The following is a 60948-nucleotide window of genomic DNA, read 5'->3' as shown; positions in this document are numbered from 1 at the left end:
AGCATAAAAATCTATGAGTACCGAAATGGCTTCTCACCTTCTTTCTTTTTCTCACTGCAAGGCACCAGGGAGAAGACACCCTCAAGGCCTTCTCCGCCATCTCCTCCGTGTTGTGGTGGGAAAGGAGCCGCCATGCAGCCAGCTCAGGTAAGGAGGGGGGAGGGGGTCCCAGAGGGGAGCCATTCGGTGGAGAGCAGGAGTGCTTCCTTGGTATATAAGGGCGGTATAGAAATCGAATGTTATTAATGTTATTGTCAGTTGTGAGTCTCTGAGGATTGGGCCCCTTGCCCCTGGTTCTGGCGCTGCTCATGCCAGGGCGGAGGGCAGGAGAAGGGTCACCCCCTGCCTAAGATGACTGGAACAGAGAAGCCCAGGCAGAGACTATTACTGGGCCATGAATGTCCCTCGCAAAACGATCAGCTTTTCTGTGATACCGACATCTCTGGCCTCTTCCCCACAAGGGGTACTACTCACCCTCTGCCGATGAGGACAGACTGTTTGCCCTCAAGATGGCCCTCAAGAGGTCTGGGAGGGGGGAGCCAAATGTCACCCACAGGGCTCTTCCCCCCTCCTCTTTCTGCTAGTCTTCCAGCATTAATCTACTGTCCTTTCCAGTGGTGTAAAGAAATGCTTCCCCCTTCTCCTTCCAGAGTCCAGTGTCCTTTGAAGAGGTGGCTGTGCGTTTCACCCAGGGGGAGTGGAGCCTGCTGCGCCCGGCCCAGAGAGCCCTGTACAAGGAAGTCATGCTGGAGAACTTTGGGATCGTGGCCTCTCTGGGTAAGGGTCCCTTTCTCCTGGGCTGCCTCCTTCTGGTGGGAGGAGTGACTCTGAGGAAGACCTGAATGAAGAAGGCCGTGGCCAGGCTGCCTCCCCTGGGCCCAGTGGCTGATCTCTGCCCCCCTCCGTGCTCCTTCCTCGGATGTGTGAGGGCTTCTGGGTCCTCCCTGCAGAGAGGGAGCCCCTGCCTGGCAGTCCTGTCCCTGGAGTGCCTGAGAAGAGGTGCCAAGGGACGCTTGGCCTGGCGGGTGGGATAGTCCCAGCAGGGGCCTCCCTCCTCTCTGGGCTTTGCTTCCCTGCTCTGTGGAAGGAGCTCTGCGGGGCTCTCTGGCATTTCAGTCTCAGGTGGGCAGGGAGTGGGCACAGAACTGCTGGTGCCGGATGGAGGATTCTTTGCCCCGTGCTGCACTCCGCCCCGCCCCTCTTACTTGCCTCTTGTGTGTTTCCGGAGGAACAGTCAAGCTGGCTTGGAATTGCTGGGTTTATGTGCACACTGAAGAGTCATAATTTTGTGTTTCTTCCGATAAACAGGGCCCCCGATTGCCAAACCTGACCTCATATCCTGGCTGGAGGAAGAGGAAGGGCTGTTTCTCCCATTCTCTGGTGAAGAGGAGGGATTTACAGGTACCTGCTTAGATGTGTCTTTGTGTTCCCTGCGCTTCCTTCCAAGGGAAGGTCAATTTCTGCAGCGTTCTTTATTTGCACAGTTGCTTCTTCGCAAAAGAACATTGATGAGTTATGAAGGCTGTACATCGTGAAGCGCAAGGGTGGCGTATTGCACTTCCCCGCTGTAGGGACTGTGAGCTCAACCGCTGCTTCTCCCTCCCACCACTCTTGGGAAACTGGTCTAAACACTCACGGTGTGCTCGCAGAGATCAGGCTTGGGGGGTTCCAAATGTGAATGAACAAGTGGAGCACTGCAACAATACGTTGCAGAATGTGTTGCTCTTGAACCGCCAGGTGGGGCCCGGAGATCTCCCCGATTTACAAGAGATCTCCAAACTACGGAGATGAATTCCGGAGGGAAAAGTGGCTGCTTTGGGGGGTTTACTCTATGCTAGTAATCCATACTGGAAGTCCTTCCGCTCCCCACTTCTTCTCCACCTCTTTAATCACTTGGAATTTCCAAGCCTGAAGTTTAAAAAAAAATTATGCCATACTTTGCCTTTGTCACTAAAACAAATCTCAATATCAAGTATGGCTGGGACATCCAGTAAACAAGGCCATCGGGTACAGCAACGGTCAGTATTCAGTGGTATAGTCTACAGTTCCTATCCTTTGCCAAATTGTTCCTCTGAGGCATTTTGGTGCAGTCCAGCCCTCCTACCTGCATAAAAAAGCCTTCTGAATAATTCAGAAGGATTTGAGTCCAGTGGCACCTCAGAGACCAACCAGATTTTCAGGATATGGGCATTTAAAAACCAAAACTCCCTTCTCCAGATGCCCGGTCTGTTTTTTACTGCATCTGGTGGGTATTGTAATTCTCAAAATGCCCATTGTTAGGGCTGAGTAAGTCGGTACCATATTCCTGACCTGAAAAATAATGATTATATACGGATATATCAAGCTTATTCTGGAATATTCAAATATACCAGTTTTTACATATCTGAATTATCCACACCTGTTTGGAAATATGTGAAAATCTCATTTGAAAGATTGCAGCAACTTTCTGCCCCCCACCCCCTTGTAGATTTCTCAGGAGACAGCAGGGGGAGGCAGTTTTACAGTGTGTGTGTCTGTTTCAGTGTCGCTTGCCGTTGCCAAGTCTGCATTCTGGGATTCTCTGGCTTCACATTGGCTCTGATGGGTCCGCCTTGGCCCTGGGTCCTGCCTGGCCTCTTTGAGTGACACGGGTTCTGTTCAGCTTCTATCAGTGTCCTTTGCTTCAGGTTTTTTTTCCTGCTGAAATTCTCTGGGTTGATTGTTCTGGTGGGATATTCTCCTGTTTGACATTGGTTCTGTTGGGCATTGTGGGTTCAGCTTGCCTTGGGGGGCTTCGCTGGTTGCTGTTGTGGGTTGGCTACGGCTTCCTGTGTCTTGGAGAAAGCCGTGGATTTGCCCGCTGTGAAACATTGGGGAGTGGCCGGGGGCAGCTTGTTCAGGGGCCGATAGAATTGTGCCCTTGGGTTCAATTCATTTAAAATATGGTGGGTATTCAGTGGACAGGCAGGACTAGGATCCCTGCAATTTTAGTACACTTTGTTTGAAAAATGCCCCCTCCAGCCCCTGAAAAATTTTCCGCAAAGGGAATAATACCGGATATATTCAGAAATCCAAATCCAAACTCTGTTGTAGATCCTGCAGGCGAGAATCTCTGTCAGAGGGATTGGAGCAGAGGGGGCTGTAGCACAGAGCTCGGCTGTAGACGATGGATTCCTTGGAGTGTTTGGGATGGTGACTGGAGGCATGTAGGGATGTTCGCCCATCAGTAAGGTTTGTGTATAAGGGGTTTCTTAAGCTTTGGTTATGTACTGGCACAGCGGTGTCCAGAAAATGTCCCTCCTGTGTGGATTAATTCATGGTCAGGTTGACGGCGGGGTGGAAGTTCCTCCAGGGCTTCATTCCCATCTGTCCGGATGATTAAAATGTCATCAGTGAATCTCAAGTACAGGAGGGGGGTTATCGGGTGGGAGCCGAGGAACGCTTCTCCAAGTCAGCCATGAAAATCTTGGCATTTTGTGGTGCCCTGTGAGTGCCCATGGCTGTGCCGTTGAGCTAGAGATCTGAAGTAGCCGTCACTGAGGACAAACCAGCAAAACTTGGTAGCGAGGTCAGCTGTGGAGTTGTCAGAGATGGGTTCCTTATAGCTTGTAGTCCATCTTTATGCGTGTGTGTGTGTGTGTGTGTGTTATGTGCTGTCAAGTTGCCTCCGGCCTATGGTGATCCTATCAATAAAAGACCTCCACAATGTCCCATCATTAACAGACTTGCTCAGATCCTGCAAACTGGAGGACGGGGCTTCTTTTAGTGGGTCAAGCCACCTCGTTTTTAAGTCTTCCTCTTTTCCTGGCATTACTGACTTTTCCAGAGAATCTTGTCTTCTCATGACGTGACCAAAGTACAATAGCCTCAGTTTTGTCATTTGAGCCTCTATAGGGAGAATTCAGGCTTGATCTGATTTAGTGCCCACTTATTTGTCTTTTGGGGCTGTCCATGGTATCCGCTAAACTCTCCTCCAGCACCACGTTTCAAACGAATCCATTTTCTTCCTGTCAGCTTTCTTCAACTTTCACATCCATGCCTAGTAATAGTAAATACCATTGTTTGTGTCAGGGTGGCCCCTGCCATACTTTGAGGGGTTCACTGGGGGCCGGGGGGGGGGGGTTACTGTTGCAGACCAGACCTGTGCCCTGCTTTAAAAGTGCCAATGCAGCCTTTTGGGTCCAACACTGCCTTGTGTGTGTTAACCTTGCCTGGGAAATGTTATCTGTGGGAGAAGCTCTGAGAATGCAGTTATCTATGTTACCAGGGAGATGAAGAAGATCCGTGGACCTAGTCACAACAGTAAGCTTGCTTACTTTCATTTTACTTTTCACAGCTTATTAGATGTGAACTTAGAGCTTAGTTTCGGGTGGGGGGGGAGTAGAGTGGGTAGTGTCTGAAGAATTTAATGCTTAACAGGGGGAGGGGACAGCCATTCCTACCAAGACGGTTCTCCTGTACTGAACTCTTAGGTTATCAATAAAAGCTTTAACTCATGCATCCTGGGACTCGTGCAGTGAAGTTATTTGAGATCTAAGCTGGCAGTCTCTGACAGTTTGGATTATCTTGATCTTGGTTCCCAGAAAGACATCATTATCTTTAAGGAGCTTTTTGATTTCCCTCACAGCTGCTCTTCCAAGTCTCAATCTTCTTCTGATTTCTTCATTGCAGTCTCCCTTTTGGTTGATGATTGAGCCAAGGAATAGAAAATCTTGAACAATTTTCATTTCCTCATTGTCAACTATAAAATTGTGTAATTCCTCAGTAGTCATTACTTTTGTCTTCTTGATGTTCAGTTGTAATCCTGCTTCGGCACTTTCTCCTTTAACCTTCATTGTAGTCATTTCAAGTCTTCACTATTTTCTGCCAGTAACGTGGTGTCATCTGCACATTTCAAACTGTTAATGTTCCTTCCATCAATTTTCACTCCAGCTTCTTCTAGGTCTAATCCACCTTTCCTTATGATATGCTCTGCATGGAGGTGGAACAGGTAGGGGCATAATGTGTGTCCTTGTCTGACACTTTTGCCAATTGAGGACCCTTCTGTTCCCCCATATTCTGTCCTGACAGTAGCCTCTTGTCCAAAGTACAAGTTGCGCATCAAAACAATCAGATGTTGTGGCACCCCCACTTATTTCAACACAATCTATAGCATTTCACAATCCACACAATCAAAAGCTTTGCTGTAATATATAAAACACAGGCTGATTTTCTTCTAGAGGTTATCTAGCTTCTTTGAAGTTGCTGGTGCAGATGTGGGAGTCGACCAAACTTCTTTGCTTGCATGGGAAATTAAAGCGACAGTCGTATAGTTACTGCACTCTTTTTTTGGAATTAGAATTGGAATTGTGAGTGTGTAGAGAGACAATAGCTGTGGTGACCAAAATAGTGTTACCTGGAAGACTATCGATATATTGTATTTTTCTCAGGCATTCTGGGGTGTCTTGCATGTGATTGGGGGCATTGATGGCATACGGTCCGATAGCTGAGGCTATTCATCCATACCTGCCAACAGTGACGGTCCCTGTGCCCGAGACAGTAGGGCATCCTGGGTTGCCTGCGTTGTGCATTTTGGGTAGAAGATAGACAGTGCCTGGCCGAGGTTCCTGTGGTGCGTCCATATAGATTTGCTCCTTATGGGTGTGGGTAATGCCTTTAAAAACCTGTTTGATTCTCTTTGGTGTCCCTGAGCAGAGTCTGAGGTTAGTTGTTTGTGGAAAGTAGCATTAGAGAGCTTTCTTTCGGTCTCCTGAATTTGTCCACGGTGAGAACTGCTCCTCCTTTGTCCTTCGGTCATGAAGCCGTTTATAGCAATTCTTGCAGGTTGTGTTTCGGGAGATGATCTTTCTTGAGCATGTCAGTTTGGGCCTGGCTGCAAAAGCAATGGGGGAGGGGATCCATGTGGAGTCTCTCTTCCTGTAGCGTTGGGTGGGTGGCAATTGGTGGTCAACGTCTTGCCCATCGGAGGCTTCGAGAGGCATCCCTGGGCACTGAGCAGGAGCTTTGTTTCTATGTACAGCAAGGTGCAGACGCTACCTTTGGTTATTGGGGGGAAAGGCACCTAGAGAGATTTCAGAATTTGACACAATTACCCTCAATGTTATGACATCGCAGTGCAGTCCCAGCTAGCAGAAGAGGAATCTCGTCTCCAGGCTGGGGGGCTTTTCTTCCCAAGTGTTGGCCAATCCGCAGTGGGTCTCTGACAAGATGGTTTCCCATGAGGTCCCTTTCCGTGGAGATGCTGGTCGTTGAACCCGGGACCTTGTGTGTGCAACGTGTGTGCTTTACCACAGAGATGTGGCCCAAAGAAACTCCAGAGAGTGCTCGTGTAAACACATTTTTGTGCAGCTTGTATAGTAGAGGGAGGGGCTATGCAGGGATGGGGGCACCCAGGATAGGAGCACCCTGGCTCGCTCATACTGAGGAGGAAATCGATTTTCTCCCCTCCCCATGGTGGAGGGGGGGTACAGGAGGTGATGGCTAAGATGAACAGGAGCTTACCTAGTCGTTCAGCACAAGTCCTTGTGGAGTGCCTGCTGCACAAAGAACTTTCTAAAAAACTGCATGGTCACGGTGAAGCCCTGCTGTGGAATGGACCCACCCAGTATTGATGAACTCTGCGCAGGTGCCAGGGAAGGAACTGGTGGGCACCTTTGCTCGCTTGGGCACAGTGGTGGGGGATCCCAGTGTAAGTGGTTCTGAACGCTGGCATAAGTGATCCCAGGCACACAAGGATTCCCCCAAAGTAGAACATCCCGCTATAAAATCCTGGCTGTCCCGTTGACTTTTATATAGTAGCCAGGATTCTTCTCTTCCAGTGCTGGTTCAGGATCTAAAACCGTGTGCAGAAGGGGAGGGCTGCAGAACATGGGGGAGAGAGAAATTGTCAGGCCAGTTGGGAGGGTGGCCACGTTGGCCTTGGATGCAGGAAGGGCTCTGGGGGAACAGGGGGCTCTTTGGGGGAGCCAGGAGTGCTTCTCTCTTCTGCTAATGGTTCTACTGCAAGTGGAGCAACTTGAGGTGAATAGAGAGTGAACTTCCTCATCCGAAGTTGGATTCTCTCTTTGAATATAAACCTGACCCTTATTTTTTCCGCCCACTCCTTTCTTCTCATGGGAAGAGGGAGGGGCTTGCTGGAGCTGAAGCCTTGGAGTAGGGAGGGACCAAACTCCCTTTATTGTTCCTGAAGAGGCAGAGTGTAGGTTGTGTTTCCCAGTGGTGGGGTGCCGTTCTGAGAATAGGATAATATGTCTTTCCAGCTCTGGATGGGGGGAAATTTTGTCACAGGTCACCCTTCCTTGGGGCCAGAAGCCAAGCTGCCATTACCTGAAAGCAAATAGACTGGATTGTGGATGCATTTTGGCCAAGCTGCTCTGACCTGGAATTTGGGTCAAAGAGAGACCTGCGTGGCAGTAAAAGTCCCAGAGAAAAGCTGCACTCCCGTTGTTGTTATTATTCGAGTTATCTGAAACACAAGTTTCTGCCAGAGACCTAAGTATCAACGAGATATCGACGTAATATGTACACTGTTCCAAGTAGTGCCGTCTTTAGCAGTTCTGTAGGTGTTATGTCAGAAAGCTGCAGTTTTTCCAAATGAGTTGCAAAGTTTTTCGAGATGGTTCCAAGTGCCCCGATGACAATGGGGACTACCGTTGCATTCTTCTTCCATAGTCGGGTGGTTTCTATTGCCAGATCTCTAATAATTTTTTCTGATTCTCTTTCTTCAGCATCCCCAGGAATTGTGTCGATTATCCAGACTTTTCGATTTTCCACAACTGTTGTGTCTGGTGTATTATGTTCAAGGTGCCAATCAGTTTGAATTCTGAAATCCCACAAGATCTTGACTTGTTCATTTTCTAGCACCTTTTCCACCTGATGTTCCCATGAATTCTTTGATACTGGCAAGTTATACTTTTTACACAATGACCAATGAATCAGCTTTGCGACCCTGTCATGTCTAGCTTTGTAGTCCGTCTGTGCAATTGTGCTGCATTCACAAATAAGGTGGGACACAGTTTCATCTTTTTCCTGGCACAGTCAACATTTTGGATTTTCACTGATTTTCTGAATTTTGGCTTTCATAACAGTCGTTTGCAATGCTTGTTCTTGTGCTGCGAAGATCAGACCTTCAGTTTCTTTCTTAATTGTGCCCATCTTCAACCATGCCCCAGTTAGGCTGTTGTCACTTTTTCCTTCAATATTTTTTAGATGTTGCCCATGTAAGGGTTTTTTCTTCCAGCCATTTAATCTCTTCTCAAACTATTTCTTCTTGTATTCAGCCTTTGTTTCGGTTGTTTTTAATATGTTCTCTGTATTCACAGCCTGAATTAATTTTTTTGTACTTCTACTGATGGAATCATTCAGGCTTCTCTTTTCTTCTTCTGCTACCTGATGTACTTGTAACAGTCCTCTTCCACCAGTTTTTCGTGGTAAATATAACCTGTCAACATCACTTTTTGGGTGTAAAGAGTGATGGATGTTCATTAGTTTTCGCGTTTTTGATCCAATTTTTCTAAATCGCTTTGTGTCCAATCTGTTATTCCAGCTGAATATCTGATCACTGGAACTGCCCATGTATATTTATGGCCTTGATTGTGTTGTTGTTGTTGTTGTTATCCACCCATAAGACATTGGCTAGAATCAGCTTGGATGTCACAGATTCCCAACCAAGAGTTGAATTCTTGCATCCTCCATAACAGTTTATTTAGTGCTTTCCCTAAGGTTTAGGTTGCATTTTTCTATTTTGTGATCATGCCTGGTTTCTCTCTCTCTCTGCAGGAGGTGACTGGGAATCAGCAAAGAAAACAAAAGAACCTGCAGTAACCGAAAAAGAAGATACCAATCTGCCACGGAAAGAGAACACAGAATATCATAATGCACCAAGGAAGAAAGAGGGAAAACACCCACCAAGGAATAGTTCCAGTCCTTTACAAGGTGATACCTCTCACGAAGTTACAGAACTACAAAAAATATTCAAAGGAGGCAAGTGGACTGAGAGTATGGCAAGTGAGGAAAATTTTCCTGAACTATCTGATGTTGATATTCATTGGAATATGGCTGCCAGGACAAAAGCATTTAAAGGGCTGGAGTGTGGAAAAGCCATTGATCAGACAGACAAGCTTAATTCCCATCAAAGAATTCATACAATGGACAAGCGATACAAATGCCTGGAGTGTGGAAAGAGCTTCAGTCACAGTGGAAACCTTAATTCCCATCAAAGAATTCATAAAGGGGAGAAACCATATGACTGCCTGGAGTGTGGGAAAAGTTTCAGTCAGAGGGGAAACCTAACTCGCCATCAAAGAATTCACACAGGTGAGAAACCTTATACATGCCTGGAGTGTGGACAGAGCTTCAGTGAAAGTGGAACCCTTGCTGTTCATGGAAGAATTCACACAGGGGAGAAACCATACAAATGCCTGGAGTGTGGAAAAAGATTCAATCACAGTGGAAAACTCACTATTCATCAAAGAATTCACACAGGGGAGAAGCCATATAAATGCCTGGAGTGTAGAAAGAGCTTCAATTACAGTGGATCCCTTGCCGTCCATCAAAGAATTCACACAGGGGAGAAACCCTACAAATGCTTGGAGTGTGGGAAAAGTTTCATTAACTGTACACAACTTCTTAGTCATCAAAAAACTCACACAGAGGAGAAACCATATAAATGCCTGGAGTGTGGGAAAAGGTTCAATCGGAGTGGTCACCTTACTCGCCATCAAAGAATTCACACCGGGGAGAAACCCTACAAATGCCTTGGGTGTGGGAAAAGCTTCAGTGAGCGTGAACACCTTATTCGCCATCAAAGAATTCACACAGGAGAAGAGCCATATAAATGCCTGGAGTGTGGGAAAACCTTCAGTCAGAGCGGACACCTTCATTCTCATCAAAGAATTCATAAAGGTGAGAAACTATATAAATGCCAGAAATGTGGGAAAAGCTTCATTCAGAGGGGACAACTTAATTCTCATCAAAGAATTCACAGAGGGGAGAAACTATACAAATGCCAGTAGTGTGGAAAAAGGTTCACTGAGAGTAGAAAACTTACTCTTCATCAACAAATCCACACAGGAGAGAAACAGCACTAATTCCTGGAGTGTGGGAAAAGATTCAGTCAGAGCAGAAACCTTACTTCTCATCAAAGCATTCACACGGGATAAACCTTATAAATGCATAGAAAGTTATTATTGTTCAAACCTTACTTTCCGTCAAACATTCACACAAAGGAGAAATTAGATCCATGCTAGGAGTATGGGAAAACCTTCAGTCGGCGTGGAAGCCTTGCTTCTCATCAAAGAATTCACATGGGAGAGAAACCGTAGCAATGCTTGGAATGTGGGAAAATGTTGCAATTAAACCAAACTGACTCTGAAAATTGGGAAGCAATACTATAAAATAGTAAAATACATACAATAAGTAATATCAGAAAACAGTTTAATATTTCCCCTGCAGGGATTGAAACTCCAATGCTAATCCCTGAACAGAAATGCCTTTGTGTGTTTTGGGAATATTTATGTGGTGTTGGCCTATATCCTATCTAGGCTGAGCTGGTACTTAGAAAGGTGTTCTCTTTGCCTTGCTCGAGAAAGCAGCTGTCCGGAAAAAGTTAGTGAACACCACAACCACAAGACATATATTTCATATAGATTTATCTATTAAGATGCATCCATGTTCCCCTTACCCTTTGCATTCACATGAGAAAATTTTCCTCGAGCTCGTTCATTACAAAGTATTTTCCTTTGTACAGACAGTCTTGGTTTCAGTTACTGTGTCAGACTGTGGAATCCCAGTTATCTAGAGTTCGTCTCCCCCCTTCTGCAAGAAGCACAAGGTCTCTTGGTTTCAAAAGGTTTATTGGAAGATTATGCTCAGGATACAGGGGTCCATGATCCAAGGACTTGAGGCCCTTGGCTGAACCAAAGCTTTGATGAGAATGACACAGAAAATGAAAGTAACAACACTTCAAACACCCCTTCCCAGCCTCCCCCCTTAGTCCTGTCTAGAAGGCCTGGGAAGGCGAGGACATCAAGGTCGGCCGGGCTGATAAGAATTCTTCATTCCCATGGATATAGGTGGCCTGGGCAGCACCTGGGCCTAGAGGGAGAGAACTAAATAACTACAGATTATACCAGGAGAACATGGCGTAGCTGTGGCTTGAGAACTGACATTCTGACATACTAGTTCTATGCGAAAGACAACACCAGAGGAAATAGTTCTTACTGACTGTAATAGGTGATGGAATTCAAAGCCTTCCTTTTTGCATTCACATGTGAAATTCTTCCCTGAGCTTGTTCAGTACAAAGCATTTTCCTTAGTGCAGACAGTCCTGGTTTCACTTACTAGTTCTATGCATAACACAACATCAGAGCAAATACTTCTTACCGACTCCAGTAGGGGATGAAATTCAAAGGATGAGAACGGAAGGTCCGCCAACTGGGCTGATGTTTCTTCGATGGGAGACGGTACTTAGAGGGAACAGATAAGGGAAGGAAAGTCATCCGATAGGCCTTTGTTTCTCACCATGATCAGCATAGGCAGTTGTCTCTTATTCCCTGAATTTAAGAACCCACCTTTCTTGTAGACCAATCAAATTCCAAATTTTACCCCATGTCCGGGCTGCATGATCACTCAGTGGTCATTTGCCAGTTGGAGGGTCCTCGTGTTGCAACCATATCACGCTATTTGTGGGAGGACATGCTTTTCGCACGGGGCCTGTTCCAGGGACGCCACTGATCTTTCCCACAGTCATTTATCCCACTTGGAATTCACCCTGCTTGAGTGTCTATTTTAAATAAATTATTCATTAATAACACTAGAAAAAGAGAAGGACGTTATACCTTAACAAGTATGTATAGAATCTAGTAGCTATGTTAAAAGCATGATGAAAATATAAGTTAAAAGCAGTTATACGATCTTACTAAAGCTATGCTGAGAATGCTTCAAGTTTTTCAACCTGCTGTAATATCTTCCGCCAGCAGATGGGATTGCATTCATAAAAATCAAAATTTTGAAATCCATCCTGAATTCTCAGAAATCTTACTTTCTGTACGTTTTAATAATACATCCCCCCATCTCTTTATAGCAACCCACTCTCTCTCTCTCCCAGACTCGTATTATCTTTCTAAGGACGATAAATCAGCAATGCTGATTCTGTGAACCTGGGCAGATCATGCGAGGGAGGGCTGGAAAGGTTGCATCAGTGCCCAGTTCTTGTGGCCCCTTCTTACAAGCCAAGGGTAAGGCTGATCGCCACTTTGGGGTCAGGAAGCAATTTCCCCCAGGCCAGTTTGGCTAGGGATCCTGGTGGTGTTTTGGCATCTCCTGGGCATGCAGCAGGGGTCACTGGGTGTGTGTGCAAGGGAGGTGTTTTGTCAAGGGACAAAAGGTTCTTTTAGGATTTGACAGCAGCGAACACTCAGGTGTGAAAGGAAAAACAGGGTTGCACCTACCTGTGACTGTTGTTTATCGAGTGTTCTTTTGTGCAGGCACACATGGGAATTGCGCGTGCACAGGCCAGCCACGGACGTATAAAAGCTCCAGAAGGCACCAGACGCTCGCCTGGCCTTTTCGCGCACTTTTCAATGGGCATGGCTATAAAAGGCCAGGTGAGCAGATCCCTGCCTCCGTTCACTAAGCTGCTGCGGAAGGAGGAGAAATAAGCATATTAAAGAGCACGTGGTGGGGAAAGGAGGGAGGGATGTGCGCCTGCATAGAACGCTCCATGAACAACAGCTACAGGTGGGTGCAACCCCGTTTTCATCGTCATGTCTTCTGTGCAGTCCCACATGGGAGATTAGCAAGCTAGCTTACCCAGGAGGTGAGCGTGGTGCTCTTCATTGAAAGAAACTCTTCAGGACAGCTTTAACGGCTGCAGCATCCCTCCCGGAGAGACGTAAATTGCATAATGTCTAATAAATGTGGACGGTGTCGACCAGGTGGCCGCTTTACGTAAGTCCATGAGTGGAATGCCCAAGTTCAACACTGATGAGGTAGACTGGGCTCTTGTAGAGTGTGCCTTGACAACCAGAGGGCAAGGCTGCTTGGCGTGCTTATAGTACTGTGGAAGTAGCATGTGGCTGGTTCTGAGGGTACTGTTGGGACGGTTGAGATTGGAACTGACTGTATCTGGGATTGTATTGGGGATAAGTTCTGAAAGGGAACCAGCGCTTATATGGGGTGACTGGGGTAATACCTAGGGACCTAGCAGCCACCTTATCCTTTATTTTCTTGAGGGCATTGTCTGTAGTAGACGAGAGAAGCTCATTTCCCTTGAAGGGTTGGTCTTCAACCCTCAATCAATGGTGTGGAGCCAACGCAGTAATTCTAAGCCATTCGTGTCTCCGTATCAGAATGGCCGAGGCCATAGCTCTTGCAGAGTAATCCCCCATGTGCCTCGCAGTGAGAATCTGCTTCCCCCTGCAATATCTTTGCGAGGCGCTGTTTATCATCTGGGATGACATTTAAATAAGGACCCAACTTGTCCCAAAGGAATAATTGGAACCTGACCATAATGGCCTCATAGTTGCCAATACCGAAGTGAAGGGCTGATAAGGCATAAACCTTTCTCCCCAAAACATCAAGCTCCTTGCCCTCTTTATCTGTGGGAGCAGAATGGCCAGCACCCCGTAGAAGACCCTTGCTTTGGAGGTTTTCTGTAACTATGGAGTTAGCAGGAGGGTGATTGAATAAAAACCCAGCCCCGTCTTGCTTGGTCTTGTAGAGGCTATCTAGCTTCTTTGAAGTTGCTGGTGCAGATGTGGGAGTTGGCCAAACTTCTTTCGTCACCCCCTCCATGATAGGGCATGCCACCGGCCTGTTGCGTTGGAGTGGAGAACCACTCCGAGTGAAAACTGGATCCAATGATGTCGGAGCAGAGCAAGTTACTTCAATCTCCAATGGTCTTCCCATTCTGACCAATTGGCTGGAATACAGGCAAAGGTCTTCAGTGGGAGATACAGCAGAGTCCTCCGTTATACATTTGGGAGGGGGTGGCTCGGATGACTCAGAGCCTATGTTGGAAGCCTCCTCGGAGTGCGTTGGTGTCAGTTCCATTGACTTGGAATCCTTTTGTTTATGTGGTTTGTATTTTATATCCATATGTGGGTTAATGGAGGGATTCAGATCACAGCCTATGAGCCCTTCTCTCTTCTGAAATAAAGCTAACTGTGGAAGTTTTTCTTCTGTGAAGAACAGGTGATTCCTGTATGGGGCATATATGGAAGCAAGGTTTAGGGAAGTGCCATCCAATTCCTCTTTAACAAACATAAAGTGACCATTTGGGTCTATTTGAGTTTCTAAGCATTGATACGGAATGTTCTTAGAAACTAAAATTGCATCACCCCTGGATTTAGAAGTGCCAGTTGAAAATGTTGAGTAAACCCAATTAGATTTTATTACCTGCATTACTGCAGTACGGTAGTGAGTTTCCTGTTCTTGTAGGAACAAAAAGTCCGGGTGTTCCTTAGATAATAAGTTTGAAATTCGTAGTAGTTTAGTGGAAATAGTTAAACCCCTGCAGTTCCAGGTTATGTGTTTAATTGGGGTCATCTGAGAATAAATTGTACCTTGCTTCCATCCCTGTATATATCTAGGAGTGCCAAGTTACAAGATAATAACAATTACGTTTGGAATCAATATTTGAATTGTAAACCCTAAGATACTATTAAAATAAAATAAAATAAAATCCCATTCCCCCCCTTTACAACACAACTATCTAACTGTACCTCTAATAGAGGTATTTCTGCGGAGGTCTGGACAGTAGTTCAGAGAGACTTAGGCTTAAGCCTTCCGTCTGTCCACAGAATTACTACCTTTGATGAAGGAGAAAGAACCTGTACTCCCTGCTCTCCTCTCCCATTATTATTAAGCATTTGTATGAATTGAGTTTATGTTTTTTGTTTCACTTTGCTTAATCGAGTTGTGAGGAACAAGGTTGACGGTCCTGTTCTTGTTTGGTGGTCGTAGTGAAGTAGAAGGTGGCAGTTGGAGGAAAGTGTCCATCATTTTACTGGAGAATGCGAGTTCAGCTGAAGGAGGAAGTCTTTTCAGATTCCTCATCATGAGCTTGATGTAGAGTTCTTTTGTGGTAGACAAGTAACTTCCAGGTATGGCTTCGCTGATACGTGACATTTGCCTCTGTCAGGATTTTCTTGACTGCTTTTAATTCTCTGCGTTTTTGCAAAATCTCTGGTGGAAGATCTTGAAAGACATCATTTTTTTTCTGATTCATTTCAAGCCCGCCTTTACATCTTGCTGTATTAAGGGTTTTATCTTTTGTTCTTGAGTGGAGAATTTGTACACTGATGTCCTGTGGGAATCTAGGTTTGCTTTTACATGATGGTAGAGGGCCTTGGCGAAAGGATCTTATTATTACCAGTGCTACTCCTTCTTCTAGTCCTAGGGCTGTTGCTAGCCACAAGGAGATGAAAGTCGGGAGGTCTGTGTTTTCCTCCGCGGCCTCCTCAATCCCTCTGAATTTCAGATTATTTTACCTCAGTTTTAATTCAAGATCTAAAATTTTGTTTTGCATCGTTTCCTCTGAGGATTGCAGATTTTTTGTCTTCCTGCAGAGTGATTGCCAGCGGTATCTGCAGCCTTGGCAGCTTCAGTTATGGCGTCTCTTATTTCTTTTAGCTGCTGAGATAGCGGCTCTATTAACTGGGCAAGGTGGCTAGTTATTTTTTCTTCCAGGGTCGTCATAAACTCAGGTAAGTTGTGCTTTGTAACGGCAGCGTGCTGTCCAGGGCTTCTCTCTGCCCGGCCTCCATTTTGGCTTCCCCGTGCTTCCTGGGGACCAGCTTCATGTTTGGCTTACCGAGAGGGAAGAAAGCCTTCACCGACGGGGATTCTGTCACATTTTGTTTGCTTTTGTTTGCTTTATTTTATTTTATTTTTGTCATTCAGATGGCAGACGCTTCAGAATGCTTGAAAGGAGAGGAAATTTCTGTGCGATTGTATCCACTGCATGTCGCTCCACCCCCCATCATAGAGAATTTTAATTCTAACATATTTAGACATGTTTGCAGCCTTGGCAGCTTCTGCCTGAGCCTGTTAGTTGGGGAGGGCGGAATAGAAATCGAAAGTAAATAAATAAAAATAAAATAAAATAGATCTGATTTTTATCATGTGACTTTTTTGTGTACTTGTAGGATTATTTTGCACCTGTTTATATGAAGTTCTTGCCTCATAAAGAACCACAAGGGTGGGCTCCTGAGAGAATTGTGGGGAGGAGACGGCAGGGAGCATTCAAAAAGCTCTTCTCCACCCAGATGCCCCCCTGAGCCTCAGCACAATAGCAGTAGTTCCCCTGCAGCCAGCCTGACTCCAGCTTTGCCCCCCACAGCTGCCCCCCACCCCCAGCCTCCTTACCTGACTCCTTGGGTGAGGCTGGAACCCGCGCTGGGCCTGGCGGGGATCCCAGGTGCTGCTGCTGGACCCAGCACAGGTCCCTGTCTCAGCCACCATTGGGCCCATTGTGGAAGTGAGGAGGAGGCGGGCGGTACTGGGAGGAGAAGCCAAGTGGCTGTTCCCCTGCTGTCACCAGGCCCTCATGGCCAACATTGCCAGTGGCGGAGGAGGCAAGAGCATTTTCTGCACATGGGCAGGAAGGCTTTTGTTCTAAGGACACCGCCACATGTAATTTTACACCTCTTTGGTTTGAGTGACCCTGGGAAGTCCCTCAAAGTTGCAGAAGCCTCTTTTTTGTAGCCATCCAGATTCTTGGATTCAAAGGTGCACACATCAGGGCCGATTGGCTATCTCACTATATAAAAGAGTAAGCATGTTCCAGACGACTCACTTCCTATCTTGGTACACCACCAGGGGGTGCTGCCGCTCAGGGAAGCCCAGGCAAGGCAGCCTGTGCCTCCAGAGAGGGCGCTGCAGCGGGAAGCCAAGGCTGGGATCGAGAGAAGAGTAGGTAGCAATGCCTGCCTCCTGCCTTCACCCAGCTGGGACCAAGAGCGAAGCCCGTGGCAATGTCCATCCCCTCCTCAGCCAGCAGTTGAGAAAGAGGGAAAGAATCAACTGCAAACTGTCTGTTTGATGTCAGTTTCATACTACAATCTATGGACTGTATTGGCCGTACTATTGTATTTATTGGAATGTGGATATTTTGTATGTCTTTTAGATATTTATTGTAAATATATTTATTGAGTATTTATAGGTACTAAGCACATAGCACTTTGCACTGAATTAAATATAACAACAACAACAGAAACCACTCAACTATGGAAGAAGAATGCAACAGTAGTCTCCATTGTCATCGGGCACTTGGAACCATCTCGAAAAATTTCACAATTCATATGGAAAAAATTGCAGCTTTCTGACATAACACCTACAGAACTGCAAAAGCCAGTTTGGTGCAGTGGTTAAGAGCACGGGACTCTAATCTGGAGAACCAGGTTTGATTCCCTACTCCTGCACGTGAAGCCAGCTGGGTGACCTTGGGCTAGTCACAGTTCTCTGGAGCTCTTTCAGCCCCACCCACCTCACAGGGTGTTTTTTGTGGGGATAATAATAGCATACTTTGTAAACCGCTCTAAGTGGGCACTAAGTTGTCCTGAAAGGTGGTATATATATATTATTGTTATTATAAAAGTCAGTGCTACTTGGAACAGCATACATATTATGCCGATATCTGGGCCGTTTCCACGCGGCTTACCTTTTTCCAGAATGCAGCGTGTTCTCATGCGAAATCATGCGATAACAGCGTCTTCCTGGTGCGATTTTGCGCACGAAGATGCTGTATCCCGACAAGAGATAAGCCATGTGGAAACCGCCCTGGTTGATACTTAGATCTTGCCAACTCCCAACAGATACTTAGGTCTCCGGTAGAAAGATGGTTGTTGTGGGTTTTCCGGGCTGTATTGCCGTGGTCTTGGCATTGTAGTTCCTGACGTTTTGCCAGCAGCTGTGGCTGGCATCTTCAGAGGTGTAGCACCAAACGACAGAGATCTCTCAGTGTCACAGTGTGGAAAAGATGTTGGCAGGTCATTTATATCTACTCAGGAGGGGTGGGGTTGGGCTGAGTCATCCTGTAAGAGTTTCCCAGAGTGTGGAATGCTAATAGAGGGAGGCATCACTGTCCACACTGTGACACTGAGAGATCTCTGTCTTTTGGTGCTACACCTCTGAAGATGCCAGCCACAGCTGCTGGCAAAACGTCAGGAACTACAATGCCAAGACCACGGCAATACAGCCCGGAAAACCCACAACAACCATCGTTCTCTGGCCGTGAAAGCCTTCGACAATACTTCTCCGGTAGAAACTTGAATCAGCTTAGCAAGGCCAATCAATAACAATATGTGACCTCTGCTTATTGTTGATTGTGTTTTGGATAACTCAGAGCGGTGAACAAGTTAGTGTTATCCCCACAATACAGCTGGGGCTGAGAGGAGGGGCTTACCCAAGGCTACCTACTGAGCTCATGGTAGTAGTGGGATTTGAACCAGTAGAGTTCTGATTTGCAGCCAAATCACTTAACCACTGTGCTACAGCAGTAGTTAATATATAATTTCTTTTTTGATAATTGTGTTATAGTATCCACTCCCAGTTGTGGGTTCCCACTATTTATTTCTAGGGGATCAGGAGCAGAGCAGGGGGCAATGGCTGCCCCACCTTCACCTGGCCGGGATCCAGTCACGAAGGAGGGGGCAATGCCCGCCCGCCCGCCCTCCCCTTTCTAGAGCCTGTTGTATACTTTCCCACAATGAGCATCGTTGCTAGTTAGATACATTTTGGTGGGGGCTTCAACACTTTACATAACATTTTGCCAATCAGCTTAAAACTGTCTTTCCTTACCCTCATATATTTAGCTAAGTTTAAGAAAAGTTAGGAGACCTGATTTTTACAGCATGTGTATTTTCTGTCATTGTAGGACATATTTGAATCTGTGTTTACTTATCAAGTTCTTGCCTCATAAAAAGAGGTATGCTTTCCTTTAAATAAAATCATTAACGCAAAGAAGCTCTCTGTCTGTTCCTCTGGCAAAAGACTTCCCCGTGCTGTCTCTCTCAGAGAGTTTATTTTCCATAGATCTCTCAGAGATTTTTAAATGACGGAGGAAAACTCGCCCAGAACTGAGCAGGGCCAGCCCTCAACTGGCTGCGTATTAAAGAATCCGCCAGGACAGGGTCTGAGAATTTCCCCACCTTCCCACTGAGAACTTCCACGCGGGAAGCCTTGATATCTCGCAGCCACACAGGCCAGGCAAGCAGCCGGATCCTCTGAGCAGCCCTACGACAGAGAAAGAAGCACCCCTGCAGCCTGCTGCCGGCCTCCCTGACCTGAGCTGGCGTCTCCAAGGGGAAGAGGGATTCTGTTTGCTTATGTCACTTATAACCCACCTTTTCGCACTGAGACTCAAGGGGGATTACATAGTGTGAGATTAGCACAGTCAATACCAAGGACATTTCGATAAACAATGCCATAGGGTGTATAAATGCGAATTTGCAAAGACATAACACCAGCAAAAGTCCAATGCAGAGTAGAAGAAATGCTGCAAGAGAGCACAAGACTGACATGCTAAACAACACAGAAGTACCCAGTAAGAGCATCCCTAAAGCGGCAGGTGGAACTGAAGGCCACAGAGAGCGCATGGCAGTGAAGTCTCCTTAGTGAAGCGTCTCTTTGGGGCCACCTCCCCGCAAAGAAATAGTTTAATTAAAAGAAACAGACAAGTTACAAGATCAAAGATCCAGAGGAGTTAGCCGTGTTAGTCTGTAGTAGCAAAATTAAAGAGTCCAGTAGCACCTTTAAGACTAACCAATTTTATTGTTACCAAGAGTTATGTTTCTGTTACAGGCGATACCAATCATTAGGGACTCCAAGCAATTTGATAAATGGCAGAGGAAAATATCAGAGTTTGTGTGGGCAGGCAGGAAGCCTCGAGTGAAAATGAAAGTGTTACAGGATGCAAAAGAAAGAGGGGGAATGCAACTGCCCAACTTGAGACTTTATTATGATGCAATCTGTCTGGTATGGTTGAAGGATTGGATCACATTGAAAAATCGCAAACTGCTGGCCTTAGAGGGATACAAAAAATTATTTGGATGGCATGCATACCTATGGTATGATAAAGTAAAAGCAGATTCTATGTTCCTGCATCACTATATTCGGAGAAGCCTCTTCACAATTTGGAAGAAGTACAAAGAATACCTACAAGAAGGAATTCCCTCCTGGGTGGTTCCATATGAAGTAATAGATCCAAGAACGGTCGATAATGAACAACAGTGTTTAACGTATAAGGAGATAACTCAAATAGAATCCTTTAAAATAAGAATAAGAACGCAACAAGAGATGTCTCCAAACTACGACTGGTTTCAATATAGACAAGTTAGAGATCTTTATTACTCAGACTGTGCGAAGGGAGGGATAAGGATGGAAGACTCAGAATTAGAGAAAGTAATTTTACAAGAAGACCAAAAGGAAATTTCTAAGGTCTACAAAGTGTTGTTAAAATGGTATACTGAAGATGAGACAGTCAAAGTGCAAATGGTGAAGTGGGTTATAAACTTTAACAAAGAAATAACAATGGAGGCGTGGGAATACTTGTGGAAACATACATTGAAAATCACGACATGTACCAATATTAAAGAGAATATTTACAAAATGATTTACCGTTGGTATCTGACGCCAAAGAAGATTGCGCTAGGGAACTCGAATATGTCTAATAAATGCTGGAAATGTAAAAAACATGAGGGATCAATGTATCATATGTGGTGGACTTGCGAGGTAGCTAGGCAGTACTGGGGGGAAATAATAAGAGTAATGAGTGAGATTTTACAATTTCAAGTTAACAAGAACCCAGAACTCCTGCTACTGAACTTGGGAATGGAAGACATCCCAGCACAACATAGGACATTGATATTCTATATGACGGCAGCAGCCAGACTTTTGTATGCGCAGAAGTGGAAAGTACAAGAAGTGCCAACTACTGAGGACTGGATTTACAAATTGCTGTACATGGCGGAGATGGACAAAATGACAAGAAAACTGAGAGACCTTGATCCAGGGCAGTTTAACACGGACTGGGGAAAGCTGAAACAATATTTGGTGAAAAAATGGGAGGTGGGAGGAGAACTGTGGCAGTTTGAAAATTATTGAGGTACACAAGAGGAGAGAAGTGACTATACCGAGGGGGTGGAGAGTTAATGGAAAAATTCTAAGCAACTTTATATGATTTTTAAGTATTATATTAAGTAGCAATAGCGTTGATACTATGTGAATTAATGGGATAGAAATTAACTAATCTATATTTTTTGGAAAGATAACCGTATAACATAGAGTGAATATATACATACATACGTAAATTCAAAGATAGGTCTAATTGTTAGACTTATGGTATATGTATAGATAAAGAACAACATATAGAACAGAAGCCTAAGCAAATGACAATAAGTGTGTATAATAAGTATGTGTATAGAAGTATTGGAATAGATGTATAAAGGGGGGCAAATTGTTTGTCCCATATTGAAGAGAATAGAAGGAGTAAGATAAAACACAGGTTATCAAAATGAATATTATTAGTAGTTTTAATGAAGAAGATAGATTAAGAGGATTTTATTTATATGACAATTTATATGACAATTTATATGTGAAAGGAAGTGGAAATAGTGCTTAGAAGAATCTGAAAGTATATTATAATAAACAAATAAAATAAATATGAAGGAGTAGAGCGAAAGTGGATAGGGGGTTGGAAAACTGTTGGAAGTCAATAAAAAGGGGGGGGGGAAAGGGAGGGGGTTAGAATTAGAAAAAATTAAAGAATGTGATTATAATTGTTATTATATGTTTCTAATCCAATAAAAATTCTTAAAAAAAAAAAAAGACTAACCAATTTTATTGTAGCATGAGCTTTCGAGAATCAAGTTCTCTTCGTCAGATGCCTGATACAAACTGGGGTTTGTATCAGGCATCTGACGAAGAGAACTTGATTCTAGAAAGCTTATGCTACAATAAAATTGGTTAGTCTTAAAGGTGCTACTGGACTCTTTTTGATCATGTTACAAGAGGCACACACGAAAACGGAAAAGCCAGCAACTGTCATGTTTACAGCGTACAGATAGATAAACAAAAACGCCCCCCAAACATGTCCATTTCCTGTCCCCAACATCTTGGGCATCCCAGCTTGTGCATGCTTCCCAAGGGTTAAAGTGAGAAACGCGCAGTCCTAGAGAGGTGCATGGAGGGGAGGGGGCTATGGGAAAAGCCGTTTCCTGCCCCCCCCCCAAGAGGCCTTTCTGTCTCCGGCTTTTGTTTGAAGGGCTTGGAGGAATCTGGTGAGCAGAGAAGGGCTTTGGAGGGGGAGAAGGGGGCATATGGGGAGGGGGCTGCAGTGCAAGACCCAAAACAGAGGGGAAGGATGGGGCAGCAGGGGCTGAGGAGAGCTCCCCTGCCTCCCCAAAGGCCCGCTCTGCCCCCTCCTGCCCCCCAGAGCCGGGAGGCCCCTGCAGTGGGATCGAGGGGGGACCCGCAGGCGGCGCCTTTGGAGTCGGGACGGGGCTCAAGTGGCTGCAGGTTCCACAGGCGCTGAGCACGGGGGGGTGTGGGGGCTGGGAGTGAGAAAATTTGGGGAGGGATGGGGTAGATGCAGGGAGGAAAAGGCGGAGGGTTTGAGGGAGGGAGAGAAGGAGGGAATGGGTACAGGTAGAAGGAGTAAGAAGGAAGGTGGAGGGGATTTGGGGCTGGGGGGAGATGGTGCGGGTGCGGGAGGGGGGAGAGGGGGCAGGGACAGGCGGTGGACCCTGCGGAATCCCAGACAAAATAGGACCCTGACCCGGAACAGGAGGAGGGGCATCCGAGGAAATCCCCCCCCCCCATAGCTAAGCTGTTCCTTTTCCACGTGGGCTCCTTGTCTCGGTTTTTTCCCTTGCTTCGTGCCCTTCCTGGGGCTTCCCGGCCTTTCTCTGACCTCCCCCAGTCCTGTTTTTTTGGGGGGGGGCTGCCTCGGGACGGCCCTGCTCAGAGTGGCCCCCTCCCTCCCTCCCTCCCGCCCAGGCTGCCGCGCCCCTTTCGCAGCCCCTCTGCCCGCGGCGGCCACCCCCTCCCCTGGCCGTTGTTTCCTTTGGGTTGGCTGGCAGCTGAACACGTCCTAACAGGGGGTCCCTCAGTCCTTGGATTTCCCCGGATGTCCCCCTCGAGAGGGGGGGGCGTCTCCTCGGGCAGGGCTGCTTGGGAACGTATCAGTGCCCGGAGAGTGGGAAAGGGCCTGGCACCAGAGCAACTGCTGAGACCCCCTCCAAGGGCTAAGGAGAGAGAGACCCCCAAATCCTAGAGAGGCGCATGGGGGGAGGTGGAGTGTTGTGGGGAAGCCCTTTCCTCCCCCTCCCGCAAAGAAGCCCCTCTGACTTTCACTGGCTGCTGCTGGAATGGCTGGGAGGGGTCTGGTGAGCTGAAAGGGGCTTTGGGGGGGCAAAAGGGGGGAATATGCAGAGGGAGGGGCTGCAATGCAAGTCCCAAGGCAGAGAGAAGAGAGGGGGAGCAGGGGGTGAAAGAGACCCCCCCCCCCGTTCCCTCCCTGCCCTCCTGCACCAGCTGCCTGCAAAGCCAGAGAATAAGAGACAAAATGGAGGAGCAAATAGGCAAAAGGATCAGCTTGCCGTTCTTTGGGGGTTAGCCAGGGAGGGGGTCAAGGGAGGGGAACAGCAGGAGGAGTGTGAGAAGGGGGGGGGAGTGAGAGGAGCCCCCTCCTGCCCCTCGTCTTATTTCAAGATGGCCCCAGCAGGACTCTCGCCGCACTCCTTCCACTTGAGCCTCCCATAGGACACAACATCCTTTGCTGCTTGGTGGGGGGGGGGGGTGTTAGAGGAGCCCCCCTCCCCTTCTCCCATTTCTGTTTGGAAATCCTGGCCTGTTTCCTGTAACCAGGGAGAAGACACCCTCAAGGCCTTCTCCGCCATCTGCTCCGTGTGGTAAAGGGGAAAGAGCCGCCATGCAGCCAGCTCAGGTAAGGAGGGGGGGGGGGTCCCAGAGGGGAGCCATTCAGTGGAGAGCAGGAGTGCTTCCTGGTCAGTCTCTGAGGATTGGGCTCCTTTCCGCTGGTTCTGGTGCTGCTCATGCCAGGGGGAGGCAGGAGAAGGGTCACCCCCTGCCCAAGATTGCCGGAACAGAGAAGCCCAAGCAGGGACTGTTACTGGGCCATGAATGTCCCACACAAAACTTTCTGCTTCTCTGTGATACGGACATCTCTGGCCCCTTCCCTACAAGGGGTACTACTCACCCTCTGCCAGTGAGGACAGACTCTTTGGCCTCAAGATGGACCCCAAGAGGTCTGGGAGGGGGGAGCCAAATGTCCCCACAGGGCTCTTCCCCCCTCCTCTTTCTGATAGTCTTCCTACATTAATCTACTGTCCTTTCCAGTGATGTAAAGAAATGCTTCCCCCTTCTCCTTCCAGAGTCCGGTGTCCTTCGAAGAGGTGGCTGTGCGTTTCACCCAGGGGGAGTGGAGCCTGCTGCGCCCGGCCCAGAGAGCCCTGTACAAGGAAGTCATGCTGGAGAACTTTGGGAACGTGGCCTCCTTGGGTGAGGACGCTTCTCTCCTGGGCTGTCTTAAGGGCACGGCCAGGCAGTCTTCCCTGGGCCCAGTGGCTGATCTCTGCCCCCCTCCGTGCTCCTTCCTCGGATGTGGGAGGGCTTCTGGGTCCTCCCTGCAGAGAGGTGCCCCTGGGTGTGTCCCTGGAGTGCCTGAGAAGAGGTGCCAAGGGACGCTTGGCCTGGTGGGTGGGATGGTCCCAGCAGGGGCTCCCCTCCTCTCTGGGCTTTGCCTCCCTGCGCTGTGGAAGGAGCTCTGCGGGGCTCTCTGGCATTTCAGTCTCAGGTGGGCAGGGAGTGGGCACAGAACTGCCGATGCCAGATGGAGGATTATTCGCCCCGTGCTGCACTCCGCCCCACCCCTCTTACTTGCCTCTTGTGTATTTCCAGAGGGACAGCCAAGCTGGCTTGGAATTGCTGGATTTATGTGCACACTGAAGAGTCATAATTCTGTATTATTTCTGATAAACAGGACCCCCGATTGCCAAACCTGACCTCATATCCTGGCTGGAGGAAGAGGAAGGGCTGTTTCTCCCATTTTCTGATGAAGAGGAGGGATTTACAGGTAGTTGCTTAGATGTGTCGTGTGTCTGTGTGTTGCCTGCGCTTCCTCCCAAGGGAAGCTCGATTTCCGCAGCGCTCTTTATCCTCCCAGTTGCTTCTTCTCAAAAGAACGTTGATGAGTTTTGAAGGCTGTAGATCTTGAAGCGCAAGGGTGGCGTATTGCACATTCTAACTTTAGGGGCTGTGAGCTCAGCCGCTGCCTAGGCTAGTAATCCATGCTGAAGTCCTTCCACTCCCCACTTCTGCTCCACCCCTTCAGTCACCAGGAATTTCTAAGCCTGGAGTTTTGCATGTATGTATGTATATCATTTATGGTCCACCTTTCTCACTGAGACTCAAGGCGGATTACACAATATGAGGTTAAAAATTTTATTTACATTATTCATAGTCTGCCTTTGACACTGAAACTCAAGATGGATTATACAGCATTGTCAGTATCAAGTTGGGCCGGGACATCCAGTAAAGAATTCAATCGGGTACAGCAACAGTCAGTACTAAGTGGTGTAGTCTACAGTCCCTATCCTTTACCAAATCGTTCCTCTGAACCATTTTGGTACAGTCCAGCCCTCCTACTTGCATAAACAGGCCTCCTGAATAATTCAGCAGGGTTTGAGTCCAGTGGCAACTTAGAGTGTGTGTGTGTTATGTGCCGATCAGTCGCCTCTATCCTATGGCGATCCGAGGAAGGAAAGACCTCCCAAACATCCTCTCATTAACAGACCTGCTCACATTGTACAAACTAGAGGATGTGGCTTCTTTTATTGAGTCAGGCCCTCTCGTTTCACGTCTTCCTCTTTTCCTACTGCCTTCCACTTTTCCTACCATTATTAACTTTTCCAGATAATGATGATGATGATGATGGAAGAAGAATGCAACAGTAGTCCCCATTGTCATCAGGGCCCTGGGAATTATTTTAAATTTTTTTGCAACTCATATGGAAAAACTGCAGCTTTCTGACGTAACACCTACGGAACTGCAAAAGGCAGCATTACTTGGAACCGAGTCCATATTGCCCCGATACCTGGCTGATATTTAGGTCTCTGGCGGAAACTTGTATCAGCTCAGCAAGGCCAATCAATAACATGTGATGGTTGTTGGGGGTTTTCCGGGCTGTCTTGCCGTGGTCTTGGCATTGTAGTTCCTGACGTTTCGCCAGCAGCTGTGGCTGGCATCTTCAGAGGTGTAGCACCAAAAGACAGAGATCTCTCAGTGTCACAGTGTGGAAAAGATGTAGGTCATTTGTATCTACTCAGGAGGGGTGGGGTTGAGCTGAGTCATTCTGTAAGAGTTTCCCAGGGTGTGGAATGCTAATGGCGGGAGGCTTCACTGTATCCTGAGGCGGTTCTTTTGCATATGGATTGGTGCTTGATGTGCTAATCTTCTCTGCAGGGCTATTGTCGGGTGTGGAGTGTTTTGTTGGCCTGGTGTTTTTCAGAACTGGAGCCCATGCTCTGTTCATTCTTAAGGTTTCTTCTTTCCTGTTGAAGTTTTGCTTATGCTTGTGAATTTCAATGGCTTCCCTGTGCAGTCTGACAAAGTAGTTGGAAGTGTTGTCCAGTATTTTGGTGTCCTGGAATAAGATACTGTGCCCTGTTTGAGTTAGGCTATGTTCAGCCACTGCTGATTTTTCAGGCTGTCCAAGTCTGCAGTGTCTTTCATGTTCTTTTATTCTTGTCTGGATGCTACGCTTTGTGGTCCCGATGTAAACTTGTCCACAGCTGCAGGGTATACGGTATACTCCTGCAGAGGTGAGGGGATCTCTGCTGTCTTTTGCTGATCGTAGCATCTGTTGTATTTTTCGGGTGGGTCTGAATACTGCTTGAAGGTTATGCTTTTTCATAAGCTTTCCCATCTGATCAGTAATTCCTTTGATATATGGCAAAAACACTTTTCCTGTGGGAGACTGTTTTTCTTTGGTTGTTTGATTCATCCTGGGTTTGATTGCTCTTCGGATTTCATTTCTGGAGTAGCCATTTGCCTGAAGTGCGTGGTTTAGATGATTAATTTCCTCATTGAGAAAGCGCGGCTCACATATCCGTCTTGCACGATCCACTAATGTTTTCATTATGCCTCTTTTCTGTCGGGGGTGGTGATTGGAGTTTTTGTGTAAGTACCGATCAGTGTGAGTTGGTTTCCTGTAGACCTTGTGACCTAACTGAAAGTTTGCTTTGTGGATGACCAAGGTATCCAGGAATGAGAGTTTTCCCTCACTTTCTTTCTCCATTGTGAATTGTATGTTCAGGTGGATGTTGTTGAGATGATTCAAAAACTCCATCAATTCTTCCTCCCCATGGCTCCAAATGATGAATGTATCATCCACAAACCGGAACCATACACTGGGTTTGTGGGGTGCTGATTCTAGAGCTGTTTTTTCAAAATGTTCCATGTAGAAGTTTGCTATAACTGGGCTGAGTGGGCTCCCCATGGCCACCCCATCCATCTGTTCATAGAATTCGTTGTCCCATTGGAAGTAACTGGTTGTCAGACAATGGTGGAATAAGGCTGTTATATCCTCTGGGAAAATCTGATTAATAAGTGCAATAGTGTCTTTTACTGGAACCTTAGTAAACAGGGATACAACATCAAAACTGACAAGTATGTCTTGTGGATTGAGTTTCAGAGAACTGATTTTGTTGATGAAATCTGCTGAATCTTTGATGTAAGACGAGGTTTTCCCGATGTGGTCCTGCAGGAGATCTGCCAGATGTCTAGCTAATTCATATGTCGGTGAACCAATGGCACTCACAATGGGTCGGAGTGGGACTGAATCTTTATGTATTTTGGGGAGTCCATATAGTCTAGGTGGCTGTGCTTCTGTCTTGCATAGTTTGCTGTGCGTGTCGGGATGTAGTGAGGAATTCTTGATCAGCGCATTTGTTAGCCTGGTGATTTTGCAAGTGGGATCTCGTTTTAGTTTTTTGTAGGTGGAGGGGTCCAGGAGTTCCTTAATCTTCTTTTTGTATTCCTCCGTTTTCATGATCACTGTAGCATTGCCTTTATCAGCTGGTAGAATGATGATGTCTGGATCTGCATTGAGGGTCTTGATGGCATTTCTCTCCTTGCGTGTTATATTGCTGGTGGGAAGCTTTGCCTTTCGTAGAATCCTGGCTGTCTCTCCTCTTATTTCCTCAGCTTCCTCTTCAGGTAGATGACGGATGGCAGCTTCTACATTTGCAATGATGTCTTCCACAGGAATTCTGGTGGGGGTGACTGCAAAGTTTCCTCCCTTTGCCAAGATGGAGGTTTCTTCTGGTGAGAGTTGACGGTCTGTCAGATTGATGACAATGCGTGCATTGTCGAGCATTGGGCTTGTCTGTCTTTTTTCCTGTAGTTTGTTAAACTTCTGCTTCTGTCTGGATGTGTGGTTGGTAAACACTTGTTCCATCTTCCTGTAGGTGAGATTATCGACCTTGTCCCAATCCTGACTTCTCATTTTATGGCTGGTGTTGATATGCAAGCAAAATAGCTCCTTGTCTGTGGCAGCAAGTTCTCTGCGGGTAGTGTGGATTCTCTCACGTAAGAGGGCCTGTTCTAGACGGTCATAAATGCGGTTCGCCTGTGTGGTTTTGAAGATTCTTTTAGTTGTGAGAAAGGATGGAATGGTTCTTGTGTCCCTGCAGCGTAGAAGAAAGGTCAAAGAACAGAGTAGATGTGCTTTCTTGTTCCGAAGTGTTTCCAATCTTCGGGTCTGTTGGAATGTTTCCTCCCCGTAGAGGTGTTCGATGTATTGTCGAAGGCTTTCACGGCCGGAGAACGATGGTTGTTGGGGGTTTTCCGGGCTGTCTTGCCGTGGTCTTGGCATTGTAGTTCCTGACGTTTCGCCAGCAGCTGTGGCTGGCATCTTCAGAGGTGTAGCACCAAAAGACAGAGATCTCTCAGTGTCACAGTGTGGAAAAGATGTAGGTCATTTGTATCTACTCAGGAGGGGTGGGGTTGAGCTGAGTCATTCTGTAAGAGTTTCCCAGGGTGTGGAATGCTAATGGCGGGAGGCTTCACTGTATCCTGAGGCGGTTCTTTTGCATATGGATTGGTGCTTGATGTGCTAATCTTCTCTGCAGGGCTATTGTCGGGTGTGGAGTGTTTTGTTGGCCTGGTGTTTTTCAGAACTGGAGCCCATGCTCTGTTCATTCTTAAGGTTTCTTCTTTCCTGTTGAAGTTTTGCTTATGCTTGTGAATTTCAATGGCTTCCCTGTGCAGTCTGACAAAGTAGTTGGAAGTGTTGTCCAGTATTTTGGTGTCCTGGAATAAGATACTGTGCCCTGTTTGAGTTAGGCTATGTTCAGCCACTGCTGATTTTTCAGGCTGTCCAAGTCTGCAGTGTCTTTCATGTTCTTTTATTCTTGTCTGGATGCTACGCTTTGTGGTCCCGATGTAAACTTGTCCACAGCTGCAGGGTATACGGTATACTCCTGCAGAGGTGAGGGGATCTCTGCTGTCTTTTGCTGATCGTAGCATCTGTTGTATTTTTCGGGTGGGTCTGAATACTGCTTGAAGGTTATGCTTTTTCATAAGCTTTCCCATCTGATCAGTAATTCCTTTGATATATGGCAAAAACACTTTTCCTGTGGGAGACTGTTTTTCTTTGGTTGTTTGATTCATCCTGGGTTTGATTGCTCTTCGGATTTCATTTCTGGAGTAGCCATTTGCCTGAAGTGCGTGGTTTAGATGATTAATTTCCTCATTGAGAAAGCGCGGCTCACATATCCGTCTTGCACGATCCACTAATGTTTTCATTATGCCTCTTTTCTGTCGGGGGTGGTGATTGGAGTTTTTGTGTAAGTACCGATCAGTGTGAGTTGGTTTCCTGTAGACCTTGTGACCTAACTGAAAGTTTGCTTTGTGGATGACCAAGGTATCCAGGAATGAGAGTTTTCCCTCACTTTCTTTCTCCATTGTGAATTGTATGTTCAGGTGGATGTTGTTGAGATGATTCAAAAACTCCATCAATTCTTCCTCCCCATGGCTCCAAATGATGAATGTATCATCCACAAACCGGAACTATACACTGGGTTTGTGGGGTGCTGATTCTAGAGCTGTTTTTTCAAAATGTTCCATGTAGAAGTTTGCTATAACTGGGCTGAGTGGGCTCCCCATGGCCACCCCATCCATCTGTTCATAGAATTCGTTGTCCCATTGGAAGTAACTGGTTGTCAGACAATGATGGAATGAGGCTGTTACATCCTCTGGGAAAATCTGATTAATCAGTGCAATAGTGTCTTTTACTGGAACCTTGGTAAACAGGGATACAACATCAAAACTGACAAGTATGTCTTGTGGATTGAGTTTCAGAGAACTGATTTTGTTGATGAAATCTGCTGAATCTTTGATGTAAGACGAGGTTTTCCCGATGTGGTCCTGCAGGAGATCTGCCAGATGTCTAGCTAATTCATATGTCGGTGAACCAATGGCACTCACAATGGGTCGGAGTGGGACTGAATCTTTATGTATTTTGGGGAGTCCATATAGTCTAGGTGGCTGTGCTTCTGTCTTGCATAGTTTGCTGTGCGTGTCGGGATGTAGTGAGGAATTCTTGATCAGCACATTTGTTAGCCTGGTGATTTTGCAAGTGGGATCTCGTTTTAGTTTTTTGTAGGTGGAGGGGTCCAGGAGTTCCTTAATCTTCTTTTTGTATTCCTCCGTTTTCATGATCACTGTAGCATTGCCTTTATCAGCTGGTAGAATGATGATGTCTGGATCTGCATTGAGGGTCTTGATGGCATTTCTCTCCTTGCGTGTTATATTGCTGGTGGGAAGCTTTGCCTTTCGTAGAATCCTGGCTGTCTCTCCTCTTATTTCCTCAGCTTCCTCTTCAGGTAGATGACGGATGGCAGCTTCTACATTTGCAATGATGTCTTCCACAGGAATTCTGGTGGGGGTGACTGCAAAGTTTCCTCCCTTTGCCAAGATGGAGGTTTCTTCTGGTGAGAGTTGACGGTCTGTCAGATTGATGACAATGCGTGCATTGTCGAGCATTGGGCTTGTCTGTCTTTTTTCCTGTAGTTTGTTAAACTTCTGCTTCTGTCTGGATGTGTGGTTGGTAAACACTTGTTCCATCTTCCTGTAGGTGAGATTATCGACCTTGTCCCAATCCTGACTTCTCATTTTATGGCTGGTGTTGATATGCAAGCAAAATAGCTCCTTGTCTGTGGCAGCAAGTTCTCTGCGGGTAGTGTGGATTCTCTCACGTAAGAGGGCCTGTTCTAGATGGTCATAAATGCGGTTCGCCTGTGTGGTTTTGAAGATTCTTTTAGTTGTGAGAAAGGATGGAATGGTTCTTGTGTCCCTGCAGCGTAGAAGAAAGGTCAAAGAACAGAGTAGATGTGCTTTCTTGTTCCGAAGTGTTTCCAATCTTCGGGTCTGTTGGAATGTTTCCTCCCCGTAGAGGTGTTCGATGTATTGTCGAAGGCTTTCACGGCCGGAGAACGATGGTTGTTGGGGGTTTTCCGGGCTGTCTTGCCGTGGTCTTGGCATTGTAGTTCCTGACGTTTCGCCAGCAGCTGTGGCTGGCATCTTCAGAGGTGTAGCACCAAAAGACAGAGATCTCTCAGTGTCACAGTGTGGAAAAGATGTAGGTCATTTGTATCTACTCAGGAGGGGTGGGGTTGAGCTGAGTCATTCTGTAAGAGTTTCCCAGGGTGTGGAATGCTAATGGCGGGAGGCTTCACTGTATCCTGAGGCGGTTCTTTTGCATATGGATTGGTGCTTGATGTGCTAATCTTCTCTGCAGGGCTATTGTCGGGTGTGGAGTGTTTTGTTGGCCTGGTGTTTTTCAGAACTGGAGCCCATGCTTTGTTCATTCTTAAGGTTTCTTCTTTCCTGTTGAAGTTTTGCTTATGCTTGTGAATTTCAATGGCTTCCCTGTGCAGTCTGACAAAGTAGTTGGAAGTGTTGTCCAGTATTTTGGTGTCCTGGAATAAGATACTGTGCCCTGTTTGAGTTAGGCTATGTTCAGCCACTGCTGATTTTTCAGGCTGTCCAAGTCTGCAGTGTCTTTCATGTTCTTTTATTCTTGTCTGGATGCTACGCTTTGTGGTCCCGATGTAAACTTGTCCACAGCTGCAGGGTATACAGTATACTCCTGCAGAGGTGAGGGGATCTCTGCTGTCTTTTGCTGATCGTAGCATCTGTTGTATTTTTCGGGTGGGTCTGAATACTGCTTGAAGGTTATGCTTTTTCATAAGCTTTCCCATCTGATCAGTAATTCCTTTGATATATGGCAAAAACACTTTTCCTGTGGGAGACTGTTTTTCTTTGGTTGTTTGATTCATCCTGGGTTTGATCAAAGGTCATCCACAAAGCAAACTTTCAGTTAGGTCACAAGGTCTACAGGAAACCAACTCACACTGATCGGTACTTACACAAAAACTCCAATCACCACCCCCGACAGAAAAGAGGCATAATGAAAACATTAGTGGATCGTGCAAGACGGATATGTGAGCCGCGCTTTCTCAATGAGGAAATTAATCATCTAAACCACGCACTTCAGGCAAATGGCTACTCCAGAAATGAAATCCGAAGAGCAATCAAACCCAGGATGAATCAAACAACCAAAGAAAAACAGTCTCCCACAGGAAAAGTGTTTTTGCCATATATCAAAGGAATTACTGATCAGATGGGAAAGCTTATGAAAAAGCATAACCTTCAAGCAGTATTCAGACCCACCCGAAAAATACAACAGATGCTACGATCAGCAAAAGACAGCAGAGATCCCCTCACCTCTGCAGGAGTATACCGTATACCCTGCAGCTGTGGACAAGTTTACATCGGGACCACAAAGCGTAGCATCCAGACAAGAATAAAAGAACATGAAAGACACTGCAGACTTGGACAGCCTGAAAAATCAGCAGTGGCTGAACATAGCCTAACTCAAACAGGGCACAGTATCTTATTCCAGGACACCAAAATACTGGACAACACTTCCAACTACTTTGTCAGACTGCACAGGGAAGCCATTGAAATTCACAAGCATAAGCAAAACTTCAACAGGAAAGAAGAAACCTTAAGAATGAACAGAGCATGGGCTCCAGTTCTGAAAAACACCAGGCCAACAAAACACTCCACACCCGACAATAGCCCTGCAGAGAAGATTAGCACATCAAGCACCAATCCATATGCAAAAGAACCGCCTCAGGATACAGTGAAGCCTCCCGCCATTAGCATTCCACACCCTGGGAAACTCTTACAGAATGACTCAGCTCAACCCCACCCCTCCTGAGTAGATACAAATGACCTACATCTTTTCCACACTGTGACACTGAGAGATCTCTGTCTTTTGGTGCTACACCTCTGAAGATGCCAGCCACAGCTGCTGGCGAAACGTCAGGAACTACAATGCCAAGACCACGGCAAGACAGCCCGGAAAACCCCCAACAACCATCGTTCTCCGGCCGTGAAAGCCTTCGACAATACATCAAATAACATGTGATCTTTATTTGTTATTGATTGTATTGCGTGTAATGTAAATAATAACAACAACAACTATAATAATATATAATTTATATATCGCCCTTCAGGACAACTTTAATGCCCACTCAGAGGGGTTTACAAAGTATATTATTATTATCACCACAACAAACACCCTCTGAGGTGAGTGGGGCTGAGAGAGCTTCTAGAAGCTGTGACTGCCCCAAGGTCACCCAGCTGGCTTCAAGTGGAGGAGTGGGGAATGAAACCCTGTTCTCTAGATTAGAGTCTCATGCTCTTAACCACTACACCAGACTGGCTCTCCTTGTCTATGTATCCTCGTCTGATACCCTTGCCAATTGGAAACCATTCTGTTTCCCCATACTCTGTCCTGACCGTAGCCTCTTGTCCAGAGTACAGGTTGCACACCAAAACAATCAGATGTTGTGGCACCCCCATTTCTTTTAAGACTTTCTTTAGCTTTTTCATGATTCACACAGTCAAAGGCTTTAGTGTAAACTATAAAACACAGGCTGATTTTCTTCTGAAATTCCTTGGTATGTTCCATTAGCCATCGTAAATTTGCAATGTGATCTCTGGTGCCTCTTCCTTTTCTGAATCCAGCTTGAACATCTGCCTCTATCCCTCTCAGTAGGGAGTCCCCGATTACCAGCACACACCTTTTGCTATATTCGGGAATGGAAGCTCGAGTCCTCTCATCCTCTGGCGCCTGAGAAATTTCTTTCAGGATTCGAGGAGTCTGGGGGAGTCACTCTTGATCCAGGGGCCCAGAATCAACATCTGTGTGGAGATCCTGGAACCGATTGCTGAGCATCAGAGGTTCAGAGTGTCACCTGATTATCCTGCTCCCGTGGGTTACTTTCTTCCATGTGCCCGCCTCTTGCATTGGGTGCTCCTCCAAATCCTGAGATAGCCTTTTCTCCTCCTCCAAATCCTGAGATACCCTTTTCCTCTTCTAAATCCTGAGATGCCTTTCCCTCCTCCTCCTGTTGCACTCTGAAAAGTGCTTCATGCGTTCTGTGCATGTACTCTTCACCTTCCCTTGTTAAATTGAGTGTGGACAAGCGGGCCTCGTGTCCCTGTATCTTCTCCTCCGGTAGGGCTACCAGCTGCAATTGTAGTTGCTGCTAAACTCAGGCAAGAACACAAACATGCCACAGACCGTACATGTCACTGCCTCAGCTCTCTCACCCGCCATGCTGCTGCAATCTATTTCAGAGGTAGTTCAGGTTTTATGGTACTTCCCTGATAATTCCCCTGCCAAGCTGCCTGAGAAGACTTCTTGTGAAAGGTTGGCAGAACCAACTGGCACCCCTTTGCAGCAGGCTCTACACACTCACCCCCCCCCAAAACACTGTCCTCCCACGCAATAACCTCAGCAAATTCCCCCCCCCAGCCGTTAGGAAGGAAGGCGACAGGAAAAGACTCACTGCTCCAGCACCTCTCTTTCCTGCTCCTTCTCGGAGCCCAGGTGGCTGTGATGAGATTCTCTGGTTTGATCATTCTGGTGGGATTCTCCTGTTTGGCGTTGGTTCTGCTGGGCTTTGTGGGTTCAGCTTGCCTTCGGAGGCTTCGCTGGTTGCTGTTGTGTGTTGGCTAAGGCTTCCTGTGTCTTGGAGAAAGCCGTGGATTTTCCTGCCGTGAAACAATGGAGAGCGGCCGGGGGCACCTGGTTCAGAGGCCTACAGAATAGGGCCCTGTGGTCCAATTCATTTCAAATTTGGAGAGCATTCAGTGGACAGGCAGGATTACGATCCCTGCAATTTTAGTACTCTTTGCTTGAAAAATGCCCCCTCCAGCCCCTGAAAAATTTTCCTGACAGCCAATAACACCGGGTATATTCAGATTTCCAAATAAAACTTGGATATGAATACTGTTGTAGATTCTGCAGGCGAGAATCTCTGTCAGAGGGATTGGAGCAGACGTGGACGTAACGCAGAGCTCGGCTGTAGACGATGGATTGTTTGGTGTGTTTGGGATGGTGACTGGAGGTGTGTAGGCATGTTGGCCAGTCAGTGTATCCTGGCTGGCTCACGCAGGGTTGGAAATGGATTTTCTCTCCACTCCATGGTGGAGGGGGGTACAGGAGTGAATGGCAGACATGAACAGCAGTTTACCTAGTCATTCAGCACGAGTGCTTGTGAAGTGCCTGTTGCACAAAGAACTTTTAAAAATTGCATGGTCATGATGAAGCCCTGCTGTGGAATGGACCCACCCAATATTGATGAACTCTGGGCAGGTGCCAGGAAAGGAGCTGGTGGGCACCTTTCCTCCCTTGGGCACAGTGGTGGGGAACCCTAATGGAATTGGTTCTGAACGCTGGCATAAGTGATCCCTGGCACACAAGGAGTCCCCCAAAGTAGAACATACCACGATAAAATCCAGCATCTTGCAGAGGAAATCCTGGCTCTCCCCTTGATTTTTATACGGTAGCCAGGAGTCTTCTCTTCCTGTGCTGATTTAGTATCTAAAACCGTGTGCAGAAGGGGGAGGGCTGCAGAGCATGGGGGAGAGAGAAACTGTCAGGCCAGTTGGGAGGGTGGCCACGTTGGCCTTGGATGCAGGAAGGGCTCTGGGGGAACAGGGGGCTCTTTGGGGAGCAGGGAGTGCTCCTCCCTGTAGTGGTGATGCAAGATTGACAGCTGCCCTTCTTTCCTGTGCTTAGTGCTTTCCCTAAGGTTTAGGTTGCATTTTTCATTATTGTGATCATGCCTGGTTTCTCTCTCTTTCTGCAGGAGGTGACTGGGAGTCAGCAAGTAAAGCAAAAGAACCTGCAGTAACCAAAAAAGAAGATATGCAGCGGAAAGAGAACACTGAAAATCGTAATGCTCCAAGGAAGGAAGAGGGAAAATACCCACGAAGGAATAGTTCCGGTCTTTTACAAGGTGATATCTCTCATGAAGTTCCAGTACTTCTGCTGTAGCCCAGTGGTTAAGTGGTTCAGCTGTGAATCTGCACCATACTGGTTCGAATCCCACTACTGCCATGAGCTGACTAGGTGGCCTTGGGTCAGCCACTCCTCTCAGCCCCAGCTCCCCAGCTGTATTGTGGGGATAATAATAACACTAACTTGTTCACTGCTCTGGGTGAGGAACTGGGTGAGGCACTAATCTGTCTAGAAGAGCGGTATATAAGCACAGTTATTATTATTACTGAAAGGAGGCAACTGGACTGAGCACTGCAAATGAGGAAAATTTTCATTACAAAACGGACGTTGCTATTCATTGGAACACTGCTAGTGGAGCAATCTGAGGTGAATGGAGAGTGAACTTCCACGTTTGAAGCTGGATTCTCTCTTTGAATATAAACCTGACCCTTAATCCCCCCTCACTTTTCTTCCCATAGGAAGAGGGAGGGGCTTGCTGGAGCTGAAGCCTTGGGGTGGGGAGGGACCAAACTCCCTTATTGTTCCTGAAGAACAGATGCCCCAAATGGTGAGGTGCCATTTTGAGAACGGGAGGATGCGTCATTCCAGCTCTGGTGGGGGAAATTCTGTCACAGGTCACCCTTCCATGGGGCCAGAAAGCCCAGCTGCAGCCAGTGTTCAACATGCTGTGCAATACTACAGCAGCACACAATTTATAATCCCCCTACCTGTCCTCTTCAATTTTTCTCAATCTTTGAACTGTATATTAAAGCACTTCTCCATAATCCTGGCGAGGGGGTTAACCTTTATTCTTGGGTACTGTATTTCAAATCCATAATATAAAATTATTTCCCACTGTGCTGAATCACTGATAAATGCCCCCAAAGTCAGAAGGGCAGAGAAACTGTCTCTTTGACACGCTTGGTGGGTTATCATAGTGTTTATGGACACCAAGCTTTTGAATTCTTGCATCCTCCACAGCAATTTAGTGCTTTCACTAAGATTTAGGCTGCATTTTTCTATTTTGTGATCATGCCAGCTTTCTCTCTCTCTTTCTGCAGGAGGTGACTGGGAGGCAGCAAACAAAAGAAAACCTGCAGTAACCGAAAAAGAAGGTACCTGTCTGCCACAGAAAGAGAACACAGAATATCATAATGCACCAAGGAAGAAAGAGGGAAAACATCCACCAAGGAATAGTTCCGGTCTTTTACAAGGTGATATTTCTCATGAAGTTCCAGTACTTCAAAAAATATGCAAAGGAGGCAATTGGACTGAGAGTACAGCAAATGAGGAAAATTTTCCAAAAAAATCAAACGTTGACATTTATTGGAACACGGATACCAGAACAAAAGTATTTAAAGGGCAGGAGTGTGGGAAAGTCTTTGACCAGACAGACAAGCTTAATTCCCATCAAAGAATTCACACAGTGGAGAAACCTTACAAATGCCTGGAGTGTGGAAAGAGCTTCACTTTCAATGCAAGTTTGTATAGCCATAAAAAAACTCACACAGGGGAGAAACCATATAAATGCCTGGAGTGTGGAAAGAGCTTCAATCAGGGTCGATATCTTGCTGTCCATCAAAGTATTCACACAGGAGAGAAACCATATAAATGCCTGGAGTGTGGAAAGAGCTTCAGTCAGGGTCGATATCTTGCTGTCCATCAAAGTATTCACACAGGAGAGAAACCATACAAATGTGTAGAGTGTGGGAAAAGCTTCAGTCAGAATGCACACCTAAATTCCCATCAAAGAATTCACACAGGGGAGAAACCTTATAAATGCCTGGAGTGTGGAAAGAGCTTCAGGAACAGTGGGTATCTTGGTGTTCATCAAAGAATTCACACACAGAAGAAGCCATACAAATGTCAGGAGTGTGGAAAGAGCTTCACTTTTAATGCAGGTCTTCATAGCCATCAAAAAATTCACACAGGGGAGAAACCATATAAATGCCTGGAGTGTGGGAAGAGCTTCAGTTACAATGCAAATTTTCGTAGCCATCAAAAAACTCACACAGGAGAGAAGCCGTATAAATGCCTGGAGTGTGGGAAAAGCTTCAGTCAGGGTGCACACCTTAATTCTCATCAAATAATTCACACAGGGGAGAAAGCATGTGAGTGCCCTGAGTGTGGAAAGAGCTTCAGAGACAGTGGAACCCTTGCAGTTCATCAAAGAATTCACACAGGGGAGAAACCTTATAAATGCCTGGAGTGTGGAAAGAGCTTCACTTTCAATGCAAGTTTGTATAGCCATAAAAAAACTCACACAAGGGAGAAACCATATAAATGCCTGGAGTGTGGAAAGAGCTTCAGTCAGGGTCGATATCTTGCTGTCCATCAAAGTATTCACACAGGAGAGAAACCATATAAATGCCTGGAGTGTGGAAAGAGCTTCAGTCAGGGTCGATATCTTGCTGTCCATCAAAGTATTCACACAGGAGAGAAACCATATAAATGCCTGGAGTGTGGGAAAAGTTTCAGTCTGAGTGGACACCTTACTTGCCATCAAAAAATTCACTCAGGGAAGAAACCATACAAATGTCTGGAGTGCGGGAAAAACTTCAGTCACAGTGGAAGCCTTTCTACTCATCAAAGAATTCACACAGGGAAGAAACCATATAAATGCCTGGAGTGTGGAAAGAGCTTCCAGGAAAGTGGAAAACTTACTGTCCATCAAAGAATTCACACAAGGGAGAAACCATACAAATGCCTGGAGTGTGGAAAAAGCTTCATTCAGAGGAGACAACTTAATTCCCATCAAAGAATTCACCCAGAGGAGAATCCAAACAAATACCAGAAGTGTGAGAAAAGGGTAACTGAGAGTAGAAAACTTACTCTTCATGAAAGAATCCACGCAGGAAAGAAACAGTACTAATTCCTAGAGTGCGGCAAAAGCTTGAGTCGGAGAGGAAACCTTACTTCCCATCAAAGCATCCATCAAACTATATAAAGGCATAGAATATGAGAAATGGTTATTATTCAAACCTTACTTTCCGTCAAACATTCACACAAGGGAGAAATTATATCCATACTAGGAGTATGGAAAAACCTTCAGTCGGCATGGAAGCCCTGCTTCTCATCAAAGACTTCACATGGGAGAGAAACCGTAGCAATGCTTGGGATGTGGAAAAATGTTGCAATTAAACCAAACGGACCCTGAAAACTGGAAAGCAATACTATAAAATAGTAAAAAAACATACGATAAATAATATCAGAAAACAGCTTAATATTTCCTCCACAAGGATTAAAACGCCAGTGCTAATTCCTGAACAGAAATGCCCTCATCTGCATTAGGAAGATTTATGTGGCACGACTCTATATCTTATCTAGGCTGAACTGGTACTTAGAAAGGTGTTCTCTTTGCCTTGCACAAGGAACCAGCTGTCTAGGAAAAGACACTGAACACTACAAGATGTGTATTTCATAGAGATTTATCCATTAAGATACATCCATGTTAGGCCTACCTTTGGCATTCACATGAGAAATTCTTCCCTGATCTTGTTCAGTACAAAGTATTTTCCTTAGTACAGACAGTCCTGGTTTCAGTTACCTAGTTCTATGTGCAACGTAGGTAAAAAGGGTACGTACGTTGCACATAGAACTAGGTAACGGAAACCAGCAAATACTTCTTACCGACTCCAATAGGGGGTGAAATTCAAAGGATGAGAACGGAAGGTCCGCCAACTGGGCTGATGGTTCTTCGATGGGAGACGGTACCTAGAGGGAACAGATAAGGGAAAAGGGGTAATCCCATAAGCGTTTGTTTCTCCCGGTGAAGTGCATAAGCAGTTGTGTCTCATTTATCCCCTGAATTAAGAATCCACCTCTCTTGTGGACCAATCAAATTCCAAATTTCTCCCTTTGTCTGGGCTGCATGATCACTCAGTGGTCGTTTGCCAGTTGGAGGGTCCTCGTGTTGCAACCATATTTGTGGAAGGAAATGCTTTTCACATGAGCATACTCCAAGGACACCACTGACCTTTTCCACAGTCATTTATCCCTCTTGAAATTCACCTACTTTTAATAATCTATTCATTAGTAATACTAGATTAACATAAGGCTGTTATGTCTTAGCAAGTATGTATAGAATTTAGAGCTATGTAAAAGCATGACGAAGATATATTTTAAGTTACAAGTATTTATATGATCTTGCTAAAGCTATGCTTCAAGTTTTTCTAACTGCTATAATGTCGTCTGCCAACAGATGGGATCCTGAATTCTCAGAAATCTTACTTTCTGTACGTTTTAATAATATATCCCCCCATCTCTTTATAACAATCCACTCTCTCTCCCAGACTTGTATTATCTTTCTAAGGACTATAAATCAGCAATGCTGATTCTGTGAACCTGGGCAGATCATGCGAGGGAGGGCTGGAGAGGTTGCATCAGTGCCCAGTTCTTGTGGCCCCTTCTTACAAGCCAAGGGTAAGGCTGATCGCCACTTTGGGGTCAGGAAGCAATTTCCCCCAGGCCAGTTTGGCTAGGGATCCTGGTGCAGCGTCCCTCCTGGAGATACGTGAATTAAATAATGTTTAATAAAGGTGGACGGTGTCAACCAGGTGGCCACTTCACATAAATCCACGAGTGGAATGCCCAAATTCAATGCTGATGAGGTAGACTGGGCTCTTGCAGTGTGCGCCCTGACATCCAGAGGGCAAGGCTGCTTGGCGTGCTTATAGCACTCTTTGATGAGACACACCACCCAGTTGAAGATGGTCTGAGCAGTCACCTTCTGCCCTTGCTTGGATCCTCTGAAGGAGACAAATAAGTCTGGGTCCTTTCTAAAGGCAATAGTCCTGTTCAGGCAGAAACACAGCACGCGTTGGACGTCCAGTGTGTGCAGGAACCTGTCAGCCTCTGTGGAGGGTGAAGGGAAAACAGAGGCAGGGTAATGTCCTGGTTGGGATGAAAAGCAGAGAATATTTTGGGTAGAAACTGGAGACGTTGATGGAGAACCATCTTGTCTGCAAACATTCTGGGGAAAGGTGGATCGTACCTCAGGGCTCGCAATTCTCACTCACCCTCCTAGCTGATACTGTAGCCACTAAAAAGGCTGTTTTGACTGATAGACGTTTGAGAGGACAAATAGCGAGAGGCTTGAAAGGTTTATGCATGAGAGTTGTTAGAACCAAAGTTAATGTTAGGGTTTGGACACTGGAGGGTCAACGTTAGCTAACCCTTTAAGGAAGGATTTGCATTCAGGTTGAGAGAAGAGGGACTTCCCCTTCACTCCCTCACGACAGGCTGAAATGGCCACCGGATGGACCTTCACGGAGGAGCTGGAGAGTCCTTGTTTTTTTAATAGAATCAGACAGTCCAGGACAGATTGCAAGGATGTCGACGAAGGAGCCAAGCTGTGGTCCATATGTCACGGCTACAGGCCCCCGGTGCCTCGACCCAGCTAAGGGGAAGAGCCAGCAAAGCTCTATCAGCCGGGCTAAACAAAATTATCAAACTGGCAAGAGAAGGAAAGCCCCTCCAATGCCCTCAAATTCTGCCACCAGTCCCTCAGGGGTCCCAAAGCTTTAGGAGGGGAGGGACACCTCTCCAAGCCTATAAGGGTGCTAGATGTAGCAAAGTCTACCCTGCAAGAGTATTGTTGCAGGCAGAGTTCACAGCCAAATATAGTTATGAGGTAGGTGGTTCACGAGAATTTGCAAAAATGGGTTCGGCAAAAGTACCTTGAATTTTGAGACCCTAAAGTCACACACCCACACACAAAGTATAACGTAATTATTTATTAAGGTGCAAGGTCACATCAAAATGCACGAGACAGAATGTGAGGATTAAAACAATAAACACTATAGCTTATTAGCTCTAGCTAATAATACCAATATCAAAGCAGAAGTTAAATCTCAAAAGTTGTCATGAAAGCAAAAGGCAAAATCTCTGGCCAAGAGGCAAAACAGCTAGGCTTCACAGCACAGCAAAAAGGATGGGTCCGGGAACAGCCATCCCCAGACAGAGCCAGATTTTGAGACTCTGAGCGAGTTTCAATGGTAGTCACTATAACCCACACAGGTCTGAAGTCTCCATAATGGATAATGGGTTTTTATACCATTCTCGCCACCTGAGCGGGGAGGGCCCATTCTCCAATCAGCTAGCGAGAAAGTGATCTCATAGTCAAAAGTGACCACGTGCAAGAACGAGCTCGGAGCAAGGCTGCAGTCCTTGATACCCACGTCCTGTCTTGCAGGTGCAATTAGTCTCGTTAGGCAAGAATGTTAATTGGCATACTGCCTGGCCGTGGAGGCTCTCGTGCTCTCAGTGTCTTGTCTAATCTCCAAGGTCTGCACGTTCGGGAAGCAACAAGAGACCGCTCCATTCTCAAGAGAAGCGGCTAGCAGCAGAAAAGGGGGGGGGAGTTTCTGGGCTGAAGAATGTCTTAGGAAAACAGCACCTCTGGGCCAAAGTTTTAAGGAACCATTCTACTTGAGAAAAGCGTAATAAAAAAAAATAACAGTTAAGCATTTTTCTCTACACCACAGGCCAAAGGGGGAAACATGTCCACTTGCCAGAACATGACTTCTGGTTGGGAGGCTACAGACCACCCGACCAGCGAGAAGAAACGGATGCTGCCCTCTTTGAACAGATTGGCAGAGTATCCAGACATCAGAACCTTGTAATTATGGGTGACTTCAACTTCCCCGATGTGTGCTGGGAGACAGGCTCTGCAAAGCATCATGAATCACGCAATTTCCTGACCTGCCTGGCCGATAACTTCCTTTTTCAAAAGGTGGAGGAAGCGACAAGGGGTTCGGCCATACTAGACTTGATATTAACCAACAGGGAAGAATTGGTAGATGAGATGAAGGTGGCGGGGACCTTAGGGGGAAGTGACCATGTCCTCCTTGAATTCCAATTGCTGTGGGGGGCCAAGGAAGTTCATAGCCAGACTTGTAGGTTAGATTTTCGTAGGGCCAACTTCGATGAACTCAGAGGCTTAATGAGAGTCATTCCGTGGGAGTGTGCTGGAAGGGAAAGGCGCAAGGGAAAGGTGGGCCCTTCTCAAACATGTGCTTTTGCAAGCTCAAGCCCTCACTATCTCAGCAAGATGGAAACATGGTAAGGGCTCCAAGAAACTGATGTGGATGAACAGAGAGCTCCAGAATAAGCTAAGGGAGGAAAAGGAAATGTTCAGGAAATGGAGAGTGCAGAGGAGAGTGACGAGAATGATCAGGGGTCTGGAGACTGAGCCCTACGAGGAAAGGCTGAGGGCCTTGGGAATGTTTAGTTTGGAGAAGAGGAGGTTGAGGGGGGACATGACTGCTCTCTTTAAATATTTGAAAGGCTGTCATTTGGAGGAGGGCAGGGAGCTGTTCCAGTTGGCAGCAGAAGGTAGGACGCGAAGCAATGGGCTAAAACTACATGCACAAAGGTACCGACTGGATATTAGGAAAAACTTTTTCACGGTCAGAGTAGTTCAAAAGTGGAATCAGCTGCCTAGGGAGGTGGTGAGCTCTCCCTCACTGGCAGTTTTCAAGAAGAGGCTGGATGAATACTTGTCAGAGATGCTTTAGGCTGATCCTGCACTGGGCAGGGGGTTGGACTAGATGGTCTGTATGGCCCCTTCCAACTCTCTGATTCTGTGTGTCTCCTAGGGATGACTTTCGTTCGCCTGCTCAAGAGCAGTACCGAGGCCTCCCTTTGTTGAGTGAAGTAGCAAAGAGGTCTGTGCTGGGAACACACACACACACCCCGCCCACCTTAGAAATACAAGGTCTAGGAAATCCCTGTGAAGAGACCATTCATAGTTCTGGTCCCTGGACCAACTCAGGGCATCCGTCAGAGTGTTGTCCTCCCCCGCGATGTGGGTGGCTGACAGGGAGACCTGGTGTTGAGTTGCCCATCCCCAAATCAGGGAAGATTCCTGGGAGAGGGCGGAGAGGCTGTGCCCCCCCCTGCTTGTTCAGATAATGCCTGGCTGTTGTGTTGCCCCTGCATATCTGGACATTCTTGTCCTTGACAAGGCGAAGCCAGCTTTCAGAGCAAACCGAATTACCCTTAGTTCTAAAAGATGGATATGTAGTTCAGGCTCGTGTTGAGACCAAAGACCCTGCACTTGGTTGCTTCTGGAAAATGCCCCTCGCCCAGATAGGGAGGCATCCCTAAAAATGGAGAGCTGAATAGGGCTGGAACCAAACGGGGTCCCCACCATTAGGTTCCGTTTGTCGTTCCACCAGGTTAGAGATCAGTGTATAATGAAACTTCCTGACAAACCAGTTTTGTAACGGCTGGCACCGGAGCCTGGCAAACGATTCTATCAGTGTCAGAGAGGTCAGAAAACCTAACAGTTTTTGAATTTGCTTTTTGCGCTTTGGTGTCTGAAACAGCGTACCTTGTTCACAGGGACTACGAACTGCTTTATCTGTTCCATGGTAGGAAACACCCGAATTAGAGTGGAGTCCAACACTGCTCCCACGAAAGTTACCTTCTGTCATGGAACGAAGGAAGATCTTCCACGTTCACCCACAGTCCCAATTGGTGGAGGGTCGACAGGACTAAGTTTAAGAGACCAGCTCTTTGGAACGGCCCCCAATAAGCCAGTTGTCTAGATAGGGGGATACGGTGCACCCTTTCTTCCTGCGGTGGCCAACCACTTCTGCCATCTCCTTGGTAAATACCCAAGGGGCATAGGAGAGGCCAAAGGGAAGGACCCTGTATTGGAACCTTTCAGAACCGCATTGAAAATGAAGTTATTTTCTATGACAAATATTTATTGGAACGTGAAAGTAAGAGTCCTTCAAATCAACAGTAACAAACCAACAGTGGTTTTCTAAGAGAGATAACACACCCTTTAACGACAACGTTCTGAACTTTCTTGGAAGAATACACTTGTTTACAAAACAGAGATTTAAGATGGGACAGGAGCCCCCTGACTTCTTGTCCACCATAAAATAGTGGGAATAAACCCCTTCAGAATTGCGGTTTGGGATCGATTCTATTGCTTGTTTTAACAAGAGACCCTGCACTTCCTTCACCCAAAGTGCTTGAGGTAAAGAAGGGTTCAACAGAGGAGGGACGGTCCTGAACTCCAGGAAGTAACCCTCCCGGACTATAGAAAGTACCCAGAGTTCCTGGGTGATTTTCTCCCATACAAGTAGAGGCAGGTATTGACTGACAGGGAGCGGGAAAGACGCCATGGCATCAAAAACTTTGTTTCATGGAGCCTGACTGCTCTCTGGGGGAGTTGAAACCATCCTTTGACTTATGGCGGAAATACCTCCATCGAGGCTGGTTGGATGGCACCGAAGAAGTAGCATGTGGCTGGTTCTGAGGGTACTGTTGGGACGGTTGAGATTAGAACTGACTGTACCTGGGATTGTATTTGGGATAAGTTCTGGAAGGGAACCAGCGCTTATATGGAGTGACCGGGGCAATACCTAGGGACCTAGCAGCCACCTTACCATCCTCTATTTTCTTGAGGGCATCATCAGTAGTAGACAAGAAAAGATAATTTCCCTCGAAGGGTTGGTCTTCAGCCCTCAATCAATGGCGTGGAGCCAATCTAATAGTCTTAAGCCACGCGTGTCTCCAAATTGCGATGGCTGAGGCCACAGCTCTTGCAGAGCAATCCCCAGTGTGCCAAAATATCAAGCTTCCTGCTCTCTTTACCTGTGGGGCCAGAATGCCCAGCACCTCGTAGAAGACCCTTGCTTTGGAGGGTTTCTGTAACTACGGAGTTAGCAGGAGGGTGACTGAATAAAAACCCAGCCCCGTCTTGCTTGGTCTTGTAGAGGTTATCTAACTTCTTTGAAGGATGCTGGAATCGACCAAATTTCTTTCGTCACATCTGTCACCCCCTCCATGGTAGGGAATGCCACCAGTCCCATTGCCTCAAAGTGGAGAACCTTGAAAACTGGATCCGGTGAAGTCGAAGCGGAGCAAGTTACTCCAGTCGCCAACGGTCTTCCCATTCTGACCAATGGGCCGGAATACAGGCAGAGGTCTTCAGGTACAGCAGAGTCCTCCGTTATACATTTGGGAGGGGGTGGCTCAGATGGCTCAGAGCCTGCGATGGATGCCCCCTCGGAGTGTGTTGGTGGACCAAGTGCCAGTTCTGCTGACTTCTGCACATGGGCAGGAAAGCTTTTGTTTTGAGGAGGATTTAAACCCTCCTGAGTAATTTTACACCTTTTTGGTTTGGGGGACTCTGAGGAGTTTTGTAGCTAAGTAGCCCTGATTCTTGGATTCATGGATACACACACCAGAGCCACTTGGCTGTTAGATATACAATATTTTGGTAGGAGGGCTTCAAAACTTTACATAGCATTTTGCCAATCAGCTTAAAACCTGTTTTGCCCTACCCTCGTATATTTAGCTAAGTTTGAGAAAGGTTAGGAGACCTGATTTTTACTGCATTTGTTTTTTATGTCATTGTACGACATATTTGGATCTGTATTTACTTATCAAGTTCTTGCCGCACTAAAAGAGGTGTGCTTTCCTTTAAATAAAATCATTAACGCAAAGAAGCTCTCTGTCTGTTCTTCCTCTGTTCCTTTGCTGTCTCTCTCAGAGAGTTTATCTTCCATAGATCTCTCAGAGATTTTTAAATGACAGAGGAAAACTCTCCCAGAACTGAGCAGGGCCAGCCCTCAACTGGCTGCGTATTAAAGAATCCGCCAGGACAGGGTCTGAGAATTTCCCCACCTTCCCACTGAGAACTTCCACGCAGGAAGCCTTGATATCTCACAGCCACACAGGCCAGGCAAGCAGCCGGATCCTCTATCTTTGCAAATCCGCATTTATACACCCTATGGCATTGTTTATCGAAATGTCCTTGGTATTGACTGTGCTAATCCCACACTATGTAATCCCCCTTGAGTCTCAGTGTGAAAAGGTGGGTTATAAGTGACATAAGCGAACCAACAGAATCCCTCTTCCCCTCGGAGACGCCAGCTCAGAGTGTCAGGGAGACCGGCAGCAGGCCGCAGGGGTGCGTCTTTCTCCGTTGCAGGCTCAGCCCAAGTCCAATGTGGAGCAGAAGAAATGCGTCAAAAGAGCACAAGCAAGTCTCAGGCTGACGTGCTAAACGACACAAAACACCCACGAAACAAAAGATTAATTCTGCAAACGAGCCCCCGTTTGTGCACTAAATCGACGGATCTCTTCCCTGGGACTTTGGATGATTTCCTATCCCCAATATCTTACGCGGCTCTCCAAGAGTTAAAGGGAGAAACTCAGTCCTAGAGAGGTGCGGGGGGGGGCCTCCGGGGAAACGCCATTTCCTGTCCCCCCCCCCTTGCCAAAGAGGCTTTTGTGTCTCCGGCTTTTCTCTGAAGGGCTGGGAGGAATCGGGTGAGCTGAGAGGGGCTTGGGAGGGGGCATATGGGGAGGGGGCTGCAAGACCCGAAGCAGAGAGGAAGGAGGGGGCGGCAGGGGGTGGGGGATCCGGCTTTGGGGGGGAAGGGGGGGAAATGCAGAGGGAGGGGCTGCAATGCAAGTCCCAAGGCAGAGAGAATACAGGGGAAGCTGTGGGTGAAAGAGACCCCCCCAGATCCCTCCCTGCGTCAGCTGCCTGCAAAGCCAGAGAATAAAAGACCCACCGGAGGTGCAAAGAGGAAAAGGACCAGTTTGCTGTTCTTTGAACCAGGGAGGGGGTCAAGGGAGGGGAACAGCAGGAGGAGCAAGAGATGGGGGGGGAGAGGAGCCCCCTCCTCCCCCTCGGCTGCTTTTCAGGGTGGCCCCAGCAGGACTTCCCTCCCCTCCTCGCCACTCCTTCCGCCTCAGGCTCCCAAAGACCCTTTGCTGCTTGGTGGGGTGTCTGTTTGAGGAGCCCCCCCTCCCCTCCCCCCATTCCTGTTTGGAAATCCTGGCCTGTTTCCTGTAACTCCTGGGCTGCTCCTTTACTCTCCTGCAGGTGTGGGAAGGGGTAGGGGGGCTCCAGTCCCCCAGGGATTCTTCACCCCAGGCCCAGGATTCCTTCAGGGTCAGCCGCGCTGGACCGAAAACAAGGAACGCCCTCCCTGCCCAGCACTCATATAGCTCTCAGGCCGGGTTCACACATGCAAGAGGAGGAAGGGACAGAGACCTGGAATTGGGGAGGGGGCTCGCTTGATTTGCCCTGTTATTTAAGCCCCTTTCCCTGAAGGTGGGCTCAAGGGGCAGCTTCACTCCAGACGGCAGTGGAGGAGCAGAACATGGAAAGTTTTCCTACAATGTTAAAAACTCCCTGCTGCAGGAAAGCAGCACATTAAGCACAGAAAGAGGGCAGAAACTGCCTCCGTTCAGTGCTAGCTTTCTATGTGCAGGGAACTCTTTTGGAGCTGGAACTTTCCCACCTGCCGCCTCGAGTGGGGCACTCCTTCCTGTCCCTTCTGGGCTCTGCCAGTTGTGTGGAGCAGGTGGGAGGGGGCTGGGCTTCCCTCGAGGGGGGGCCTCAGGCAGGGCCAGGAGATCATTGCCCCAAAAATGGGCTGAGAAGAAGCATTTCCGGGAGGGGAGATGAATAAGGAAGGTGGGACTCCCCTCATAAACATGGTCTGGTTTGGGGGGAGAGATACTGGGTGAAACCCTCCTCAGCCTCCTCCATCAGATCTGGCATTGTGCCCCGAAGCTAATCCAGAGATGAAAGGAGCTGGCATAGAAATCTGTGAGTACCAAAAACGGCTTCCCACCCTCCTTCTCTTTCTCACTGCAAGGCAAGAGGGAGAAGACGCTCTCGAGACTTTCTCCGCCATCTGCTCCATGTGGTGAAGGGAAAAGAGCCGCCATGCAGCCAGCTAAGGTAAGGAGGGGGGGGGGTCCCAGAGGGGAGCCATTCAGTGGAGAGCAGGAATGCTTCCTGGTCAGTTGTAATACTTATTGGACTGGACTCCTTGCCCCTGGTTCTGGCGCTGCTCATGCCAGGGGGAAGCAGAAGAACAGTCACCCCCTGCCTAAGATGGCCTGTATAGAGAAGCCCAACAGAGACTATTACTGGGCCATGAATTTCCCACTCAAAACTTTCTGCTCCTCTCTGATACGGACACCTCTGGCCCCTTCCCCACAAGGCTGCTCACCCTCTGCCAGTGAGGACAGACTGTTTGGCCTCAAGATGCCCCAAAGAGGTCTGGGAGGGGGGTGCCAAATGTCATAGAATCATAGAATCATAGAGTTGGAAGGGGCCATACAGACCATCTAGTCCAACCCCCTGCCCAGTGCAGGATCAGCCTAAAGTCCCCACAGGGCTCTCCCCCCCCTCTTTCTGCGAGTCTTCCGACTTTCCAGTGATGTAAAGATCTTCCTCCTCCTTCTCCTTCCAGGGCGGGGTGTCCTTCGAAGAGGTGGCTGTGCGTTTCACCGAGGGGGAGTGGAGCCTGCTGCGCCCGGCCCAGAGAGCCCTGTACAAGGAAGTCATGCTGGAGAATTTTGGCCATGTGGCCTCCTTGGGTGAGGACGCTTCTCTCCTGGGCTGCCTCCTAGTTGCTGTGAGGAGTGGCAGCGAAGAAGGCCTTAAGGAGGAAGGGCCTGGCCAGGCAGTCTTCCCTGGGCCCAGTGGCTGATCCCTGCCCCCCTCCGTGCTCCTTCCTCGGATGTAGGAGGGCTTCTGGGTCCCCCTTGCAGAGAGGGAGCCCCTGCCTGGCAGTCCTATCCCTGGAGTGCCTGAGAAGAGGTGCCAAGGGACGCTTGGCCTGGCGGGTGGGATGGTCCCAGAAGGGGCTCCCCTCCTCCCTGGGCTTTGCCCTCCTGCGCTGTGGAAGGAGCTCTGCAGGGCTCTCTGGCATTTCAGTCTCAGGTGGGCAGGGAGTGGGCACGGAACTGCCAGTGCCAGACGGAGGATTCTTCGCCCCGTGCTGCACTCCGCCCCACCCCTCTTACTTGCCTATCTGGAGGGACAGTCAAGCTGGCTTGGAATTGCTGGATTTATGTGCACACTGAAGAGTCATAATTCTGTATTATTTCTGATAAACAGGACCCCCGATTGCCAAACCTGACCTCATATCCTGGCTGGAGGAAGAGGAAGGGCTGTTTCTCCCATTTTCTGATGAAGAGGAGGGATTGGCAGGTACTTGCTTAGATCTGCCATGGGACGGTGTGTTGCCTGCGCTTCCTCCCAAGGGAAGCTCGATTTCCGCAGCGCTCTTTATCCTCCCAGTTGCTTCTTTGCAAAAGAACATTGATGAGTAATGAAGATCTCGAAGCGCAGGGGTGGCATATTGCACTTCCCCACTTTAGGGACTGTGAGCTCAACCGCTGCTTCTCCCTCCCACCACTCTTGGAAAGCTGGTCTAAACACACACGGTGTGCTTGCAGAGATCAGGCTTGGGGGGTTCCAAATGTGAATGAACAAGTGGAGCACTGCAACAATACGCTGCAGAACGTGTTGCTCTTGAACCGCCAAGTGGGGCCCGGAGATCTCCCTTTACAACAGATCTCCAAACTACTTCAATCACTATGAATTTCCAAACCTGGAATTTAAAAAGAAAAATTATTTACATTATTCATAATCTTCCTTTGTCACTGAAACTCAAGACGGATTGCATAGCATTGTCAGTATCAAGTACGGCTGGGACATCCAGTAAACAAGGCCATTGGGTACAGCAACAATCAGTACTCAGTGGTATAGTCTACAGTCCCTATCCTTTACCAGATCTTTAATCTGAACCATTTTGGTACAGTCCAGCCCTCCTACCTGCATAAAAAGGCCTCCTGAATAATTCAGCAGAGTTGTGAGTTCAGCAGCACCTGTGAGACCAACCAGATTTTCAGGGTATAGATATTTAAGCACCAAAACTCCCTTCTCCAGATGCCCGGCCTGTTCCTTACCTCATCTGTTGGATATTGTCATTCCCAAATGTCTGTTGTTAGGGGCGTGCAGGTTTTTATTCCTGACCTGGCCGTGTACCTGAAAAATTCCAATTTGATATTCTTTGGTTATATCAAAATATATCTGGCTTATTCAAGAATATTCCAATATGCCAGTACATACATTCCAGAATTATCCACATCTATTTGGGAATATGTGGAAATCTCATTTGAAAGATTGCAGCAGCTTCCCACCCTCCACCCTCCACCCTAGACTTTGCAGGAAACAGGAGTGGGGGGAGAAGGCAGGATGGCTGTGTGTGTGTGTGTGTGTGTGATTGTGTCAGTGTTGCTTGCTTGCCGTGTGCCATGGCCTGGTCTGGGTGCTGGGGTTCTCTGGCTTTGCATTGGGTCGAATAGGTTTCTCATTGGCCCTGGGTTCTGCCTGGCACGAGTTCTGTTCAGCTTGTACCAGTGTCTTTTGTTTCAGTTTTTTTTTCTGCTAAGTTTCTCTGGATTGATAGTTCTGGTGTGATGTTCTCCTATTTGACGTTGGCTCTGTTGGGCTTTGTGGGCTGAGCCTGCCTTGGGGGGCTTCCCTGGTTGCTGCTGTGTGTTGCCTGAGGCTTCCTGTATCTTGGAGAAAGACTTGGGACCCCCCCCCCCACCCAATGAAAAAGTGGAGAGTGGCTAGGGGCAGCTTGTTCAGGGACCTATAGAATTTGTCCTGTGGTTCAACTTACTTAAAATTTGGTGGGTGTTAAGTGGACTGTTTCTTTCAGCACGGATGAGGTCGTGTTTTGAGAGATGACCTTTCTTCATCATGTCAGTTTGGGCTCAGCTGGAAAACTTCCTCTGCAGGAATCCAGTGTGGCATTGCAACCATTGTGGGTGGGGATCTATGTAGAGTCTTCCTTCCTGTAGCGTTGGGTAGGTGGCAATTGGTGGTCCACGTCTTGCCCATCGGAGGCCTCGAGAGGCATCCCTGGGCGCTGAGCAGGATCTTTGTTTCTTGTGCACAGCAAGGTGCGGGTGCTATCCCTGCTTATTGAGCAGAAACACCTCTTGAAACACAGAGAGATCCCACAATTCATCACAGTTACACTCAGCGCTATGTCATCACAGTGCAGTCCCAGCTAGCAGAAGAGGAATCTCATCTGCAGACTGGGGGGCTTTTCTTCCCAAGTGTTGCCTGCTCCACAGCGGGTCCCTGACAAGATGGTTTCCCATGAGATCCCTTTCTCTGGAGATGCTGGTCACTGAACCCGGGGCCTTGTGTGCGCGAAGCGTGTGCTTTACCACAGAGATGTGGCCCAAAGAAACTCCAAGTAAACACATTTTACGCAGCTTGCATAGCAGAGGGAGGGGCTTTTCTCCCATTCCCGGCAGCCGTGCCCAGCGGGAGAACAATCCCACCGGCTTGCAAGGGAGATGGAAACTTTTCTCTCATCCTGGCAGGGGCAGCCCAGGGGGCAGGAGCTAACCAGCTGGCTTGCAAAGGGGCAGGGGTTTTCTCCTATCCCTCCAAGGATCTCGGCTCCCTGGCTGGCTCATGCAGAGGAGGAAATGGATTTTCTCCCCACCCCACGGTGGAGGGGGGGGTACAGGAGGTGATGGCGGACAGGAACAGCAGTTTACCTAGTCATACAGCACAAGTCCTTGTGGAGTGCCTGCTGCACAAAGAACTTTCTAAAAAACTGCATGGTCATGACGAAGCCCTGCTGTGGAATGGACCCACCCAGTATTGATGAACTCTGGGCAGGTGCCAGGAAAGGAGCTGGTGGGCACCTTTGCTCCCTTAGGCAGAGTGGTGGGGGACCCTAATGTAAGTGGTTCTGAGCACTGATCCCAGGCACACAAGGGTTACCCCGAAGTAGAACACCCCGCTATAAAATCCAGCATCTCACAGAGGAAATCCTGGCTCTCCCAGTTCATACTATAGCCAGGATTCTTCTGTTCTGGTGCTGATTTAGTATCCAAAACTGTGTGAAGGAGGGGTGTGAGCAAGGGGAGGGCTGCAGAGAATGGGGGGAGAGAGAAACTGTCAGGCCAGTTGGGAGGGTGTGCACGTTGGCCTTGGATGCAGGAAGGGCTCTGGGGGAACAGGGGGCTCTTTGGGGAGCTGGGAGTGCTTCTCCCTTCAGGGTGAGGCAAGATTGACAGCTGCCACTCTTTCCACTGCTGGTGGAGTAAGTCAAGGATTTAGAGAATTTATTGTAAGATCACGGCAGCTTACAATTTATAAGGATTGTCAAGCAGTTTCCTAGCACCCCCTTCTCTTTTCTGCAGTGTTTCAGCTGTACATTAATACATCTCTCAACCATGGCCATGGGATTCAACTTGGTTCTTGGTACTGTATTTCAGATCCATAATATAAAATTATTTTCCATTGTGCTGAAACACTGATAAATGCCCCCAAAGCCAGAAGGGGGAGAGAGACTGTTAGGCACCATATATCCAAAATGCTGGGCCACTCTGACACGCTTGGTGGGTTATCATAGTGTTTCTGGACACCAAGCTTTTGAATTCTTGCATCCTCCTCAGCAGTTTATTTAGTGCTTTCCCTAAGGTTTAGGCTGCATTTTTCTATTTTGTGATCATGCCAGCTTTCTCTCTCTCTTTCTGCAGGAAGTTTCTTGGAGTCAGCAAAGAAAACAAAAGAACCTGCAGTAATAGAAAAGGAAGATGCCTGTCTGTCATGGAAAGAGAACACTGAATATTGTAATGCACCAAGGAAGGAAGAGGGGAAATTCCCACCAAGGAATAGTTCTGGTCCTTTACAGGGTGAGATCTCTCATGAAGTTACAGTACTCCGAAAAATATACAAAGGAGGCAATTGGACTGAGAGAATGGCAAATGAGGAAAATCTTCCTGAACAATCAGATGTTGATATTCATTGGAATACAGATACCAGGGCAAAAGTACTTAAAAGGCTGGAATGTGGAAAAAAAATTGATCAGACAAACAAGCTTAATTCTCATCAAAGAATTCACAAAAGGGAGAAGCGATCTAAATGCCTGGAGTGTGGAAAAAGTTTCAGCAATAGAGGAAACCTAACTCGCCATCAAAGAATTCACACAGAGAAGAAATACAAATGCCAATACTGTGGGAAAAGCTTCAGAGACAGTGCATCCCTTGCTGTTCATCAAATAATTCACACAGAGGAGAAACGTTATAAATGCCTAGTGTGTGGAAAGAGCTTCAGTGACAGTACACAACTCACTATCCATGAAAGAATTCACACAGGGGAGAAACCATACAAATGCCTGGAGTGTGGAAAAAGTTTCTGTCAGAGTACACACCTTACTCGCCATCAAAGAGTTCACTCAGGCGAGAAACCATATAAATGCCTGGAGTGTGGTAAAAGATTCACTCAGCGTGCAAGCCTTTCTTCTCACCAAAATATACACACGGGAGAAACCATATACATGCCTGGAGTGTGGAAAGAGCTTCAGGAGCAGAGGATCCTTTGCTGTTCATCAAAGAATTCACACAGGGGAGAAACATTATAAATGCCTGGAGTGTGGAAAGAGCTTCGGGGAAAGTGGATCCCTTGCTGTTCATCAAAGAATTCACACAGGGGAGAAACCATACAAATGTATGGAGTGTGGAAAGAGCTTCAGGCGCAGTGGATCCCTTGCTGTTCATCAAAGAATTCATACAGGGGAGAAACCATACAAATGCCTGGAGTGTGGGAAAAACTTCAGACAGAGAGAAGCCCTTACTTACCATGAAAGAACTCACACAGGGGAGAAACCTTGTAAGTGCTTAGAGTGTGGAAAGAGCTTCAGGAACAGTGGATCTCTTGCACTTCATGAAAGTATTCACACGGAGGTAAAACCATACAAATGCCTGGAGTGTGGGAAAAGCTTCAGTCGGAAGTCATACCTTACTGTCCATGAAAGAATTCACACAGAGGAAAAAGCATACAAATGCCTGGAGTGTGGGAAAAGCTTCAGTCAAAGACAAGCCTTTACTTACCATCAAAGAACTCACAGAGAGGAGAAACCATATAAATGCCAGGAGTGCGGGAAAAGCTTCTGTCGAAGTGGAGATGTTGCTGTTCATCAAAGAATGCACACAGGGGAGAAACCTTATAAATGCCTGGAGTGTGGAAAGCGCTTCAGTCATAGGCAATCCTTTACTTACCATCAAAGAGTTCACAGAGAGGAGAAACATTATAAATGCCGGGAGTGTGGAAAAAGCTTCAGGGGCAGTAGATCCCTTTCTGTTCATCAAATAATTCACACAGGGGAGAAACCGTACAAATGCCTGGAGTGTGGGAAAAGCTTCAGTCTGAGTGGATCCCTTGCTATTCATGAAAGTATTCACACAAGAGAGAAAGAAATGCCTTGAATGTGGGAAAAGCTTCAGTCAAAGAGGAATCCTTATTTCCCATCAAAGCATCCATCAAACCTTATAAAGTCATAGAATGTGGAAAAAGCTTCACTCATAGTTCAAATCTTACTTCCCGTCAAACAATTTGCATAAGCCTGAAATCACATCTATGCTAGGAGGATGGAAAAACCTTCAGTCAGAGTGGAAGCCTTGCTTTTCCTCAAAGAACTCACAATGTTCGAAATGTATGGAAAGGTTGCAAACTGACTCTGAAAATTGGGAAGTAATATAAAACTAACAGAAACAAAACAGAAAAGAGCAAGAGTCCAGTAGCACCTATTAGACTCAAGATTTGTGGTAGGGTATGAGCTTTTGTGGGCCACAGCTCACTTCTTCAGATATATTGCTACAAAATGATTAACACGGTTACCCAGTTTTATCTATCTCTAAATTAAATCGACAAACCTTGAACTTACCTGCTGGGACTAGGAGACTCTTAACCACTGGCATGGTTTACTCCCAAATTCCTACAAAAAAAGCAAAAGAAAATGAATTTTGATTGGACTTTACGGCCACAAAATTTTGTATATGTGGTAGAAAAGAGCAAGGATCCAGTTGTACCTATACAACAGCTCACTTCTTCACGAAAGGTCATACCCCACCAGAGAGCCAATTTTATGTAGTGGTTAAGAGTGACAGGTCTCTAATCTGGTGAGCCAGGTTTGAGTCCCCTCTCCTCCGCTTGAAGCCAGCTGGGTGACCTTGGGTCAGTCACAGCTTTTAGGAGCTCTCTCAGCCCCACCAACCTCACAGGGTGTTTGTTGTGGGAATAATAATGACATACTTTGTAAATCACTCTGAGTGGGTGATTTACACTCTGAGTGGGGGATAGAGCACAAAGTCTCTATCCCTTCACACCTGGCTGCAATTCAGCACAGCATCCAGACAAGAATAAAAGAACATGAAAGACACTGCAGACTTGGACAACCTGAAAAATCAGCAGTGGCTGAACATAGCCTAACTCAAACAGGACACAGTATCTTATTCCAGGACACCAAAATACTGGACAACACTTCTAACTACTTTGTCAGACTGCACAGGGAAGCCATTGAAATTCACAAGCATAAGCAAAACTTCAACAGGAAAAAAGAGACTTTAAGAATGAATAGAGCATGGTTTCCAGTTCTGAAAAACACCAGGCTAACAAAAGACTCTACAACCCACAATAGACCTGCAGAGAAGATTAGCATATCAAGCACCAATCCGTATGCAAAAGAACCTCCTCAGGATACAGTGAAGCATTAGCACTCCATTAGCATTCCACACCCTGGGAAACCCTTACAGGATGAAACAACCCAACCCACCTTTCTGAGTAGATATAAATCACCTGTAAACATCTCCTCCACAGTTTGACACTGAGAGATCCCTGTCTTTCGGGGCTACACCTCTGAAGATGCCAGTCACAGCTGCTGGCGAAACGTCAGGAACTACAATGCCAAGACCATAGCAATACAGCCCGGAAAATCCACAACAACCATCGTTCTCCGGCCGTGAAAGCCTTCACAATACATCATTCTCTGTGTTTGTATGATTCCTCTTTTATTCCTCTTCTAATAAAAACCTTTCCAATTGAACATCTGGCTGGTTTATTTTGCAAGTTCTCTAAAAGGAACCATCCTTGTAAACATTGATGGAGAGTCCAGGACCTATCGTACTCTGCAGTTGGCTGATTTCCGTCTGTTTTGCGTTTAAATTGGGCCCATTTGGGCGTGGAATTGGGTCCGTTTGGGGCCTAAATCTGCCTGCTGTGGAGTGCAGGTGTACTCCAGGCCCCATTGTGACACCACAGCAGCATTCCTGCACTCTTCAGTGGGCCAGTTTTGGCTCCAAACAGGCATGTAGGAGCTCTGCTGGAGCATCGCCATGAGCCCTAGAGTACTCCTGTGTTCTGCATCAGCCCAATTTCAGCCCCAAACAGGAGCACAGAAGAACTACTACAGCAATGCCACAACCCCTGGAGTGCTCCTGCACTCTACACTGGCTTGATTTCTGAGGCTGAATCAAGCCACTGTAGAGCACAGGAACACAGCCAGGGCAGCACAATGGGACCTCGAGTGATCCTGTGGTCTGCAACGGCTCGATTTTGTTCCCAAATGGACCCTAATTCAGCCTCAAATGGGAGCACAGGAGCACTGCTGGAACAGTGCTATGAACACTAGACTGCTCCTGTGCTCCACAGTGGCCCAATTTCAGTCCCAAAATGGTCCAATTCAGCACCCAACGGGAATGTAGGAGTGCTGCTGGAGTGGCACCATGAGCCCTGGATTGCTCCTGCAGTCCACACTGGCTCATTTTGGCCCCAAATCAGCCCCAAATCATTCCACTATATAGCACAGGAGCACTCCAGGGCCCACCACACCACCCTGAGCTCCACAGTGGGCCAATTTCTAGATCCAAGTAGGGGTGTGCAAAGGCACCCTGATTCGTGTTTTCCGAATCTGCTAAACCCGAATCGAGAGGCCGATTCGGGTTTAGCAGAAACCCGAATCGCCCAGCTGATTCGGGTTTACCGATTCAGATTGATTCGGGTTGATTCGGATTTTTTTTCAATGGGAAAAAGCCTCCCCAGGCTTCTCTGAAGCCTGGGGGAGGCATTTTCCCACCGAATCACCCCAAATTTGTTGGGGGCCTTCCTCTAACCAAAGGGCATTCCAGCATTCCACCTCACAAAAATAACACAACTCACTTCACATCAGAGAATCACCCAAACACAATTGCTGTCAAAAACGGTTAAGTGGGTTGTATTATTTTGTGTAGTACACTGCTATCATGCCCTGTTGTGCCCTCCTACTGTGTAACCTAAAGCTGTTCAAGAAATAAAGTGTTTTTGACAGGAATTGTGCTTTTGTGATTCTCTGATGTTAAGTGAGTTGTGTTATTTTTCTGTGTGGGGGACTGCTGGTGTAATGTGTCATAATGCTTTGCCTACTTGTACTTTGAAAGGGAGAAAATAATTTTTTAAAAACTTTATTTTGTGTTGTTTGTGTTTTATTCTTTGTTGTGCAGTTGGTTCCCATCATAGGGAATAATGGGGCTGGCTGGCCAGCTATCTCTGTAGGTGGTGGGGGAATTTGAGGGAGGGTGTCTGTGGTTCAGGTGCTCTTTCACAGGGACCAGCTGGCACTCAGAAGTGTGCCCACCATTGTGGCACCCCTGGGCTGTGCAGAATTGCCCAGGGAAAGAGAGTTTAGAAGTTCCCAGCATAGGGAACAAAGGGAGAGGGCTGGCCTTTGCCAGCCTGTTCCTGGGGTTATGGGTGTGGGGCTGCTGGGGGTGGATTTGGGTCTGTGAGGGGCTAATGTGGGGATTTGGGTCTGTGTGTGGCAGCTGGGGGGGAATTGGGTTTGTGTGGGGCTGTAAGGGGTGGACTTTGGGGGCTGAGAGCACCTACTTGGGGAGGCCATGAAATGCCCCCCCCAAGTGGGAGCAAGCTGAGCCTTGGTGGGGGGTGGGAGGAAAGGTGGGAGAAGGGCCCCTGAGGGTTGGGGGGCATTTTGCATGCGAAATGCCACCCCTGGCAAAGGAAGCCTGCCTCTTCATTTTTTCCCCATAGGAAAAAATGAATGAAGATGAGCAGCAGCAACCTAAAGCTATGCCCTTTTCTAGGCGAGGATAGGGGGACCTGGTTTGGGGGGCCATAACATGGCCCCCCAAAGTCCAATCGTTCTGAAACTTGGGGGGGTTGTTAGAGGGGAGTTAGAGGAAGGCCCCCACCAATTTTTGGTTAACTTGGTGGGAAAATGCCTCCCCCAGGCTTCAGAGAAGTCTGGGGAGGCTTTTTCCCATTGAAAAAGCTAACCCGAATCAACCCAAATCAACCCGAATCGATTCGGGTTATGGCGATTCGGGTTTTCCCGAATCGATTCGGGTTTCTCCAAATCAACCCGAATCGGGGTGATTTGGGTTTTTTCGGGTTTTCCAAAACCCGAACTGCACACCCCTAGAGCCAAGTTTTTTTTTTAAAAAAAATGGGATTAGTTGCTAGTCAGGGATATTTCCCCCCTTCCCTGCCTGTCCTTCTGGCACTTCCCTTGCTTCCACCTGCCACAGCCAACTGTAGTTTCCAATGAAAATTCAGGGGCAGGAGGAGGTGTCTGGTGATAAACTGGGCCTGGATTTTCTGTTTGAAATGACCAAAACCACTCAGACAACACGGAGATGATTCTCTGCCACCTACCAATGCCCAAACTCAGCCAAAACGGGAGCCAGCAGCAGGAGGCAAAAAATGTTCCAGGGCTAATACCCCAATTTGCACACACACCCGAGGAAGGCGCCATCGAACAGGTGAATGCCTTCTGCCATACTCCACCTATCAGTCTCCTTCCTTTTTTTAAATTTTTAATTTTATTAATAGAATTAAAAGCTCATAAAAAGAGCAGAAAACAAAAATAAAGGGAAAACAAGAAAATAGTAAAGAAAGCTTCCAAGCTAGAAGCAAGAAAAGAGAAAAAAACCGAACTTAGAAAGTACAAAAGAACAATAATTCAAATTTCATTTCCTTTCTTCTCTACAACACTTACCTTATTTTAATAAGCAAAGTTACAATCTCTTCAAAATTTTCTTTTCCATTACCGCCTCCCTTCTATTTGTTTTACTTTCCAAGTTTATCTTCTTAGAAATCAAAATCACGAATCATCAAGTCACTTTTCCTCCTTTTGCACAAAAAGTCCATAAAGGGTTTCCAATTAGCTAAAAAGGTAGACAAAGTTCTGTCTGTGATCAAAGCTTTAAGTTTAGCCATCTCGGCTAATTCTGTCATTTTTATAACCCAGTCCTCTCTTCAGGGGTCATTTCCTAGAAAAAGAACAGCAGGAACTCACTAGCATATCTCATTAGCATATGCCACACCCCCTCACATCACTGGAAATGTGTCAGAAGGCAACATCTACCCCTCAGGCCCCTTTCCCCAAAAAATCTCCAGGTATTTCCTTAAAGCAGAATGAACTCAAAGCAGCTTACCCTCCTCTGGACAGCCAGCCCCGCCCAGCTTGCACTCACTCATTTTCTCTCTCCCTCTCTCTCAAAAGTCACAAATGAAAATAAAGCAGCAAAGAAGAATGAATTCAAAGCAGCTTATCTTCCTTCGGAGCCCAGCCCCACTCGGCTTGCACTCACTCACTTATTCTCTCTCTCTCTCCCTCTCACGAGTCACAAATGAAAGCAAGGACAACTGTACTCCATCCTACCTTAACATATCTTTTAAAAATTCTTTCCACGTCTTAACATAATTACCTTGAAATAGCATACAGTTCATCCCCATCAATGTGATACCTGAATATTTTACCTTTTTTTTCACCTTAAAACCAGTTATTTTAATCAGTTCTTGATGTTTAATATCCATATTTTTGTCAACATTTTTGTTTTCTGTACATTTATTTTCAAACCTGCCAAGGTATGTGGGGCGAATGTGCAGGAGGCAGTGCCCACAGCCAACAGATGCTGCTGCCAGCCAACAGCTGGGG

At 47.0% G+C, this 60948-nt stretch overlaps 3 protein-coding genes across 3 annotated transcripts; all 3 read left to right on the top strand.

Annotated features, from left to right (window-relative positions):
- The first annotated feature begins 658 nt into the window (after nt 1–658).
- LOC129329047 (zinc finger protein 501-like) lies at nt 659–11989 on the top strand. The gene is made up of 3 exons (XM_054978444.1): nt 659–777; nt 1309–1401; nt 8758–11989. Exons 1-3 carry the CDS (start codon nt 744–746, stop codon nt 9990–9992), a joined length of 1362 nt encoding a protein of 453 aa, XP_054834419.1. The 5' UTR covers nt 659–743; the 3' UTR covers nt 9993–11989.
- A 10223-nt stretch (nt 11990–22212) lies between these two features.
- On the top strand, nt 22213–39527 carry LOC129329043 (zinc finger protein 345-like). Its single transcript, XM_054978439.1, has 6 exons — nt 22213–22259; nt 23848–23926; nt 24375–24501; nt 24983–25075; nt 36234–36383; nt 37426–39527. Exons 2-6 carry the CDS (start codon nt 23912–23914, stop codon nt 39234–39236), a joined length of 2196 nt encoding a protein of 731 aa, XP_054834414.1. The 5' UTR covers nt 22213–22259; nt 23848–23911; the 3' UTR covers nt 39237–39527.
- A 14718-nt stretch (nt 39528–54245) lies between these two features.
- On the top strand, nt 54246–57052 carry LOC129329048 (zinc finger protein 239-like). Its single transcript, XM_054978445.1, has one exon. It carries the CDS (start codon nt 54317–54319, stop codon nt 55442–55444), a length of 1128 nt encoding a protein of 375 aa, XP_054834420.1. The 5' UTR covers nt 54246–54316; the 3' UTR covers nt 55445–57052.
- Nucleotides 57053–60948: the final 3896 nt, after the last annotated feature.

Source organism: Eublepharis macularius, chromosome 4 (genome assembly GCF_028583425.1).
Source record: "Eublepharis macularius isolate TG4126 chromosome 4, MPM_Emac_v1.0, whole genome shotgun sequence".
In the NCBI taxonomy this organism is placed as follows: Eukaryota; Metazoa; Chordata; class Lepidosauria; order Squamata; family Eublepharidae; genus Eublepharis; species Eublepharis macularius.
This window is presented reverse-complemented; position numbering and strand designations above follow the sequence as displayed.

Excerpts from the sequence above, each read along its gene's own strand:
- LOC129329047 (XM_054978444.1), top strand. The coding sequence starts at position 744 with ATGCTGGAGAACTTTGGGATCGTGGCCTCTCTGG. Across the intron at positions 778-1,308 it reads TGGGATCGTGGCCTCTCTGG|GGCCCCCGATTGCCAAACCT; the intron begins GTAAGGGTCCCT and ends TCCGATAAACAG. Across the intron at positions 1,402-8,757 it reads TGAAGAGGAGGGATTTACAG|GAGGTGACTGGGAATCAGCA; the intron begins GTACCTGCTTAG and ends CTCTCTCTGCAG.
- LOC129329043 (XM_054978439.1), top strand. Across the intron at positions 25,076-36,233 it reads TGAAGAGGAGGGATTTACAG|GAGGTGACTGGGAGTCAGCA; the intron begins GTAGTTGCTTAG and ends CTCTTTCTGCAG. Across the intron at positions 36,384-37,425 it reads TAGTTCCGGTCTTTTACAAG|GAGGTGACTGGGAGGCAGCA; the intron begins GTGATATCTCTC and ends CTCTTTCTGCAG.
- LOC129329048 (XM_054978445.1), top strand. The coding sequence starts at position 54,317 with ATGAAAGAATTCACACAGGGGAGAAACCATACAAATGCCTGGAGTGTG.